Source organism: Patella vulgata, chromosome 5 (assembly GCF_932274485.2).
Source record: "Patella vulgata chromosome 5, xgPatVulg1.2, whole genome shotgun sequence".
NCBI classification, from domain to species: domain Eukaryota; kingdom Metazoa; phylum Mollusca; class Gastropoda; family Patellidae; genus Patella; species Patella vulgata.
In genome coordinates this window covers 34702636-34774724 of record NC_065883.2, presented here as the reverse complement: position 1 = coordinate 34774724, position 72089 = coordinate 34702636, and the positions used below count along the sequence as shown (strand labels likewise).

The 72089-nt window shown below is 36.1% G+C and overlaps 3 protein-coding genes and 1 long non-coding RNA gene across 7 annotated transcripts in view; all 4 read right to left on the bottom strand.

Moving 5' to 3' along the window:
• Nucleotides 1-32693: 32693 nt before the first annotated feature.
• Nucleotides 32694-39096, bottom strand: LOC126822290 (uncharacterized). The gene is made up of 9 exons (XM_050551085.2): nt 37113-39096; nt 36629-36870; nt 36219-36337; nt 35586-35793; nt 34865-35008; nt 34456-34509; nt 33843-33902; nt 33464-33520; nt 32694-32950 (listed from the first exon to the last, which is right to left on the bottom strand). The coding sequence occupies exons 1-9, from the start codon at nt 38762-38764 to the stop codon at nt 32748-32750; spliced, it is 2739 nt and encodes a 912-aa protein (XP_050407042.2). The 5' UTR covers nt 38765-39096; the 3' UTR covers nt 32694-32747.
• A 302-nt stretch (nt 39097-39398) lies between these two features.
• LOC130012885 (uncharacterized) lies at nt 39399-50642 on the bottom strand. Its single transcript, XM_056100972.1, has 4 exons — nt 50233-50642; nt 49615-49820; nt 40619-42366; nt 39399-39407 (listed from the first exon to the last, which is right to left on the bottom strand). The coding sequence occupies exons 3-4, from the start codon at nt 42128-42130 to the stop codon at nt 39399-39401; spliced, it is 1521 nt and encodes a 506-aa protein (XP_055956947.1). The 5' UTR covers nt 42131-42366; nt 49615-49820; nt 50233-50642.
• A 13244-nt stretch (nt 50643-63886) lies between these two features.
• On the bottom strand, nt 63887-71363 carry LOC130012944 (uncharacterized). Its single transcript, XR_008788153.1, has 5 exons — nt 71190-71363; nt 69612-69811; nt 69067-69140; nt 67259-67312; nt 63887-66336 (listed from the first exon to the last, which is right to left on the bottom strand). It is a non-coding gene; the product is annotated as an uncharacterized LOC130012944 (long non-coding RNA).
• Nucleotides 71364-72003: 640 nt separating this feature from the next.
• LOC130012943 (fibrillin-1-like) overlaps nt 72004-72089 on the bottom strand; it is an 85391-nt gene continuing 85305 nt past the window's right edge. For all 4 annotated transcript variants that reach the window (XM_056101148.1, XM_056101150.1, XM_056101149.1 and 1 more), the window contains one exon: nt 72004-72089. This exon is cut by the window's right edge and continues 70 nt beyond it. In XM_056101148.1, coding sequence (XP_055957123.1) covers nt 72056-72089 — 34 coding nt within the window. In that variant the 3' untranslated portion in view covers nt 72004-72055.

The window sequence follows — 72089 nt, the reverse complement described above, 5'->3', positions numbered from 1 at the left end:
CATACGTATTTTGCACCGTGAACATTGAAATAATATTGGCAACGTTATCCTTCCATAGCTAATAGCGCGTGTGTTTATTTCTTAAGTTCTACTTTTCGAGTTGCATTATGGCTTGGTATGCGCGTTGGCGCCTTCTTACTGACATCAATAAATACAAAAATATGACTAAGTCGAAAGTCGACAAGACGGTACACAAGCCAAAATGCAAGTCGAAAATAAGAAGTTAGGAAAAAACGAGGGGCGCTATTATCGCAGTATATTATTTCTTAATATCCTATTTTCGAGTCGATTTTGCCTTGTATAGCGTGCTGTCGCCTCACATTTTGTCGTATGGAAGGCCATTATTTGAGGGTAGCCATTTTGCGAAAATATTCCAACTTATTTTTTTTTATTTTTACCTTATTTATAATGTTATCGACATATCAACTGTGATTTGGCAAGGTATTAATATTGGCAGGGGTCGTGACAATATTTCAGATTTTTTTCGATCACTTCATAAAGATATTTTCAAGATGGCGGCCATTTTTGGCAGGAAAATCGGACGATGTGCTTATTTCGATTAAGTAGTAGTGTTTGGTGTCCATAAATATTTTTTCATAGGCACAGATTCTATTTCTGCCAGTTACAACTGTGTAAAATGATCACATGTAGACCTATTTTGCATATTTCCAAGATGGCAGTCATTTTTTGGCGTGAAAATGGGACAATGTGCTGATATTGATTAAGTGGTCGTCTTTCGTGTCAATATATATCTTTTCAAGAGCACAGATTCCATTTCTCCCAGTTACAACTGTGTAAAATGATCACATGTACATCTATTTTGCATATTTCCAAGATGGTGGCCATTATTAGCAGGAAAATGGGACGGTGTTCTGATATTGATTAAATAGTCGTCTTTGGTGTAAATATATCTGTTTTCGGGTCGCAGATTCCATTTCTGCCGTTTACAACTGAGTAATATGATAACATGTTCACATGTTTATAACACATTTCTAATATGTGGCGGGAAAATGGGACGATGTGCTGATTTTGAAATGGTTTCTGAATCCAATTCTTCTATGTATAAGGTTGTAGCATGTTCCTGGAAGCCATTGCAGTGTGTTACCTATTAGGTATATTATATAACGATAACAATTTCTCATCCGAGTTGACCACTGAGCTAATATCGATTTTCCAAGAAAAAAGTGCATTTACTTGGTCGATTAGTCTGATTTTAAGACTTGGTGGCGCCATCGAGACTTTCAGTTTATGTTGTCTGTCAGTTATAGATACAAAATTAACGATGGTTAAAAATGTGAGACTTACAACTAATTAATTAATATATTAAAAATAGAACAGAAATGTATGATATTAAATATAAAGCGGTATACAAAGAAATAAAAACAAGGACTGCGAATGAAATAGTAACACTTTCTATAAAAAAAACTTCGTGGCATAGATTATATTATCAACTGACATAAAGCTGCATATGGAAGGAGTCGTCCAAAGGAATGCTATTGTTAACAAACTATATCACCTACATGACCCGTCATCTATGACATCACTGCCATCACCGTTGAAAGAACTGGTGGTAGTGATGTAAAAGTAGCCAGCCACGTCGTTGTGAAAGAGATGACATACTTTATGTTTCCAACGCAACACATTCACATTCAGCTTGGAAGTCAGTTGATAACATAATCTATGTCACGAGGGCTTCCTAGCAAGTATAACGAAGCTCCTAGCCACATGCTTGCTACGCTGTTACGACATTTTTGTTTATATAGGAAAGGTACTGAGCCTCGTCCATCAGTCCCAGTCTGGCATCCTAAGTGGAAACATCAAGAAACTAAAAAATGTTCTTGATTGCTTGACGTTTGGTTGTTCTCTTCTTTGAAAGTGCATGAAGACGGTGTGAGCATGGCGCAGTCACTATATGCGCGGCAAAAAGGCGACTTACGCCTGGTAGGCACGTCACGGAAGTGTGGTGAGAACGTATCCCAGTCTGACTGCTAACCGCGAGGGCGCGTAGCCAGAGCTTGACCATGAGCGTATTAAGATCTTAGAGCGCGCCGAGCGTAGAAAGCGCTCAGTGTGGTTGTGGCAGGAGTATGATGGGCGCGTGTGAATAGCCTTTTCTTTTCCGGGAAAATCAATATAAGCTCAGTGGTCATCTCGGATCAGTAATTTTCATCGTTGGATAATATACCAAATGGGTCCGACACGGTACCGGCTTTCAATATGTGCTACAAGCTAATAGTCTAGGTAATAGGGAGAGGGAGAGAGAAATGGGGTTTAACGTCCACTCGACACAAACTAGGTCATTTTGGGACTAACATATGGTTTGTTTTTATTTCAATAATTGGCTTGCGCGTAGGGGTCTTTAGCAGTGTGAGGAAACCGGAGGACCCGCAGAAAACCCAAGAGGTTGGACAGGCGACCCTACTCCTTGTCACGTACAACCGGGGATTCGATACCACGCCAGCTGACTCAGTGACAGGTCTTACAATACAGCGTGCACGTGCTAACCATTCGGCCATCCAACCCTCTGAATTGGACGCAGATACGTGTAAATAACATCGACAAGTAAAAATATGATAATAATAGAAAACGTTCTACCGACTTGAAAATATGCTAAATTGATCATTGATCATTTTATGCAGTTGTATGTGGCAGAAATCAAATCTGTGCCACAGAAAACATATATATTGACACCAAATACAACTTCTTAAACAAAATCAGCAAATCGTCTGATTTTTCCGCCACAAGTGGCAGCAATATTAGCAATATGCTAAATACGTGAACATGTGATCATTTTAGAAAGTTATAAATGTGAGAAATGAATTCGGCGCGCCCGTAAACATATATATTGACACCAAACACTGCTCCTTTCCCAATTCCCGCCAAAAATGGCTATCATCTTGGAAATATGCTCAGTATGTGACCATATGATCAATTTACAAGGTTGTAAATGTCAGAAATGGAATCTACGACCCCGAAAACATATATATTGACACCAAAAATGGCAGCCATCTTTGAAATATACTTATTAAGTGAACATGTGATCATTTTACAAGTTTGTAAATGTCAGAAATGGAATCTGGGACCCAGAAAACATATATATTGACACCAAACACTATTCTTAAACAAAATCTTCGCATCGTCCCATTGTCTCACTAAAAATGGCCGCCATCTTGGAAATATCTTCAGGAAGTGATGGGAAAAAATCTGAAATATAGTCATGACCCCTGTGAATACTAATACAGTGCTAAATCACAGTTGATATGTCGATAACATTATAAATATGGTAAAACTGAAAAAAATAAGTTGGAATATTATCGAAAATGGCTACCCTCAGATAATGACCTCCCAAAGTTAAGTGTTAAGTGTTAAGTGTTAAATGACAAATGTTTTGTGGGAAAATGCTTTTTTTGACGTGTCTACATTTTACATTTCTCTCATTACATTTTACATTTGCTCTCTGCCACATCCCATTTGTCCTTCACTCATTCTACATAGCATGTTTCGCACAGCATCAACTTGCATATGCAAATGTAGGATATCACGTGACTTATTAACATATACGGAAACCTGGCACACTATAAGCCAGAACAAGGATATTCACGACACTATAACAGGAAATCAGCCTAGCACACAATAAAAATTTACTCACCTTGACACTTTGCTGGCGCGGATCCAGGATTTTTTGCAGGGGGGGGGTCTAGGTTAGATAATTGCCTAACTAATTGCGGTGGGCGTAGCCCATCACCGCGAGCGCCAAAGGCGCTAAACATTGTAACGGGGGTCGGGGGCCCTCCCCCAGAAAAATTTGATAAATAAGATTCAATTTGGTGCATTCCGACGTATTTCCGGAAGGTAAATTCCAAAATTACGGGTCTAAAAATCGCGAATAAAATTTGGTGCATTCCGACGTATTTCCCGAAGGTAAATTCCAAAATTACAGTTCTAAAAATCGCCAATAAAATCGCATAAAATGTCCTTAAAATGTGGATGGGGAATGCTCCCTTCACAGGTGAGGAACAAAATATCTTTAGATACCATATTATGGTTGTTCTTAACAAGCTTTATTAGCATTATCAATTTACTATTAGAGTAACCAGTCCATTTAAGTATAGGAAAGTTGGTCGGGGTTTTCCAGAGCACAAACTTTTACAGACGAAAAGTCTATAGACTTGGTTTACTGTTTTTACTTTCAGCGCATAAAAATAAATAATATAGCTTGCAATTATAGTTGCTTGGTGTATGAGAAAAAGGAGAAACGAAAGGAAGGGAATTCGACGGTTAGGATCCTTGACAATTAGGCTAATTAAATAAATCGATTGATGATGAATTTAGTTTATTGTTAATCTCTAATTACCCGATTTTAAACACACGTGGGGTTACATCTCACGCAATAATTGTTTTAAATGCGCGTATAAAAAAGTCTTACGAATGACGACCTGTCGGAAGTATTTTACCTGCACTCTCGATCGCTGTAGTAGGCCTACCTTCCACTGTTTCACGGTAAGGGCATGTTCCAAGTTCACCTAATAAGACATTCTCTTCAGGTATAATAATAATAATATTAATAATAATAATAATAATTAAATAATAATAATAATAATAATAATTAAATAATAATAATAATAAAACATAAGCAGTGAATATGTTATGTATCAAATTTTTAAAAAATCTTATAAATTCCGCTAGCATATTTTTTTGTAAATTTGATAAAATAAATGACCAGTTTTTTTTATACGCCCACATTGAAATGTGGCCGTATATTGTCGTCACCCCCGTCCGTCCGTCCGTCCGTCCGTCCGGCGGTCCGGCGTCCACAAGCAATAATAATAATAATAAAACATAAGCAGTGAATATGTTATGTATCAAATTTTTAAAAAATCTTATAAATTCCGCTAGCATATTTTTTTGTAAATTTGATAAAATTGCTTGTGGACGCTCTAGAGGCTAAAGTTAATATCCGATTGACTTTAAATTTATACACAGTGTTTAAGGTCATGAGATGAAGAAGCCTATTGATTTTCAGCGATTTCCGATAATTACTGCCAGAGTTATGGCCCTTGATCACTTCAAAAAATCTTGTGGACGCTCTAGAGGCTAAAGTTAATATCCGATTTACTTTAAATTTATACACAGTGTTTAAGGTCATGAGACGAAAAAGCCTATTGATTTTCAGCGATTTCCAATAATTACTGTCAGAGTTATGGCCCTTGATCACTTCAAAAAATCTTGTGGATGCTCTAGAGGCTAAAGTTAATATCCGATTGACTTTAAATTATGGCCCTTGATCACTTCAAAAAATCTTGTGGACGCTCTAGAGGCTAAAGTTAATATCCGATTTACTTTAAATTTATACACAGTGTTTAAGGTCATGAGACGAAAAAGCCTATTGATTTTCAGCGATTTCTGATAATTACTGCCAGAGTTATGGCCCTTGGTCACTTCAAAAAATCTTGTGGACGCTCTAGAGGCTACAGTTAATATCCGATTTACTTTAAATTTATACACAGTGTTTAAGGTCATGAGACGAAGAAGCCTATTGATTTTCGGCGATTTCTGATAAGTTCTGCCAGAGTTATGGCCCTTGATCACTTTGAAAAATCTTGTGGACGCTCTAGAGGCTAAAGTTAATATCCGATTGACTTTAAATTTATACACAGTGTTTAATGTCATGAGACGAAGAAGCCTATTGATTTTCGGCAATTTCTGATAAGTACTGCCAGAGTTATGGCCCTTGATCACTTTGAAAAATCTTCTGACGCTCTAGAGGCTAAAGTTATCATCCGATTGACTTCAGATTGATACACGATCCCCCTCTGGATCCGCGCCTGCTTTGGATGGCACTTTATGATGATTACCGGGGGGGGGGGGCTGTGCAATGTCCAAATACAAAATTTCAGGTATCATGTTACATATTAGTGAAAAACACATTTATTTCTGTTTGTAAATATGTAAATAGTTTTCGTTTTCTGGTACAATCGTATTTTCATAATTTAAATCCAATAAATATCACACTATTAAAGGGGTATTCAAGTAAAAATTTGTTGGGCACAATGCTTATATATTGTTGTTTTTTTAATGGATCAAAGTAGGCTACTCAACTCTGTTTATAGAGAGACCGGAAAGAGTGGGGGTGTTTAAAATATAAAAATACGGGTATTAATACGAAATTCCAGTTATCGTGTTATAAATTACTGGAAAGTATGTTTCTTTGGCTGCTTGAATCTATCAATTATTTCTTGGCCCATTCAAAATTACGCACGGTCGTCTAGATGGTTTCTTATGGTGTGCCGGCTTGATTTCTTTTGTCGTGCGTTGAATATCCTTATAGTGTGCTTGTACCGGGTTTCCATATATGTTAATAAGTCACGTGGTATCCTACATTTGCATAATATGCAAGTTGATGCTGTGCGAAAGTTGCTATGTAGAAAGTGTGAAGGACAAATGGGATGTGGCAGAGCACAAATGTAAAATGTAATGAGAGAAATGTAAAATGCAGACACGTCCCAAAAAATTTTTCCAACAAAACATTTGTCATTTAACACTTAACATTTGACGTTTTACATTTAACTCTTACCTTAGAGGTATTTTGACTTTATCAATATTGGTATTAGGACTTTGTACATTGTACTTTTTACATAAATATAATCAATGGAAATGACATTGTCGCAGAGCATTTAATATTGGCAGCGATACCCTTCCATAGACCCTCGGTGGGGTCAAGTTAGATGAACACCCGAGCTCATCGCAATTGAACACTCCGAACGCTGACTCATTCTCAGTGTACAACCTTGCACGAGCTCGGGTGTTCATCTAACTTGAACCCCCTTTGTCTCAGTCGATAACCCTTACTTATCTCCTAAAGAGATATCGCTTTACATGAATTTGATTGGTCAGTTAAAAAGAAACTACTTTTATTTTATTTTAAAAGTAACTTCTTTTTTTTATTAAAAAATGAACTATTTTTATTTCATTGACCTTGATGGAACACTGGGTCAATATAAAGGACTTTGCAATGGTTGAGTTGCTATCAAAAAAATGATGTATCACTTTGTAATCAAGTTCAGTAAAAGTGAAATCTATAGCAAAGAATAATATTTATTTATTTGTGCATGTAAAAAAGGATTGGGTGATAAATAAAATCTCCCACTCTTTTTTTTACTTTATCGACTTGCGTTGATATTTTTTGATATCAAAAAAGACTCGTAGGAGATTCGCTATATGTAACTAACATAGAGACATATTTATTACGAGTAATATACATTGCACGCCACTTATGTAAAAGAGATCAATTGCGCAAGAGGGTATGTCAGTTCGGGGACAAAAGTTCAGTCTCTTAATAGTGAATATCGATAGGGCTCGTCCTGTCATGAACGTGATGCTTTACACCAAATTTGAAAAACTAGTGCGTATTTCAGATTTTCCGTGAACGGCATGTGCCAGAACCCAACTTAAGTCCAGGACCGATGCCCACCAAGATCGAACTTTTCAAGATCCTTTGATCTGTAGGCTAATCGTTTAGTTTTTGACAAAAATCGAAGAAAACTTTGTACATATTTCACATCTGATTTTTGAACTCTTCCAAGATGTTTTGATCCTCAGCAATGTGTATAGGTTCAACCAAATTGGACAAAAAATGGGGCCTCTGGGATTATAATTACTCAAAACCGCCCCAGGCTGACAGTAATCCTGTAGCGAAAAATAGATTCAATCGGTCTGATTCCATACAAACCACAGAGAAAATGATTTATCTCGAAAATTTTGGGTCCACTTCCCCCCTGTAATTTCGTAAACTGTCGCCGGACTAGATTTTGAAATTCACATAAGGTAACAAACTTTATATCCGATCAACTTAATGACGTGACTTCTGTCTCAGAGGTTCGGCTGGAAATCTTTGAAATAAAAGTCCTTAAAAGCTCTTCCTCTCTTGCCACACTCTGAAATAGACATTTTCGTAAAACTATTGGAAATATCTATATAGAAACCGAAATCCTATTCTTAATTTAACTGTGTGAAATTATATATTTATGTATTAAATTTAACAGGTTTAAGTTTGTCCGTAATGGTTGGAATAAAGCAGCTTCAAATTTCAATTACTGTACCTGACGAATATAAGACAAAAACAGTTGGTTTAATGGGTAACTTTAATGGGGATGTCAGTGATGACTTTGCTTTGCCAAATGGCACTGTCTTGTCATCAAATTTAACAGAACGCGAAGTTTATGAAGACTTCGGACAAAAATGTAAGTTTAGTAATATATATATTCTTCAAAAAAAGTAGTGGATATTCAGAAACAATACAAAACTGCGGAAATGCACTGCTGTTTTTATTAGAGGTAACCAGTGTATGTTAATAACAGGTCAATTGCCTACAAATGAACATAAACAGTTCATATGGCTGGCTTATCTGACGGCCCCATTTCACTCGCATAGAGATACACTGTGAAAATGGACGTTTTTGATTTTTGTCTTAATAATGAGTAATTGCTCCACCAATCCTCAGACATTCAGCAATTCGCCGTGGCATGCTCCTAATCAACCGTCCAATCACAACTTGGGGCAATCTGACCCACTCCTCTTGCAGTGCTACGACCAATTCTTGCAGTGTTGTCGGTCGACGTCGATGAACCCATCTCCCGATCAAATTAAACGTAACACACTAAAGCAAAGATACGCTAAACAGTAACTCTTATGCAAGAACCGATAGGATAAACCAGCGTGTCACATGTGCAGCTCTGTGGTTCTGTTGGGGCGATAAGTTCTCCATCTGTGAACATTATACTCTCAAAGCATGTCAAGTGTCCATGACTATTTATCATATCACAACCTGCATAGGTATTTGCATTTCAATATCCCAACTTTTTTTTGAAGAGTATATATATATATATATACATGTATATATATATATTATATATATAGAAACTAAAGTATTATGTATTTGGGATTAAACATACATTATGCATGAGCTAAATCTGCCGATTGCAGGTCTTTCCCTAGGCCTGAAATGTTATCTAAACTATTAACATTTATTAACATGAAAAGATCATAATCAACTCTCGGTGCCATCTTGCCAGTCCGATTTTCATTGGATTTGAATCCGAACTGCTGTTCAACGTCTGTGGATGATTAATCGCAAAAATGGATAATTATCGTGACAACGTTAACAATGAAAAGCGGGGCTACAGGGATTTTAAAATAAGGTTTTCTCGGCTTAGACTGAAATTTTCAGCATAATTCATTTAAATCATTTTTTTTAAAACTATTATAGTAAAAACTGCAAGCTGTTTATCTAATCTTCCATAATGTATCTTTAAGTTAAATATATTTACAGATAATATGGCAAAATGAGTCTTTGCAAACAGGAAATAGTAGCTATGTAGTTCCAGGTCCCATTTTACAAAGATAATCATCAATTTGATATTTATCGTACTATTTCGCAATTTTTGTGATCCTTCTTCGTAGAAATATAAACTTTGAGTTTTTATTTTGAGGTTGTCAATGAGTTCCACAGGCTAATCACAAGTGCCTAGACACTTTCCTATGTCATCGTGATCGTCACAATTATCATGACACGTACACTACTGAAGAAGGCCTGGTATGTTGAGCTAATAATTTAAGACCTTAAGATCACTCACTTTTGTAAAATTTGGGACTAGTCCTTAAAGTGTCAGTACCTATAATACTTTTATTTTAATATTTTGTTTTATATTTTTCTCAAAGGGATCATTAACCCTGCAGAATCAATACTTCGGTATGATAACAGGATGGGACCAACTGATTTTTCTTTCCCAGACTTTGCCCCCATCTTTTTGGATGACCAACCAGAGGCAGTCAGGAACGAGTCCAATGTTGTTTGCGGTGGGTCGATGAATTTGGCATGTATTTATGATTTTGTTGCTACCGGGAACCGAGCTCTCGGTTTAGAATCAATGGATGTCAGCGTTGAGGCCGGCATAATAAATGATGAAATAGGTAAGTATCTGGAATATCTTTCACATATTCTTTGGATATAAAGCCATCTGTAGACAGATTTTCTAACTCACATATGCCGCGAATCAGTCGTCATTAAGACAATATTTTTGGAGTCTTTTTAAAAATCGGAAAAGAATTATGACCTCTAAGGGACCAAAAGCTAAATTATTATTATGCTAAAATGTACAGAAAAGAAAGGCGCTATTGTAATGCCAATCTAATACTCTAGATCTTAAAGAAAATGGAATGTTTTTTGTTTATCTATGCCTATATATGCAATATATAGGATTTTTGATTTGACATTATCACATCTTGTACGTGGAGATTGTTTATGCGTAGAACAAATAACTGCTCCACTTTATGCAAATAGTGTAAAAGGACCTAATACCAAAGATGTCGACCCCCTAGAGGTCACAAGTTTTATCCGAATTTGGTGAAACTTAAAATATATGTTTATATACTCAAGAACTCGTACCCTTTCGATATTGATGCATGTCAGACCGTAACTCATTTGTTTTGGCTAGTTCTCTGTCGATCTCTTGCAAAATGTGGGAGTATCTTACATGGCAAACTCTTGCTCATTTTGTGCTTACCCGTACATTAACTTGATAACCCACATGAAGTCCCAACAAAAGTTATAAGTATAATGACAGCCCATGTTCTATCATTAATAAAATATTCAAACGTTTCGTAATCCATTTTGATATTATTTTTAAAAAGTGTAAGATACATGTATATGTAATGACTATAGATATTGAAGTGTTGAAACTATGGAGGTCGTTTTCTCAGCTTTAAGTTTATATTAGTCATCAGGTTTATGTACGAATCTACTGAACTCCTGATGTTACTGGGTGATTGTTAACTATACTAATGATACAACCTCCTTCGGTTAATTTTGCTTTCAATTAAGTTCCTTCTAAGAAAAACAAATCAAAACAATATTTCAGCCAACACATCTCCACAGCTTAATGGCACATCTGTACTAAATGCTACTGTTGGTGTGGAGGCTGTTATAACTGTCGAAGGTACGGATGCAGAAGATGGCGATGGTGTAACATATATTGTAGTTGATCAACCTGATTCAAATTTCTCATTTAACAATCAAACCAAACGAGCAACATGGACCCCAAGTAATGCTAATGTCGTCAACATCTCGTGAGTATTTATTGTATATATCGCTTCAATGATTATTTATTTCCAATGGGCTATTTTATAAATTCACAGTTGTGAATCCATTCGTATGCCGAATGTAAAAGTAAATGTAACACTTCACTTGTCTGTAGACTATAAAATCTTTATTTTCGTTTATTGTTGTATGTGTAATTTTAAATCTGATAATAGTTCGAATAACCGGTCTCTGTAGATTGATACTTTATAAACCAACGCTACATTCAGCCGGAATAGATCAGCGTAAATACAACAAAATCACTTATTTTTAAACATGGAATAAATGAAATTAAGAAGACCAGACCAATCATTTCTAACGTAGATGATAATTATACATTCTTTTACATATTGAAACTATTCCTTAGGTTAATAATGTTTGATAGATATTAATATTTTACAGCATTGTAATTTATGATGAAAGTCCAACAACCTATGATCTTGTAAAATGCATGTTTTAGATTTGTTGTAAAAGATTTCAAGAGTGCCGAGTCTGAACCGTTAGAAGTTCAAGTACGCCTATGTGATAATTGCAGTAGTAACGGTGTTTGTGATCACTCGCGAACCAGACAAGCCCCGGATGAAGCTGATAATCCGTTATTTCAACTGGTTGCTTGTAATTGTAATACTGGATATACAGGTAAGTACAGTGGGCTATTGGTGCCATTCGTTCATTTATACCTGCAATACTATGAACGAGTGTTTCGCAATGAAAACTATGGTGAATCCAAAAACCACGAAAACTTTTTCTCTGCGCTGGAAACCTTTCCTCGACGGTAGAAATCTCCGCAATGGAAACCTTTTCTCTACCGTAAGCCTTATTTCTACTGGTAAATAAACTTACGCCTACTCTTCGTACTCTGTGGAGTCCGGGTGGTTGAATGGTCTAAGGCGTTCACTTTTGATCATAAGGTCTGTCAATTAGAGCAAGTGTCTCCGTTTTGATCGCAGGCTTTAAATTTGAATACCGTCACCTGCCTAACGTCTTGGATTTTGACAACTGGAGGAGAAACTATTCGGATTGTACATGTGATATGTATTTTATATGCTATACCTCTATTTTATTATAGGACCCGACTGCAGTTTAGACATCAACGCTTGTATAAATGCTCCGTGTCTTCCCGGTCAAACCTGTACCGACAGACCAGCAGCTAACCATACTGTCACTAACATTGGTTATGATTGTTCACCATGTCCAAATGGTTATACAGAACAGGGCGAACCACCGAAATGTGCAGGTAAATAATTATTGTTTCTTTGTATATTTTTTTTGCAATAATCAACTGGATAAGAATCACCCTATGATGTATCGTAAAGGGACATTATTCCCTTTGGATAGCAAATAGATGTTAATACATTGACCTTTATGAATTTAAATTTTGCTGTCTCTCCTTTGAAATTATCATCGCTCCAAGTATCTGTCATATCTTATACAATAATACACATTTCCAAATCTTGGACAGAAACAGATATAAAGAATCTTGGTTCCTTTCTTGGAAATGAGAAAATATTGTCTGCATAAAACAAATCGAGACAAGACATTAGATTAATGTAAGGAAAACATTCTATGTATAATATATAAAGACTCAAATTACAGATGTTAATGAATGTAACTCAACCAATAATTGTGATCAAGGTTGTAAAAACACAGATGGAAGTTATACATGTAGCTGTAATTCTGGATACAGAAAACAAAGTTTCGGTACATGTACTGGTGAGTGTATGGTCATCTAAAAAAAACCGATGGATCCCATTATATATATATAATATATAATGCAACCTGGCAGTAGATATTAATGTGATCGTTATCTTTTTAAAAAAAAATAGAAATATACTTTTCTGGAGATATTTTCAATGCATATGCATGATTATTTTCTTGATACTGATTTTGACCCCTTTCCTATACAAAAAGATACAAAAAACTTATTATTTGCTAGAAATCAAAATAAAAGATAAAAAACGTATTATATAGAGAATCTCCTACCAGTTTTTTTTTATATCAAAAAATATCAACACAAGTTAAATGATAAAGTAACAAAAAACGAGGCTCTGTCAAGTTTTTTTTTACTTTATCAACGAGTGTTGATATTTTTTGATATCAAAAAAGACGAGTAGGAGATTTTATTTATCACCCAATCCCTTCTTACATGCACAAATAGATAAATATAATTCTTTACTGTAGATTTCACTTTTAATGAACATTACGGCGTAGTGATACATCATTTTTTGACAGCAATTCAACCATTGCAAAGTCCTTTATATTGACCCAGTGTTTCCGTCAAGGTCAATCGAATAACATTAGTTCATTTTTAATAAGAAATGAACTGTTCTTTGAAAATAAAAAAAAGTAGTTCCTTTTCAACTGACCAATCAAATTCATGTAAAGCGATATCTCCTAAGGAGATATCGCAGTAGATTATGAAATATATCACACAAGCGATATCTACTGTAGAATGTATTATTGGGTGATAAAAACGTATTACTTTCCAGATATCAACGAATGTGGTGAAAGGACTAATGGATGTGATCAACTTTGTACAAATACAGATGGTAGTTTTAATTGTTCATGCAGATCAGGTTATGAATTAGACGCAGATTCTAAATCCTGTAACCAAGGTATTTCAAATTGTATATATTGTCGATGTTTTACAACTATTAATTGCCGAGTTTTCTAACTGAACGTCCACTCAACACCAAATTTCATTTCTAGAGTAAAGCGCAGGCCTGGAGTTCAGGTTTTATTTTTAGAATATGGAAGAAACCGGAGTATCTGGAGAATAACCACCGTGCTAGGTAGGCGACTCTATTCTTTCCAACGTACAAGCCGATGTTTAGATTGCCGAGAAACGATATCTTTAACCTAAACCAATAAGAGAGCATTATATAATTATGACAATAGTTAAGCAATAGATATTTATATTTTGTTTCAGTCAACGGTAGTAGTACTTGTTCTGATAGTCTTAACTGTACCCATGGTTGTGCTGATAATAAATGTTTCTGTAGAAATGGTTATATTCTGAACTCTGATAATTCAACTTGCGATGGTAAGAAGTCATGTTTATATACTGTTGTTTAATTATACTCAATGATAAACAGTGAAAGAGCCAGTCAATATTGTGATTATAAAGAATGAAATCACGAGACACTGTGTTATTTATCTAATGCATGTAATGATGTCTTCCACACAAATATCTCTTGTCCATCAAGCCATTAAGCCATAGATATTCAGCCAATGTTTTGAAATTTATATTTAGATGAAGATGAGTGTGCTAGAAGTCCTAATCCTTGTACACAGACATGTACTAATAATGAGGGCAATTATACATGCTCATGTGTTAGCGGTTTTATGTTAGCTTCAGATGGAATACTTTGTGAAGGTAATAATAGTTTGAAAATCTCACATTATATTTACATTAACATGTAATTAGAATGATGTAAGTTTATACTTTGAACATAAATAAAAAAACTCATATTCATGACCTGGCCTAATACACTTCTATGCTCCGATTGATTATAAATGTAGAATACGGTCTTGGCTTTTGAATGCGAGTCGTTTTGTTTTTGTATGTCTAATTGAAATTCATTTTAAAAAAAAAAAAACCTAAAAAACTAAAGAAAATAAATGTTATGAATTTTCAGCACAGGTGCGAAATAGTTGATAGTATTATGATGAACAGTATTTGACAGAAGCAATCCCTACCGTCTGTTAATTTTATTTTTGGTCGATTTTAAAATGGATTCTCGACTCGTTGCCTTATGATTATAATTCCCAAGATGATTAATACCAACACTCTACGCACAGACTTTTATATTTTTCTCACATCACAGTCTTATCTAACAACATTTCGTTTTCACAGGAATTATCACTTAGCGGAAAAGTCTGTCGTTTATTTGCGCTACTTCATGAATACAAATCGCTGTTTAGATTATATTCTGGAATAGGTTTAACCGGCTCTACCACATATTATGTAATATTGTACAATGCCATCATCCTTTGAATGTGGAGATTGATGCAAAAACATGTGACGAAGACATTTCTCTTTTTTAACAGAATGTCCTTTATTCAAATATGGAGTCGGTTGCAGTAAAACATGTGAATGTGGTACAAATGGCATTGAATGTGATAAGGTTAGAGGATGTATTTGTAAAAATGGTTGGAGAGGAGAAAATTGTACAACAGATATTGATGAATGTACAGAGGGTACATTTAATTGTACAGCTGATACAATCTGTGATAATACTGACGGTTCTTACCAATGTTTATGTCAATCGGGTTATCAAAAACTAAACGGCATATGTCAAGGTAAATCTATTATTATTATTATTATCATCATAATCATCATCATCATCATCATCATCATCAATTATTAATATTACAAATGTATATAGTGCATAGCACTGGTGTTAGGTACCCATCTGTTCTGTACAAAATTAAAACATACATAAAGAAAGGGACATAAAGAAAAACAAGTAACATTAAATGTAAAATAAAGACAATGACCAAATATAGTATACAGTTTAACAATAATCATTTCATTTCAGATATCAATGAATGTCTTGATGATTCATTCAGTTTGTGTCCACAACTATGTAATAACAATCTTGGTTCCTACACTTGTGTGTGTGAAGCTGGATATAAACCAGATCCTGCGAATACACAACAGTGTATAGGTTAGTCCTTTTGTCATCAACTATCAATTGATGTGAAGTATCGCTGGGGGACTATTTGAAATTTTGACCACAGATCTAGACACTGTGATTGTGTTATGCATAGCTTTGTGTTAATTTCTAGAATTTAAGTACTGTAACAACTGTAATTCTTCATATTAATTTTATTGTCTCTCCCATTATTTGGTACTTGAAGGGAGTTGTGTTGATGTTTTGGAAATATATACCATGTCTAGTGAGATTCTAATATAGTGGAAGGTCAGCAAAGCTCTCTTTAAGTCTGTATCTCGTTTCGAAACACGTGATATACTACTTTTCCAGGGTAATGTCAGTTACTACGGTACGTTCGCTTATCGACATCTACTTTTTTTTTGTCCGTTTTGTATTTACGGACTATAAACAATACACAAACTCTCTTCTTTCAATTAAAAATATTATCAGGGAGCGAAGACCAATTACTTACAACTACATTCTACCTTTTAATGTAGCGACGGTTGTCGTACACAAGGCAAAATATTGACTTTGAAAATTCATATTTCTCAGTCAATTACAAACAAAATTGAAATAATTAATGTACATTAGTATGTTGTTTTGTACCACAAAATGCGTCTCTTTTAACAAATATTACTTGGCTTTTTAGTCCAAAGTTTGTAACCGTTTGATAAAATGAATAGACCTGTGAGCACCCCCCCCCCACACACACACACACACACACGCGCCATTCTAGGGGGTGGGAAGGGGGTCTGAAACACTGACTGTAAAGGCTGTATTTTGGAGTATATTCTGGTATTTCTAGCTTTAGCGTATTAAATCCTGCCAATTCATAAAAAATGACGATGTTAATTTAAGACAAAAAAGGCCCCCCAAACTACGTAAAAGTATATTAACTTGTTATGCGATCCCTCTACCTCACAAGCTCCTTCTCACTCCATTCATGTGAATAGTATGTCATTCACATTATCATTTTCTCCTTAAATCCAGATATTGACGAATGTTCCATTGGTTCAAGTGGCTGCAACCAGTTTTGTGACAACTTGGTGGGGAGTTTTAATTGTAGGTGCGAATTTGGATACGCATTGGCTGCAGACCGAAGGACGTGTGAACAAGGTGACGTATTATATTTTTTGTCAGTGTATAAATCTATTCCCAGAATTCTGTTTTATTTTTGTTTTGTTTTTGTTTGTGTTTTTATTATAAAGTCACAATTTAAAGCAAAACTGTTTTTATATACGCATGTAGACATGGGCATAGGGGGCCAATCTCATTCTCTGATGTTTGTGTCCGAAAAACGGAAATACATTGCCCGATAAATGGACGGTTCACCCTGCTTCTACGCCTATATATGTAGAGATTGATATCGTATTAAAAATGGATTTGCCAAATTTTGAACTTTTAGAACCCGTTCAGTAAAACTAATTGATCGTGATTAATAGATCTATATAACATCGAAAGGGTCTGTTTACCGAGACTATTTTTTCGTAGCACCCCAAATAAATAGCATCATTATCAAATAAAATGTTTTTCTGTTTCTTTTCAAATTTCCAGTGGAGGATGTCTGTGCTACATTTATAAATCTCAACTGTAGCTATGCCTGTAATGTGAGTTTATCTGGAAAAACAGCAAATTGTTATTGTCAAAGTGGTTACAGATTAGCTAATGACCAGCAAACTTGTGTCGGTAAATGCAGAAATGTTATATTTTACAGTATTTCTCTTCCTTTATTTTTTGAATTTTGACTGATTGTCAGTAAATTAAAATAAGCTCCATTTGTGTTCAAGTGGCGAACAAACTTTCATTTTTTACTTATTTTATATTAAAGCATGTGAAATTAAAGGCTTAAATGATTTTTAAAATGGTAATGTGTGTGATACCATGGACCGTCTGTCATACGTGGAAAGCGGGCCTCCGACAAACCGGTCGACACATCCGGCGTATAACCCATGCACTCTTTTCTTACTACATACCTTAGTAGCCTTGTGTTCTTATAGTATTTTCACTTGTCTTCCCTGGCCTCCTTTTCACGTTGTGTATTTTCTTCTTACTATCTCAGTAGTTAAGGCATGTATTTTCTTAGTAAAAACAATGCATCAGTTCGTTTTACATTTTATATATCAAGCTGGATACATCGTACAATGCATAATAGATTACAATAAAAATTATTTTATATGATAATTACTTATGTCAACTATTTTATTCTTTAATTTCCATATGTAGTTAATTCAAATTTAGACAATTATCATAATTTGTTTATTGTAGTAGATTATATTGTAATACAGTATATTTGTTATTACAGATATCGATGAATGTGCCAGTACTACTACCAATCTTTGCCCTGACACATGTACTAATCAACTTGGTTCTTATTCATGTTCTTGTCCTACTGGTAAAAAACTAGAAAATGATCAGAGAACATGTTCAGGTATGTAATTTTCAGCAAACTAGATTTTTTTATGAACTAAGTATGCACTTTAATAGATAAATATTAGTTGGCTGTGTACTGATATAATGAGGGGTAATATTTGTCTACTTTGCAGAGTGTTCTTTATAGACATTTCAAAATATTCGATTATATATGACAATATATGAATAACCATCTCCAAAGTGTTACAAAGTATATGTGACATACACAATCAAATACATGTGATGACAGATTTGATATACATGTAGTCCCGTAACATTAGATTCATTGATCCGTAATTATAATGGGCTGTCATATGTGTGCAACCATCTGATGTGAATTAAACAGGGTTCCTGAAACTTTTGGCCAATCAATGCCACCTTATAAATATGATATCTAACCACCTTTTGTTTGAGTGCACATGTAATTACAACAACTCGATGTATATAAAAACCCACAATGGAGATGTCTGCTTAGGGGGTGGTCGTCCTGGTGTAGCCTGGTAGTTACACAAATGTATGATGGTGTATATTATTTTGTATATATATGTTTCTGAAAATATACATATTCTACCCAAAGTGTATTCCATTTCCTGTGAATCCATGTTCACATGTAACACTTTTATTTACTGTTTTGCTCTAGATTGTGACAATTCTCATTGGGGTGAAAACTGTGTTAATGAATGTGGGTGTGGTATAGGAGCATCCGGATGTGATAAAATAACAGGATGTGTTTGTAAAAATGGTTGGCAGGGTGACAAATGTCAACAAGATGTAGACGAATGTAGCACTGTTGGAATTTGTCCACAATTTTCTACATGCCAAAATACACCTGGAAATTATTCTTGTGATTGTAGAGAAGGTTATGATTTAATATCCAATACATGTCAAGGTGAGATTTCGATCTGTATGTATTATGATATAGCGTGTTTTGTGATTATCATATAGCTAAATATTTTTGAAAATATATGCTTAAAAAATGTCATTCATAAGGATGAATGATAAATACTAAGAATACTAGTTATTTATAGCCTTTTAGCCTGATTTGGGCGATACAAGAATCCCTTGCAAACTATAGTAAAGGTTGAATTTCTAATAAGAAAATCGCCTCCAACTTGGTTCAGTTCCGTTCAGTGTTTAAAAAGATATGTTGAACTGAAATTATGCTGCTCCCGATCTAAACCGTACACTCTGCTTCACGCTTTTTTTTTTTGACACAATCGCTCATCGAACGCCGGTCTACATTACTTCTGGGTTAATTGTTCGGCCATTTTGAAATCTACATAGGCTAGTCGCAAGTTTCAAGTCTTTTTTTAAACTGTCGAATGGCGTCATTATACAAGACAACCACCATTGTTTCGAAAAATCTAATTGGTGGGTCTGTTTTAATCCGATTTATTTCAATCCAGATTATCTAGCGTTAATGTGTTGATATTAGCGTGGATTAAGCCGTGAGAAATTTGATATTTCCCAAAAAACACAAATCACACACAGTTAATGTAATAACAATTTAAAGGGCACTTAACGATAACTTACTATTATTATAGTTGTGGACTATGATATCGAACACAGTATTTCTGTCATAGTGGTGGACTAGCATACGGAAGAAAGTATTTCGATTGTAGTTGAGGACTGTGATACCGAACATGGTATAGTATTTCTACCGAATATATTACTAATATTATACAGATTGACAATGATATTGAACATTTTTTTCTGTTATAGATATAGATGAATGCAGCAGTAGTGTATTAAATGTTTGTGATACTTTCTGCAACAACACCATTGGTAGTTTTATATGTTCGTGTCACCCAGGATTTTTTTTTCGCAGAGGATCTTGCCAAGGTAGTGCATAAAAATTTGTAATTTTCAACTTAAATTTGTTGAAAGGGCTATGTATTTGTGGCAAAGATGTCTTGTTTTAATTGTTGACATGTTGCGAGCATGTCCTTTTTGTAAATGGTTTCTTCTGTGCATGTCTAAATTCGAAAATTAGCTTTTACATCAGTGGTAAAAATGCAGATTGGGATATTAAAAATATTTACTGACATAGAAGTTAAATATAGAGTTTAAAACTATACACAATACCATACTTTACCCCTTATTCTTTGTAGATATCGATGAATGTACAAAGGGTACACATAACTGTGAACATCTATGTCGTAATGTGGCAGGAAGTTTTGCATGTGACTGCAGAACTGGTTATACCATTAATGCTGATATGGCAAATAAATGTACTCGTAAGTGTTAATATAAATCTTGTAGTAATTATGGCCTCCAAAATGGCATTTTGGGATTTGCTGGTGTGCTAGTGTTTTCAAAGTATATAACGTGTAATTATTTCAATATGTTTCTTAATCTGTGTTAGAATGCTATATAGTCCGGTTGCCAAACACAATATTTTAGTATCCGTCACCCATCAATACAGTCCCGGATCGAATTCTGGCGGATTACCATCTTCCAGTGAACGCCACACAATATCTTGGAGATGAACTCTTTTTACGTTCCCTGCAAATGCACCATTCGTTGAGTAAGACTACATGGTTTAGGTTGGGATGATGACAATACATTTCCAGTTTTGGATGTCCTCACCCTCCAGCGTGTTTCAGACATCGATTTGCTAGAACACTGTGCATAACAAGCTGACATAAATACAGTGGCCTGTGTAAGCACTGATTCTATTGGAGCTTCTACTACTCCGACAAGTGAGAGAGAATGCAATTAAGCTCTCACCACTTCCAAAGCTGTTCCTTTCCCCACAACGTAGCAGCATGTAACCGTGTCATATCGAGTGAGAGCATGAATTGGCAGGATTTCAATGATAATTGACATGTGTTTCTCCGTATGTCAACGGTTGTTCTTTGATTGGTGATTCCATTGTAACGCGATTAATCTTGTTATGGGCAGAGCTCTTGCAAATTGATGTCTGAAACACGCTGGAGAGGGTATAGATAGGCATCCAAATCGTGAAATGTATCATCATCATCCCCGCCTTAACCATGAAATCTTGCTGCACCGAATGATGCATTTGCAGGGAACGTAAAAGGATGTCATCACCAAACTACTGTGTGGCGTTCACTGGAAGATCGTAATCCGTCGGAACTTGATCCGGATCTGTATTGCTTGGTGAAGGATACTAAAGTGAGAACATTACAACTGGCCAACTTGCTCCAGAGTCTGTCATGTGGTTCATTAGATGCGGATCCAAGTCTTAGAGTGACACCCCATATAGTACGCTTGCTTGTAGCTGCACTAATATTCTAAGCCATCCCTAGTGCAGCTACAAGCAAGTGTACTACATGGTATACTAAATTTGGGCTTGTGCTGTCACATGTTGCAGCTAGAAACACGACTGAAGGATTAAACTTAATATTTCCTAGTTTTATGGGGATTATTTTCGTGTTTTGCGGGTTGAATTTTTTTTTTTTATATGTTTAAAAACAGCTTGTGCCCCCATTTTAAGGGCTGTCCCATGTGGCCCTGGGGCCCCTGATAGCCATGTATGTTGTGTTATCGTATCACCCATATGCTCCTATGTCACAGATAGTATTGTATTCTGTAATCCTTTTTAAGTCTTCGACCAAACCTTTCTTCGCTCTCTAACTTCATCAACGTTCATCGGGTTTTTTGATGCGTGGTCTTGTCAGTGCTGTAGAACGGAGAGCCCGAGAAGGGACAACGTATAGTCATTCGAATAGGATTTAAAAAAAGGATGTCTCGTGTCCGGAATCGAAATGAAGTTGGATCTACGGTCGCTCAGTGAGTAGGACGTTTGCTCCCTAACTTCATCAAAGTTCATCGTGATATTTCTGGCGATGTCCATCCTTGTCAGTGGTGTAGGACGAAGGGCCTGACAAGGGACAATGTATAGTCGTTCAGATGGAATAGAAGTAACCGAGATCCCGTGTTTGCTCTCTAGCTTCATCAAAGTGCATCGGGATTTTTCTAAAGATGTCAACCCTTGTCAGTTGTGTAGGGCGGAGGGCCTGGCAACTGATAACGTGTAGTCGTCCGGATGGGACAAAAAAATGGTGTCCCGTGTACACATTGGCGTGTGGGAAGGGGTGGGGTCTGTCATTGATTCACGTGGCTCGGTTTCAATTCGTCACTTGAACGTGACAATGATTAGGGTGGTCTGTCCAACCGTGTGTGTTTTCTCCGGGTTTCCGCCACTGCTAAAGATCCCAAATGCAAGCAAATCATTGAAATAAAATTGTTAGTCCCGGAATGACCTGGTTTGTGTCGAGTCTATCTCTCTCTCTCTCTCTCTCTCTCTCTCTTTCTCACACATTGGCGTCCACGTACAAGAACCCTTTACCGTGGGAATTCGAAATAAGAGTAGGCCCTCGTAGCACACTGCATGGCGTATATCCGCTTTCATTAGCTCAGTTTGAGAAGAACAGTATGGGTTTTGGTAGCCGAATGGTTAACGCGTTCGAATTTGATCATAAGGACTGTCATTGAATCAACTGGCGCGGTATCGATCTTCCGCTTGTACGTGACAAGGGGTTTGATGGCCTGTCCAACCCGGGCGAACTTGGGCCCGTGCAAAGCTGGGTATCCTACGGGTAATTTGATAATGCATCATAGAAATTCATGAACACTGGACAGACGACCGGGGGATCGAAACAGAGACCCCCCCCCCCCTTCTTTCCACACACATACACACACTGACAAGGGGGTATCTCGCCAGAAATGTCCCGACTACGCACTGAGCCACCGTAGCTCTCACTTCATTTCAAATCCGGACACAGGACCTCTGTCTTTTTTATCCCATCCTTCCTTCACCACTGACAAGGGTAAACCCCGCCAGAAAAATTCCGATGAACTTTGATGAAATGAAATAGGGTTTAACGTCCTACTGTTCTGCTCCGACTGGGATAATGAAGACGGGCATACGCCATACAGCGTGCTATAAGGGAAATTGTGCCCGGGCAGCAGCACCAAGGCCTCCTCTTAAATCAAATTCCAACTGCCAAGAGGTCGTTTACGTGGACGCCAATTTATCACCACTGTTTTTCGTCCCATCCGAACAACTAGACAGCTGCCCTTGCCAAGCCCTCCGTCCAGCACCACTGACAAGGGAAACCACGTCGGAAAACCCCGATGAACTTTCTCGGCCAATGCAGGGATCTAACACGTGACCTCCAGTTTACTGAACCAGCGTCTTACCCACTTAGCCACCGTGGCTCCGAACTTTAATGATGTTAGAGAGCAAACGTCCCACTCACTGAGCCATCCTAGCGCCCACTTCATTTCGATTCCGGATACGGGGCCTCGGTTTTTTTTAAAATCCTATTCGAACGACTATACGATGTCCTTTGTCCGGCTCTTCGTCCTACAGCACTGACAAGACCACGCATCAAAAAACCTGATGAACGTTGATGAAGTTAGAGAGCAAAGAACGATTCGACTGAAGACTTAAAATCGATTACAGAATACAATACTATCTGTGCAAGAAGAGGTTAAATTTTCTAGAACTTCAACATGTTCGTCTATTTAAATCCATGTCCAAATATAAATTGCACTTCCGAGGCGAGAAGACAGGAAGTCGAGATTGTGACGTAGCAAGGGAGCGGGAAAACGAGAGGACGAGATTAACTCAAAGGCGAGGGAACGAGTAATCGAGGATATTCAAAGGCGAGAACACGAGGGAGCAAGTAGTCGAGGGCAAGTCGTGTTCTCGCCCTCGACTTCTCGCTCCCTTGTGTTCTTGCCCTCAACTTCTAGATTCTGAAATGGCCGCAATAGGCTTCCATACAAGACCTTACTGTGAATGGGGTTCAAACACTTCTCAATCGACATTCCTCGGTATAGTCTGGATATGTTCGGCGTATTCAATATTGGGTAGCCGACTAAATAATGTACAGGGGTATATGTTAACCACCCCGGTAAAGACCAGAATTAATAGCAATAAGATTGACCTACGAGAAAAAAAAAGGTTCTTGTGTATTGTGTATTGCTCCGAAAGACTTAGGCTCACTCAAAATAATCAGATTTAAAAACAAAATATAATATTGGTAATCTTGTCTGTTGTTAGTCTAGTTGCATTGTGCAAGTTCTTCCATAACTTAGATTAAAGGGAGAAAATCTGGCAATAGTTAACAGGATAATCCGACAAGAAGGAATTACCCCACAGCCACAGCTAGATTGTGTAATTTTCAAAATGACCACATGTCGGCAGAAATCATAAGTGATATAGATGTTTATGGCGAGGTGAAAGAAATGGCTCTATCATAATTATTTTTTAGTGTTAGGACCTTACCCCACTCTACACCCTCCCACCCAAATTAGAAAACAAAATAAATCGACCCCGGAGAGCAATGGAGAGGACGTGTCCTCCCCCTACTACCTGTGGTGAAGTGGTTGTATAATAATATTATAAATGGGCATTATGTAAGATTTAGATAAAGGGCTGGAAATGAAATGAAATGGGGTTTAACGTCGTACTGTTCTGCTCCTAACCTGGGCTAATGAAGACGGGCATACGCCATACAGTGTGCTATGGAGAAATTTTGCCCGGGCAGCGGCACTATCGCCTACTCTTATATCGAATTCCAACAGCCAAGGGATCTTTTACGTGCACGGCAATGTGTACACAGGACCTCGGTATTTCGTCCCATCCGAACGACTAGACGGCTGGCCGTTCTCCGCTAAAAAATTTCAATTAGATAGTGCAAAATGAATATTTTGAAAATTCCATTCAAATTGCTTTATGTTGAGCGGAGTAGCATTGACAAGATGTGTGCATTGATCGTAACTACCGTACTGGTCATTCGAGTCTTAGCCCCGCTTCCCCATTATTAAATTAAATCATTAAATAACCGAACCAGTCTAATTTATTTTAAATCAGAGCCATCCGAGGGCACCAAGGGCACCGAGGGTTGATTATGGTCTTGTCATGTTAATAAATGTCTAATTAATAACTTAAATAACATTTAAGGCCAAAAGAAAGGCCTGCAATAGACATATTTAGCTCTTACATAATGCCTGTTTATGTGTTAATAGTAGAAGTAATACTAAGCTGTACATTCCAGCATGTCGAGTTAAAATGAGTACATTCAGTGAATTCAATCAGAAATGCGCTGTTTATGTGGAAGTTGCTTCTGTCGTGGGACTATCTCTTACCTTCCACAGATTAAGATATTTTTTTTTTTTATTTAAGCACCTACCATCGTTTCGTGTACATTGGCATGTGATAATTGTGAACAGCTGGCCAACGGAACTGAACAGTGTTTTTGCACAAACGGTTTTCAACTTAACGCTAATATGTCGACCTGTGACGGTGGGTTACATTTTAAAATATCTTGCACGATCCACGCATTTAACTGTATTAAATATTACTTTATCAAATGATAGATGCATGTAATATGTATATTTATTGTAAGTTTTTATAAAAACCAATGCAAAGACAACTTTATAATTAGTCAACACGGGGGGATGCTGCAACACCACAAATACTCAATGTTTATGGTGAGTCTATGACATTTCAATGAAATTTCGTTGATAAACACAGTATGAAAAAAGGTTTGAAAAGTTAAATAATTTTGAAGTATTTTAGTAATAAACTTCTCCTCATTTTGTAGTAATACAACTTATGCCTTACTGGGTACTGGTATAACCTAGTCCTAACATAGTTGTAATATAGAAAAGAACAGAATAATCGATATTTAGAATATTACCCATCAAATAATCTAAAGTAATAATTGTAACGAACACAGCATGAAAACACGTTTTTATATAACAAAGAAATTTCATTACTCACTCGAACCTTCATCCAGATTGAAGTAAAATTTGGTAAAAGAAAGAAAAGTAATTAGTCAAACAACTATTCCATTCAGGTTAAATAATACTTAAAGTCAGTCCTTTTAAATGGAATAGTAAATTGTACAAAAACACACATTTAATAACAACTATTCCCCTAACCTTAGTCAGTACTTTTAAATGGAATAGTAAATTGTACAAAAACGTACAGTTCCGTTTAATAACGTTTTCTTTAATGAAATACAAAACATAACACAACACACTCCTCGTTTTGTACTTATATAACACACTCCTTATTTCTAGTAATTCAACCCATTTTCCACATTGTACTGATATAACCCAGTCCACATTTTAAACTGATAAACCCAGTTCTCCTTTTGTAATAATATAACCAACTCCCCATTATGTATTGTTTAATGGTCGAGAGCGAGACATTAAGTAATATATTGTAACAACATGAGGGCCGTAGGCCCGAATGTTTTTACAATATATTACGCAATGTCGTAAGCTCGAGACCATTAAACATCTTAAAATACTGACACTCCGCACGAGCTTTTACGTCACACTATAGTCCAATATCTCACTGGTATGAATAAAGTACTATTGGCAAGTTGCCCGTGCGATTATTTGAAATAATGGTACGCCAACATCAAAGGGTGACGTCACATCTGTATTTTAAGTAGTTTTAAAATACAGATGTGACGTCATCCTTTGGTGTTGGCATACCATTATTTCAAATAATCGTACGGGCAATGAGCCAAGTGTATCTAGTTAAAATATTGAACCCAAGTGACGTATTTCATTGCAAAGTTGTTTAATGGTCTCGAGCTTAAGACATTGCATAATATATTGTAAAAACACTCGGGCCACACGGCCCTCTTACAATATATTACTTAATGTCTCGCTCTCGATCATTAAACAATACATATACAACTGACGGTAGTTTTTTTCTTTGATGTCCATAGCAGTTATATCTCATAACAACCTGTCATGACGTCATCATAGGCTGATATATTCGGTTCATATCAACCGCTAATGACGTCATCTCAGGTCGAAGTATTCGGCTCATATCAACCGCTGATGACGTAGATGATCGAAATAACACAAAGAACACAGAAATAAATTTTTGGTATAAATTTTCTTCAGGCCTTGGATAGATCCTCGTCGATATTTGCATTCACATCTATTCCATCGTCAATATGTTGGCTAAAAAGGATTGATTATTCGTCTGACTTCGTATTACTATCCATTTTGTTTTTGCTTTTAATTCAATTACTCCAAAATGGCGACGTATAAACAAAAACATGCACGTACATTCACGTGATTACTTCGATAATTTTCGCTATTTGGCGGAAACTATCGAGCAATTATCCAATCATTGTTGCCTTTTAATAGAAGAGCCCATTAAATTTAAGGTTGAAATGGCGTTGTATATGTCGGATATAAACCTACTCTCCCTCGGATTGATATGATAGAGAACACTTGGGTAGGTTAATATCCTATACATACATACAGCCCACTCCTCGCTTTGTACTGATATAACACAATCCTCATTTTGTACTGTATACTAATATATATAACCCACTCCTTATTGTGTAGTTTTAACGTCCACTTTCATTTTTAAAATTATATTTCTTTGTTTATACAGATATAGATGAGTGTGCAGTTAATCCATGTACAGGCGGCAATTGTACAGAGGGTGGTCCTGGGGAATTTAACTGTACATGCCCTGCTGGTTTTCAGTTAGATGCAGATCAAGTTAATTGTAAAGGTTTGTCAAGTTAAATAATTTAGTAACTGTTGTTTCATGAATAATAGTTAAACCTGTCTTAGAGGGTTGTATTTTATTGTATGTTTATGTACACCAAAACAAGAAAATACTTTTTTATTTTATATAATATGTGTCATATTCAATATAATATTGCTAAATGGTGTTACTTCTCTTGAAATACAATGTATGTGCCTGTGTTACTTTTGTATGTCATTTATTACTAGAATGTCCACAAGGAACATATGGTACTGATTGTTCATCCACATGCGACTGCTATGATGCTACTACAGCATCTTGTTCTAACGTTAATGGTACATGTAGCTGTGTTGATGGTTGGCAAGGAACTCAATGTGAAGAAGATAAAGACGAATGTGCCGATACACCAGTCCCTGATTGTGGTTCACAGTCATCGTGTCTTAATACAAATGGATCCTACATCTGTAAATGTAATGTTGGTTATTTTAAATCAAATGGTGATTGTGTTGGTAAGTCATGTAGTATTATCTATGTTATTCTATAATCTTATTATCCCAGTATATACACTATATACTTAGACGCAATCTAAATGCACCCCAGATTTGACAGGAAGTGTTATCAAGCCATAATGCAGCTGAAATAAGATTTTTAGCATAATTGTAGTCTGGACATTTATCGACACAAGAAATCAACAACAGCCCACAAATGCAAATGAAATGTTGGCCCAAAGGAAAAAGTCAGTAACGTGATTGGTACAACGTGAAGCTGTGTGACACCGCCCAGGGGGTCAACCTAGCTGAAAAGTGTACCAATTTTCACCTATATGGTATCAATGCATGTATATCATCAGAATGTAAGTCTGCCGGGTATCTGGTGGTGGGTGTGGTTAGCTCAAAAGTGTACCATGTGAAAATGTGGTACAGACTTTTACTAATCTAGATTAGTTGCGGGGCATGGTATGTCAAGGGTACCCTATCGCACAAACTGTCTGGCAGTGGTAATTCATGCATGCGTTGATACGATATAGGTGAGAATTGGTACCTGTTTCAGCTAGGCTTATCTCCCTGGGATCACTGCGTAGTTGGTGATGAACAATGACATTACTGGTGAACCAATGACCGGATTAAGATTTTTAGAGACCCTAATCACTTAAAAGGTTATGGTACCCCCATATATATGTAACTCAAAATAAAAACAATACCAAACCGTAATTTTTGTTTTGATCAATAATTATATTTTATTCATATTCCTATTTTTGTCATTTATTGTGGACCGTCTTTTAGTGGGATCTGTTTCAGCCGTAACATTTACACCGTGGTCAATTTTAAATCTAGCACTGGAAAAACAACACCTTGTTGCACTTTTCCCTTTAAGTTCTAATCAAGTACTTATTTTTATTAATGGTTAATCTAGCGCTGGGTGACCCCCCCCCACACACACACACACATACCCACGGGTGTACCTATCTGAGGAAGGGTCCTTGTTGGGAGACCCCCATATGAGGAATTTGACTAAGGAGGACAGCCTCATGTAGGCAAGCCTTTCAAATGGCCTTATGAGGTTTTTAAAAATTTCCAGTTTGCACACATTTTGTGCAGCTCATCTATCCATTAAGAGGAAAAAATGGGTTGTCTCCCCTTTGACCACAGTTGAAGAGCTGACTTTCAAAAGGCAAGCCTTTAAACAGCCTTATGAGGTTTTTATACGCCCACATTTTCATGTGGACGTATTATGCCGTCGCCCATGTCCGTCCGGACGTCCGCCCACAAATTGTTTGTGGACACTCTAGAGGTCACAATTCTTATCCGATTTTGACGAAACTTGAAATATACGTCACCATTAGGAGATATTGTCAGAAAATATGGTCTCAGCTTTCATTTGTATGCCGATGATACTCAATTATATATTTCATTTACACCTAATTGTCCATCTTCTTTCAATTTATCAAAATTGCAACTTGTGAACTGTATTAGTGAAATTAGAAAATAGATGTCAAAGAACTTTCTAAAATTGAATGATGATAAAACCGAATATTTGTTATTAGGCCATCAAGGCATCAATTAAGTAAATCTGCACAAGATAACCCCACTGTTGTAATTGGTAATTGTGATATATTTTCATCATATTCTGCTCGTAATATTGGCGCTATCTTTGATAGTTTTATGGTTATGGGAGCTCAAGTAAATAATATTTGTAAATTGTGCTATTTTAATATTAGAAATATAGGTAAAATACGTAAATGTGCAACTGTAGAGGCCACTAAGTCACTTGTTAATTCTCTGGTCACTTCTCGATTAGATAACTTTAATTCACTTTTAGTTGGTTTACCTTTAAAGCTTATAGATAAATTACAAAAAGTACAGAATACTGCGGCTAGACTTGTTACTTTAACTAAGAAATGTGACCACACAACTCCTGTTTTATATAATTTACACTGGTTACCTGTTAAATATCGAATTGATTTTAAGATTTTATTACTTACTTTTAAATGTTTAAATAATTTAGCTCCTGTTTACCTCTCAGATCTTTTAGAACTTTATACACCTGGCCGAACATTAGGTACATCAGAAAAACTACTTTTAAAGCCCAAAACTGTTCAACTAGTCTCTTATGGTCAGCGTTCTTTTAGTTATCAAGCACCTGTTTTATGGAATAATCTACCATTTAGTTTAAGATGTTTTACATCTCTATATTCTTTTAAAAAACAACTTAAAACACATTTATTTAATCAGGCTTTTAACTGACTCTGTATATAATTGTTAACATGCCCATAATCTTGTTGTTTATGTGTGATTTACATTGTCACTTTGTAAAGTGCCCTTGAACATGTTATATGAAAGGGTGCACTATAAATATGCTGTAATAATAATAATAATAATAATATAGGTTTATCTCCAAAAGATCTCGGCTGCTTTCGATATTGGCATGTTTGTACGAAAAATCACGGTTTTAGCATATGGACCCTATAGAGGTCACAATTTTTATCCGATTTTGTTGAAACTTGAAATGTAGGTTTATAACCTAAAGATCTCGGTTCCTTTCGATATTCGCGCATATCGTGAAAATCGGATCAAAATTGACGGACAAAATGGCCCCCGATCGTTCTCAAATAGCGTAAAAATATGGTATATCAAGGTTGTGGACACTATAGAGGTCACAATTTTTATCCGATTTTGTTGAAACTTGAAATGTAAGTTTATAACCCTCAGATCTTGGTTCCTGTCGATATTCGAGCATATCGGACCGTAACTTCCTGAATTATGGCCCCTGATTGTAAGAAAAATCTCGTTTTTAGCTTGTGGAACCTATAGAGGTCATAATTTTGATCCGATTTAAAAAAAACGTATTATTATATCACTGTTACACCCTAATGACGACTGAGTTCGAATTTCGTGAAAATCGGATCAAAATTGACAGACAAAATGGCCGCCGTTCGATCTCAAATGGCGTAACAATATGGTATATCAAGGTTGTGGACCCTATAGAGGTCACAATTTTTATCCGATTTTGTTGAAACTTGAAATGTAGGTTTATAACCTAAAGATCTCGGTTCCTTTCGATATTCGCGCATATCGTGAAAATCGGATCAAAATTGACGGACAAAATGGCCCCGATCGTTCTCAAATAGCGTAAAAATATGGTATATCAAGGTTGTGGACCCTATAGAGGTCACAATTTTTATCCGATTTTGTTGAAACTTGAAATGTAAGTTTATAACCCAAAGATCTCGGTTCATTTCGATATTCGAATTTCGTCAAAATGGCCGCCCCTCATTTTCAAATAGCGAAAAAATATGTTATATCAAGGTTGTGGACCCTATAGAGGTCACAATTTTTATCCGATTTTGTTGAAACTTGAAATGTAAGTTTATAACCCAAAGATCTTGGTTCCTATCGATATTTGCGCATATTGAATTGTAATTTCCTCAATTATGGCCCTTGATTGTAGGAAGAATCACTTTCTTTTTAGCTTGTTCTCTATCCATCTCTCGAAAATGTGGGCGTATCCTGCCTGGCAGCCGCTGGTTGAAAATGTTGCACATATTTTGTGCAGCTCATCTAGGTTGTCACTCCTGTGACCTCAATTGAAGAGCTGACTTTCAAAATGGGTCTAAGTGCAAAACTGGAAGTTATAAGGATAATCCCCCAAAACACCATTCGGCTCACATCCATGTGCTTTGCCTTTCAGACTGCCATTCGGTCAATGGCTGCATTTCATACCCAATTATTCCATCTTTTACCAGATCCATATTTTAATGAACAACCCGCCGCCCCCGCCCCCCACAATATCCACTTAATACAGATCATTCCTTTATACCAGCTTCTCTAGATATCTTGCTGGTAATCATTTGTGTCCATTCAAAGAATCTTGCCTGGGCCTGGGAAATGATATATCTACATGTAATTATCAGAATTAAATTCTTCATGGACGGACAGGGGCGACGACAATATACGTCCACATGAAAATGTGGGCGTATAAAAATGGGTAGTGATAAACCTGGGGGAAAAAAAGTATGTAGAAAACAGTAAATTTTGATGGAATAAGCGTCCAAACTTACGGGAAATCGAGACTATTTTCAGCAAGTTTATACTTGACTTGTCATGAATCACTGCCATGCATTAGTTAAAGTGTGTTCTTAACCATTTCAATGCTTGCCAGTGATGTACAGACATGAAAACCTATCTTTTAACATTATGTAATTACAATAAATATTTTACCAAATAAAGCGACATCTTTCCCTGGCCCGGTTTAGAATGGAGACATATAAGGTAATAGAGCATAAGATAGGAGAATTTGGTCTAGATATGATTTTGATATTTTAGCATAGGAAATTTACAAAAGGTTTTTCTCTCTTATTTTAAGACATCAAGAAAAATATTTTGCATATTAGTTTTAAAAGCCTAATCTCTTTAATGAGCCAAATTCGTTTTTTGATATGATCTATTACCTTTGGGAATAAGAGCAAAAGAATTAAAAAAAAATATTTTTAGTTTTTGTCTTTATTTGGTCTTATTTTCTGTACATCTGCAAATTATTTTTAGTTTTTGTCTTTATTTCGTCTTATTTTCTGTACATCTGCATTTATTTTATTTTTAATTTTGTCATAGGTCATTTTCTTTAAAATTGGGTTCTTGTTTTTGAGGGATACTATTTCTTCTTTTTTCAGCATTTTTCCTCGTAATTGGACAAGTTTAAAAAACACTTCATTATAGGCCCCTCTCTTTTCTTTGTTCCAAACATCTGAAATCAAAAAAATGAACAAATACTGACACAACAGTTCCTTATCAAGTATTATCAAAAGGAAATATCCATATTTCTTCAAATTTCTCCATAGGAAAACATGGGGATAAAAAAAGTATATATATTGTAGACTTTTAAGTTTGAGTGTTGTTCAGCCAAACTAGAAATTGGTCGTGTGGTTGCAAACAAAATATTAAAAGAAAAAAAATGATGTTTTGAATCATATCTAGAAAGCCCTGAACCAACAATGTAAAAATAATCCTCACAAATTCATAAGAAGACGGGGTAATCTGTGATTTTTTGTTACATTACATTGATTTAAAGGCAAATTCTCTAAAGTAAATAGTGCATAGTCATCTCCAAATCCATAGTCCAGAACCCTAAAGAGGATATCTTCGTTAATGATTGCACACAGTATCACCAGACGAGTAACCATTGTTTTTAGTTATGATGAAGGAATGGAATGATTTTACAATATAGAGGAAATCATCCTAAGAGAATAAGACTACTTACTACTATCTGTAGTCTCCAACCTATTTGTCTGTTTATCGTTACTGCATGTAGGTCCTCCTGGAATGAACAGGCAATAAGCATTCAATTCAACTTGTTTAAAGATGGGGGATCCCTTTAATACTCTCTGAATCAATATTCTAAATGTCTTAAGATGATCTTTGACCTTTAATTTTCCTGCAGTTTATTATTTGAACTTAACCAATCATATTTAATCACTTACATAACAACCAATTGATATAATGCTAAGAGAAAGTCTACTGTTTGACCCAATTTGACATTTTCTCTCATTTAAAGCTCAAAATTAGGATTTTCAAAATATACTTTGATTTAAAGACACAAAATAAAACACAGTATTATTTTAATTCTGTTATGTTCTCACCTACTTCTGGACTACTACTACTCTTTCTTTTCTCAAGTGGCTGTGATCCAATCTCATCATCTACAATAAATTTGGTACCATAAATTGAATTAAAGTCCCTGTCCAGTCATTACTGATGTTGTGCTGACATTGTGTAAAATTAATATCTTCTACATATGAGAACTTCATGGGATTCTAACTAAAGCAGATATTCTCACAAACCAGCAGTCTTGCAGAAGGACAACTGATGAAATACGTCTATTTTGGGGAATTATTTTAAGTTCAAGATCAACTTCCTGTGAAGTCAAAGATATGTCTGTAGGTAGGACTGTATGCACTTTACACAATAAAGAGCTTTCTTCTGGTTTTAAGGGATAAGGGTTTAGCATAGGCAGCTTGCTTGTTCCCCAATTCCCTTATCAATTTGTTGATAAGATAATAAAAAAGTGTTGAGGAGGGGGGGGGGGGGAGAGAGAGAGCCCTTATAGAAAGAAGTGAACCCTAAAGAGGATATCCTCGTTAATGAATGCACACAGTATCACCAGACGAGTAACCATTGTTTTTAGTTATGGTGAAGGAATGGAATGATTTTACCATAAAGAGGAAATCATCGTAAGAGAATAAAACTACTTACTATTATCTGAAATCTGCAACATATTTCTCTGTGTATCGTTACTACATGTGGGTCCTGGAATGAAAAGACAATAAACATTTCATACTGTAAGTTCTAAGGCAAAATAACAACAGTCAAACATAAACATTATGATTTATATGACAAATTTGTGGACCATGTCAAATGGTCTCAGGATTTTAGACAAACTGGACAATGCTTACATGAGAATATCCAACAAGGGGTCCGTAGCAGATTCAATTGACCCACGTCAACTCCAATCGACAAAATGTTAAAGACCCATGCTGTCATTGTTATGACATGGGTGTTTGGATGTCAAACTGTCTGGGTCAGTCAAGAGATAAAATCTTTTAAAATTTCATTTGAATCAAAGTTCGCGACACAGATATTAATATCTAAATTCTGTTCTCACCTTCAATAATTTCATTCTTTTGTTTCTTTCTCTTAACTACTTCTAGACTACTACTCTTTCTTTTCTCAAGTGGCTGTAATCTATCATTAATATTAATCTCATCATCAACAATATCTTGTTCTTCATCATCTTTCACAAGAAAGTCTGAAAAAGAATAGAAATATTAAATCATAATTTCAAGATGTAATCCACCATTTATACAACAAAATCTATACAAACATTACACCATGGACTTGGTTTAATTGTCAAACAGGAGCTGGGTTACATGGCTCGACCCAGTAATTATCAGTGAAATGAAATGGGGTTTAACGTCCTACTTTTCTGCACCGACTGGGCTAATGAAGATGGGCATATGTCATGCTATGAGTGAAATTTTGCCAGGACAGCAGCGCTACGGCCTACTTTTATATCGAATTCCAACTGTCAGGGGTTCTTTTACGTGCACAGCATGGGTCTTTAACATTTTGTTAATTGGAGTTAACGTCGGTCAATTGAATCTGCTTGGACCCCTTGTTGCCAGGCCCTCCCTCCTGAACCACTGACAAGGGGAAACCATGCCGGAAAATCCCAAGGAACTTTCTCGGCCAACACCAGGAGTGAACCTGAGAACTCCTGGTTAGTGAACCAGGGTCTTACTCACTGAGCCACCTCGGCTCATGTAATTATCAGTATTAAGGGTTGTTTGATCTAGATTAACAAGGTACTACAGACTAAAACTCACCACCAGCAGAGCTTTCAAAATCTATTTCGTCAATCGTCTTCCCATAATAATTGGTTATTGAACCACTATCTGCCAGCAATAATAATTTTGCTACTTTCGTTTTTTCAATAGTGGAAGACATAACTCGGTAAAAATCTTTATGTACGTTGATGTTGTGTCCTAAATGATTAGTAATCCATCCAAGTTGATTCTCAGAAATATTAAGCACCTGCAAATATTCAATAAAAATAAAAACTTCTTAAGTGTTATCATTATGACATTTTATCAAACTGGATCAAAGGCTATAAGGGGAATTTTACCGAAATAGAAATATTCTGTATTTGAATGGAAGGAGCTCACTTTTAAGTCCAAACCATGTGCCCAAGAACACCGGAGATCAGCCCCTTCTATTAAATGTCATATGATACACAAAAAATCTCAGTTACTTAGTGACACCCTCTTATTTTTGTCCTGTGCGCGCTCCATTTGTGTATTTCAGGGAATCCAGTATTTTTCTTGTAAAATTGGGTGTCTCTACTTTCGATATACCAAAATTGCCATACTTTTATTGGAAATAACCACCCGATAAATGCTTTTGTGGGAATGCATCTTTAAATTTCATATGATACACATATGATTCCAGGTCTGACTTACCTGTGTTGTTGTAGCAATGTATTTCCTTAGTAGTGTTGATTTGATAAAACTAGCATTTTCTAGCTTTAATTCACTCAAGACATTCTCTAACGCATCATAAGCACGTACAGCTCCTTTACCTAGAAGTAGTTAAAGAGGAGATCACAATGTTCATACATTTACCAGCAGTCAAACTGTTTGATCTGGAACTGTATTGAAATGCTTTCATATTATAGGGATAGTGAGTATGTATTATCAAAGATTTATCTAACTGGAAACACTAGCACTTGGAAAATAACAGATGAACCATTTTAATATGCAAATTAGCCTCTCATAAGGAATGGTTGACACAAGAAGGAAAAATATTAATTGACAGAAAGGAACCCAATGTACCAAGACATGTATAAATCAAGATATTCAGAAGTACTAACCAAAATTAGCAAACAGAAATGAACTGTTGGCAACATCTGCTAGCTCTCTAACATCTTCATTGGCAATCATATCCATAACATTGCGACATTCTGGTGGTACTAGTACAGGTACCTTTCGCCCTCTCTTTCCCCTAATATTAACGACTTCATACGTCTTGCAAAGTTCTAGCTCAAAAGAAGTCAGATCTTTTTTAAAATCATCCAGGGCAGCATCTACTCTTCTTCCAGTATATGACTCCACACTAGAAAGACAAAACAATCATTTGATTCTCAATTAGTAAATAATTTCTGATAATTTTGTTAATCAAAATATCAAAATGTAAGTACACATTACAAAATACAGATGGTACATTCATAAGACATCAGAATATCTAAAATAATCATCCCAGATTAATCAAGATGAAATTGTGCCCACCAAGCTGCTTTTCCACAACATAGTGCATTTGGAAGTTACTAGAAGGATGATTGCAAAACCTACACATACCTCATAGCTTCCAACTCCCCTGGACGTCTCTTGTTAAACGTCAGTAACCGTGCTTCAACCAACTCAACTGCACGTCGAAAAGTTGTTTTATCACCAATTTCTTCTATCGTAGACAACTCCTTTTTTAGATGGTCTGACAATAAATTTAAATCATGTCCTGAAGGTAATTCAATTATTTTATTGAACCTGCGTTCATTCAGTGTTGAGGATGCCATTGAACTTATTCGTTGATTCCAGTTTTTCTTAAGTAATTTATTAAAATTCTTGGCGTCTAGGACATGCTCTTCATGTTTAGAAATAATTCCTTTTGTTTCTTTTATATTGGCCATTCTTTGGAGGTCATGCCCAATCTTTAAAGCTGTGGAGGGTTTATTTAAATTGTATTCTTCACCCCCTGCAACATTAATAGTGGCCTTGATGACAGTTTCAAATGAAGATGGAGATATAAAGTCAATCATTGTCTTCTTATTTTCATCCAGTTTTCTACACTCCATTAAAAGACGAGCTGCAGCTCTCATTCTTGTGCTGGTGTAATTTGCCCGCCTCAGTTTGTTTTTGCAAGATTTTCGCAACCACACATCACCCAATTCCATAATTAGAGGATCACTTGTAGCAACTTTGGAGCAATCATCAACTACCATAGTTTGTAATACTTCTTTTGTCAGGGTGGTGGATGCTCTTTCATACAGTCCCATAAGTAGATTACTTTTTACAGTCAAGCTACTCTTACTTTCGATATCTTTACCCTTAGCTACACAGCGATATCGATGCTTCGACTGGTCACTTATCCATCCATAACAATTTGGACAAGGCCCAAATCTAGACAAATAAAATACTCCTTTTCCTGGTGGTCTTCTTAAAGGTATGATCTCACCCTCACCTGAATGCTTGACTTCCATGTTATGTCTATGATTGCCACGATTACGTAAAGTTTCCAGCTGTTTTTGGCGAACAGAATTTTTTTTCTTACGCACTTGAGAACTGTCAGTTTTCTTTGGCTTTAACTCAAGAAGATCGGCTATCTCTTTTTCATCACCATGTTTTCTCTCCATATGATCGACTGGTTTACAAACAAGAATTCCACAATATAAACAGCTATGCTTGTTACTAAAAACGCGGTCACTTTTTTTAATTTGTCCATTTTTACCCACTTTTGTTCTTTGGATCCCTCTGAAGTAAACCAAGGGCATATCTTTAAAGAATATCTTGTCATTTTGATCATTTTTTACAGTTTTAAAAGCACCTATGTCAATTATTGGGACAACATCACTAGAATCAGACTCTGAATTGGAATTCAAAACAAAATCACTGTCCCGTGAATCATCAAACATTTCGTCCGATATAAAAGAGTCCTTATCATCATCTAGGATTTCAGATTGCAGTGAAGAGGACTGCCTGTTTTGTGAAGATGGAGAAATTGGTTTGATCTCTCTCTGTTTAGCTTGTGATGGTGGTAGTGGATCATCATCAATCATCCAGGTATGTGAAGTTGGAGGAATGGGCTTGATCGCTCTCCGTTTAGCTTGTGAGTGTGGTAGTGGATCATCCTCTTGATCATCATCAATCATCCAGGTTTGTGAAGATGAGGGAATTGCCTTGATCTCTCTCCGTTTAGCTTGTGTGGGTGGTAGTGGATCATAATCATCAATCATCCAGGTTTGTGAAGATGGAGGAATGACCTTGATCCCTCTCCGTTTAGCTGGTGTGGGTGGTAGTGGATCATCTTTTTCATCATGATCAATCACACTAGTTTGTGAAGATGGAGGAATGGGCTTGATCGCTCTCCGTTTAGCTTGTGTGGGTGGTAGTGGATCATCTTTTTCATCATGATCAATCACACTAGTTTGTGAAGATGGAGGAATGGGCTTGATCGCTCTCCGTTTAGCTTGTGTGGGTGGTAGTGGATCATCTTCTTCATCATGATCAATCACACTAGTTTGTGAAGATGAGGGAATTGCCTTGATCTCTCTCCGTTTAGCTGGTGTGGGTGGTAGTGGATCATCTTTTTCATCATGATCAATCACACTAGTTTGCGAAGATGGAGGAATGGGCTTGATCGCTCTCCGTTTAGCTTGTGAGGGTGGTAGTGGATCATCCTCTTGATCATCATCAATCATCCAGGTTTGTGAAGATGAGGGAATTGCCTTGATCTCTCTCCGTTTAGCTTGTGTGGGTGGTAGTGGATCATAATCATCAATCATCCAGGTTTGTGAAGATGGAGGAATGGCCTTGATCCCTCTCCGTTTAGCTGGTGTGGGTGGTAGTGGATCATCTTTTTCATCATGATCAATCACACTAGTTTGCGAAGATGGAGGAATGGGCTTGATTGCTCTCCGTTTAGCTTGTGAGGGTGGTAGTGGATCATCCTCTTCATCATCATCAATCATCCAGGTTTGTGAAGATGAGGGAATTGCCTTGATCTCTCTCCGTTTAGCTTGTGTGGGTGGTAGTGGATCATAATCATCAATCATCCAGGTTTGTGAAGATGGAGGAATGGCCTTAATCCCTCTCCGTTTAGCTGGTGTGGGTGGTAGTGGATCATCTTTTTCATCATGATCAATCACACTAGTTTGTGAAGATGGAGGAATGGGCTTGATCGCTCTCCGTTTAGCTTGTGTGGGTGGTAGTGGATCATCTTCTTCATCATGATCAATCACACTAGTTTGTGAAGATGAGGGAATTGCCTTGATCTCTCTCCGCTTAGCTGGTGTGGGTGGTAGTGGATCATCTTTTTCATCATGATCAATCACACTAGTTTGTGAAGATGGAGGAATGGGCTTGATCGCTCTCCGTTTAGCTTGTGTGGGTGGTAGTGGATCATCTTCTTCATCATGATCAATCACACTAGTTTGTGAAGATGAGGGAATTGCCTTGATCTCTCTCCGTTTAGCTGGTGTGGGTGGTAGTGGATCATCTTTTTCATCATGATCAATCACACTAGTTTGTGAAGATGGAGGAATGGGCTTGATCGCTCTCCGTTTAGCTTGTGTGGGTGGTAGTGGATCATCTTCTTCATCATGATCAATCACACTAGTTTGTGAAGATGAGGGAATTGCCTTGATCTCTCTCCGTTTAGCTTGTGTGGGTGGTAATGGATCATAATCATCAATCATCCAGGTTTGTGAAGATGGAGAAATTGGTTTGACCTCTGTCGGTTTAGCTTGTGATGGTGGTAGTGGATCATCATCATCAATCATCCAGGTTTGTGAAGATGGCGGAATGGGCTTGATTGCTCTCTGTTTAGCTTGTGAGGGTGGTAGTGGATCATCCTCTTCATCATCATCATCAATCATCCAGGTTTGTGAAGATGAGGGAATGGCCTTGATCCCTCTCCGTTTAGCTTGTGTGGGTGGTAGTGGATCATCTTCTTCATCATGATCAATCACACTAGTTTGTGAAGATGGAGGAATGGGCTTGATCGCTCTCCGTTTAGCTTGTGTGGGTGGTAGTGGATCATCTTCTTCATCATGATTAATCACACTAGTTTGTAAAGATGAGGGAATTGCATTGATCTCTCTCCGTTTAGCTTGTGTGGGTGGTAGTGGATCATAATCATCAATCATCCAGGTTTGTGAAGATGGAGGAATGGCCTTGATCCCTCTCCGTTTAGCTTGTGAGGGTGATTCCTCATCATCAATCAACCTGGTTTGTGAAGATGAGGAAATGGCCTTGATCGCTCTCGGTTTAGCTTGTGTGGGTGGAAGTGGATCATCCTCTTCACCATGATCAATCATCCAGGTTTGTGAAGATGAGGGAATGGCCTTGATCCCTCTCCGTTTAGCTTGTGTGGGTTGTAGTGGATTATCTTCTTCATCATGATCAATCATGCTAGTTTGTGAAGATGGAGGAATTGGTTTGACCTCTGTCGGTTTAGCTTGTGATGGTGGTAGTGGATCATCATCATCAATCATCCAGGTATGTGAAGATGGAGGAATGCGCTTGATCACTCTCCGTTTAGCTTGTGATGGTGGTAGTGGATCATCATCAATCATCCAGGTTTGTGAAGATGAGGGAATGGCCTTGATCTCTCTTCGTTTAGCTTGTGTGGGTGGTAGTGGATCATCTTCTTCATCATGATCAATCACACTAGTTTGTGAAGATGGAGGAATTGGTTTGACCTCTCTCCCTCTAGCTTGTGTGAGTGGTAGTGGATCATCTTCTTCATCATTATCAATCCACCAGGTTTGTGAAGATGAGGGAATGGCCTTGACCTCTCTCCGTTTAGCTTGTGTGGGTGGTGGTGGATCATCTTCTTCATCATGATCAACCACACTAGTTTGTGAAGATGGAGGAATTGGTTTGACCTCTGTCGGTTTAGCTTGTGATGGTGGTAGTGGATCATCATCATCAATCATCCAGGTTTGTGAAGATGGAGGAATGGGTTTGACCTCTGTCGGTTTAGCTTGTGAAGGTGGTAGTGGATCATTATCATCAATCATCCAGGTTTGTGAAGATGGAGGAATGGGTTTAACCTCTGTCGGTTTAGCTTGTGAAGGTGGTAGTGGATCATCATCATCAATCATCCAGGTTTGTGAAGATGGAGGAATGGGTTTGACCTCTGTCGGTTTAGCTTGTGAAGGTGGTATTGGATCATCATCATCAATCATCCAGGTTTTTGAAGATGGAGGAATGGGTTTGACCTCTGTCGGTTTAGCTTGTGAAGGTGGTAGTGATTCCTCATCATCCATCAACCTGGTTTGTGAAGATGGACGAATGGTCTTTATCTCTCTCCGATTAGATTGAGAGGGTGGTAGTAGATCATCCTCTTCATCATCATCAGCAATCATTCTGGTTTGGGAAGATGGAGGAATTGGTTTGACCTCTGTCGGTTTAACTTGTGAGGATGGTAGTGGATCATCATCATAAGTCATCCTGGTTTGTGACGATGGAGGAATGGGCTCTTGTGAGGGTGGTAGTGGATCATCATCAATCACACTAGTTTGTGATGATGGGGAAATGGGCTTGATCTCTGTCACTTTAGTTTGTGATGATGGTAGTGGATCATCATCATCAATCATCCTGGTTTGTGAAGATGGAGGAATGGGCTTGATCTCTCTCTCTTCAGCTTGTGGGGGTGGTAGTGAATCATCATCATCATCTGTTGCAAATAATTTATTGTAAGGCTTGCATTCAATTTTCTGAACCAATTCATCTAGATAGTCTTGGCTGTTGAAATCCTTTATTTCGATTAAACTAACATCACTGGTGAATTTTACTAACAGATGTCTTAGTCTGTTAGTTTTCTTCAGTTTTTCTGAAAATAAACAGAATTTACCACTAAGTAAGTGGAGAGGTAGAAACTCCAGCTCTACTTTGTATCACTAAAATGCTGCTATTTCCTATGAAATTTTGACTTGTAATATACATGTCATGTCAATTTTGAAATACCTTTGCAAATTTGAACTCCCTATAGGCTACCGTTACTGTGACATAGTGACTATCAACTACCGGTAATTTATTTGTATGTCCCATCCCAGATAATTATCTTTCATCCAAATGAAATATGGTAACACTAACAAGAGGAACAAGACAGATCATCCGTAAAAAAATTTTTTTTTTTTTTTTTTAAATTTGAGACCAGGATTATCATTAAAAAATCTCACATGATTATACATGTACAAGAAGTCAAGAAATTGATCAAGAATATTTTTCTAAATTAACTATTGTGTCTCATTTAAAGAGAAAAACGCCTCAATTAGTTTATTGCAACTGATTTGTCTGTCTTGTTCCTTTTTAAATATTGAAAGACATGCCAAATACTTTTTGGCATATTGAAAAGGTAAACAGAACAAACCAAAACAAATATAAAATAAAGAAAACAAGCCAACAGTGAGGCAGATGTCCCCCGCCGAAATCCCAAAATAAATAGATGACACATTAATTAATTGCACATTGATCTTTTTATAAAGCATCGAGTAACCAAACTGCTTATCTATACTTTGTCTAAGCATAAAATGCTCATGATTGAACTTATTCAAGGTTTTGATGTAGTGAAACTATACACCAAGTTTCATCACTCTCCCTCAATTAGAATCAAAGTTATCGTGTCCCAAAGCATCGACCAATAATATTGCTTAGCTCTGTTTAGTGGAAAATGTTAATCAGTGAACTCATTCAAGACATTCACTAAATAAACATCTACACAAAATTTGAACATTCTACCTCAATTAAAAGCAGAGTTGTTATGTTCCAAAGTCTTGAACCAGTCAAATTGCTTATCATTACTTAGCCTCAGCAGAAAATTTGCATCGAACATAGTCAAGGTATTGATGTAATGAAACTATACACAAAGTTTCACCTCTCTCACTCAATTAGAATCAAAGTTATCGAGCTTCAAAGTCTTGAAAAATCAAATTGCTTATCTTTGCTTACCCTTAGTGGAAAATGCTCTTCACTGAACTCTGTCAAGGCATTCACCTAATAAACACCTACACGAAGTTTCAACATTCTACCACAATTAGAAGTGGAGTTATTGTGTTCCAAAGTCTCGACCACGCAGATTGAAGTCTCTACTGAGCCTAAGCAGAAACTGCTCACCATCGAACTTAGTCAAGGTATTGATGTTATGAATCTACATGTATATACCAAGTTTCACCTCTCTCTATCAATTAGGATGAAAGTTATCGAGCTCCAAAGTCTGGATCAAATTGCTTATCACTCTGCTTACCCCAAGCAGAAAATGCTCATTATCGAACTTAGTAAAGGTATTGATCTTATGAAACTATACACCAAGTTTCATTACTCTCACTTAATTGGAATCAAAGTTATCGTGTCCCAAAGCCTCAACCAATCAAATTGCTTATCTCTGCTTACCCTAAGCAGAAAATGCTCATCACCGAATTTTGTCAAGGCATGCACCTAATAAACACCTACACGAAGTTTGAACATTCTACCACAATTAGAAGGGGAGTTATTGTGTTCCAAAGTCTCAACCAATCAGATTGAAGTCTCTACTTACCCAAGCAGAAAATGCTCATCACCAAACTCAGTCAAGGCATGCACCTAATGAACACCTACACTCAATTAGTTATTGTGTCCCAAAAAGTGTGACGGACAGACAGACTGACGGACAGACCCATTTCTTCAAAAGGTGGGGGACAATTAAATCAAATTGGGGGATTCAATTATAATTTGAAATTAAAACGCAGGTTCTCAACATCAAACAGGCAAAAGATTCGGTGAATGCAAATGCATTCAGAACAGACGTTTTTTTTTAATTAATAATACCTTCACCCTTTCTGATATATTCTGAAAATTCTCTCTCAGAAAGATCATTAATTCTTTTTATCTTCGAGGCACTTGTAACATGAATACTGTGAAAAATTATATGTGATATATATGTAGAGCAGAATGAAACCAGCGGCTGCCAGGCAGGATACGCCCACATTTTCGAGAGATGGATAGAGAACAAGCTAACAAGAAAGTGATTTTTCCTACTATCAAGGGCCATAATTCAGGAAATTACAATTCAATATGCGCGAATATCGAAAGGAAATGAGATCTTTGTGTTATAAACTTACATTTCAAGTTTCAACAAAATCAGATAAAAATTGCGACCTCTATAGGGTCCACAACCTTGATATACCATATTTTTACGCTATTTGAGAACGAACGGTGGCCATTTTGTCTGTCAATTTTGGGTTGATTTTCACGAAATTCGAATTCAGTCGTCCTTAGGGTGCAACAGTGATATAATAGTACAGTTTTTTAAATTGGATACAAATTATGACCTCTATAGGGTCCACAAGCTAAAAACGCGATTTTTCGTACAATCAGGGGCTATAATTCAGGAAGTTACGGTCCGATATGCGCGAATATCAATAGGAAATGAGATCTTTGGGTCATAAACTTACATTTCAAGTTTCAACAAAATCGGATAAAAAATTGTGACGTCTATAGGGTCCACGACCTTGATATACCATATTTTTACGCTATTTGAGAAAGAACGGCGGCCATTTTGTCCGACAAAATTGGGCCAATTTTCACAAAATCCGAACTCCGCCATCCTTAGGGGGTAACGGTGATATAATAATACGATTTTTTAAATCAGATAAAAATTATGACCTCTCTATAGGGTCCACAAGCTAAAAACGCGATTTTTCGTACAATCAGGGCCATATTTCAGGAAGTTACGGTCTGATATGTGGAATATTGAAAGGAACCGAGATCTTTGGGTTGTAAACTTACATTTCAAGTTTCAACAAAATCGGATAAAAATTGTGACCTCTATAGGATCCACAACCTTGATATACCATATTTTTACGCTATTTGGGAACGAACGGCGGCCATTTTGTCTGTCAATTTTGGGCTGATTTTCACAGAATTCAAATTCAGCCGTCTTTAGGGTGTAACAGTGATATAATAATATTTTTTTTAAATCGGATAAAAATTATGACCTCTAGAGGGTTCACAAGCTAAAAACGCGATTTTTCGTAAAATCAGGGGCCATAATTCGGGAAGTTACGGTCCGATATATGGGAATATCGAAAGGAACCAAGATCTTTGGGTATAAACTTACATTTCGAGTTTCAACAAAACCGGATAAAAATTGTGACCTCTATGGGGTCCACAACCTTGATATACCATATTTTTACGCTATTTGAGTACGGACGGCGGCCATTTTGTCTGTCAATTTTGAGCCGATTGTCACGAAATTCGACCTCATCTGTCCTTAGGATGTAACGGTGATATAATAATATTTTATTTAAATCGGATAAAAATTATGACCTCTATAGGGTCCACAACCTAAAAAGCGATTTTTCGTACAATCAGGGGCCATTATTCAGGAAGTTATGCGCGAATATCGAAAGGAACCGAAATCTTTGGGTTATAAACTTACATTTCAAGTTTCAACAAAATCAGATAAATATTGTGACCTATAGGGTCCACAACCTTGATATACCATATTTTTACGCTATTTGGGAACGAGCGGCGGCCATTTTGTCTGTCAATTTTGGGCCGATTTTCACGAAATTTGAACTCAGTCGTCCTTAGGGTGTAACGGTGATATAATAATACGTTTTTTTAAATCAGATAAAAATTATGACTTCTATAGGGTCCACAAGCTAAAAACGCGATTTTTCGTACAATCAGGGGCCATTATTCAGGAAGTTATGGTCCGATATGCGCGAATATTGAAAGGAACCAAAATCTTTGGGTTATAAACTTACATTTTAAGTTTCAACAAAATCGGATAAATATTGTGACCTATAGGGTCCACAACCTTGATATACCATATTTTTACGCTATTTGGGAACGAGCGGCGGCCATTTTGTCTGTCAATTTTGGGCCGATTTTCACGAAATTTGAACTCAGTCGTCCTTAGGGTGTAACGGTGATATAATAATACGTTTTTTTAAATCAGATAAAAATTATGACTTCTATAGGGTCCACAAGCTAAAAACGCGATTTTTCGTACAATCAGGGGCCATTATTCAGGAAGTTATGGTCCGATATGCGCGAATATTGAAAGGAACCAAAATCTTTGGGTTATAAACTTACATTTTAAGTTTCAACAAAATCGGATAAAAATTGTGACCTCTATAGGGTCCACAACCTTGATATACCATATTCTTACGCTATTTGAGAACGAACGGCGGCCATTCTGTCTGCCAATTTTGAGTCGATTTTCACGAAATTCGAACTCAGTCATCCTTAGGGTGTAACGGTGATATAATAATGTGGGTTTTTAAATCGGATAAAAATTATGACTTCTATAGGGTCAACAAGCTAAAAACGTGATTTTTCGTACAATCAGGAGCCATTATTCAGGAAGTTATGGTACGCTATGCGCGAATATCGACAGGAACCGAAATCTTTGGGTTATAAACTTACATTTCAAGTTTCAACAAAATCGGATAAAAATTGTGACCTCTATAGGGTCCACAACCTTGATATACCATATTTTTACGCTTTTTGGGAACAAACGGCGGCCATTTTGTCAGTCAATTTTGGGTCGATTTTCCCGAAATTCGAACTCAGTCGTCCTTAGGGTGTAATGGTGATATAATAATACAGGTTTTTAAATCGGATAAAAATTATGACTTCTATAGGGTCCACAAGCTAAAAACGTGATTTTTCGTCCATTCAGGGGCCATAATTCAGGAAGTTATGGTCCGATATGTGCGAATATCAAAAGGAACCAAGATCTTTGGGTTATAAACTTACATTTCAAGTTTCAACAAAATCGGATAAAAATTGTGACCTCTATAGGGTCCACAAGCTAAAAACGTGATTCTTCGTACAAACAGGGGCCATAATCCATGAAGTATCGAACAGATACATGGCAATATCGAAAGCAGCTGAGATCTTTTGGAGATAAACCTATATTTCAAGTTTAGTCAAAATCGGATAAGAATTATGAGCTCAAGAGTGTCCTTAAACAAATTGTGAACGGACGTCCAGACGTCCGGACGGACAGGGGCGACGGCATAATACGTCCGCATGAAAATGTGGGCGTATAAAAAGCAAAATTTAAACAGGCCTAACATAAGTCAGAGTCAGAACCATTACTTATTATTATGATTCACAGTGGCTTCATTTTCCTGGGGGATCGTGGTGGCTAAGTGGGTGAGGTGCTGGCTCGCTAGCCTGGAGGTCGAGTGTTCGATCCCTGCATTGGCCGAGAAAGGTCATTCAGATTTTCCGACATGGTTTCCCCTTGTCAGTGATGCAGGACGGAGGGCCTGACAAGGACAGCTGTCTAGTCATTCGGATGAGACGGAAAACCGAGGTCCCGTGTACACATTGGCGTGCACGTAAAAGATCCCTTGACAGTTGGAATTCAATATAAGAGTAGGCCGTAGTGCTGCTGTCCGGGCAAAATTTCCCTCATAGCACACTGTATGGTGTATGCCCGTCTTCATTAGCCCAGTTCGGAGCAAAACAGTAGGACGTTAAACCCCATTTCATTTCATTTTTCCTGATTTTCTAACTCAAAAATGGGCTGACCAAAATAAGCATTTACTGTGCACAATCTTGAAGTATTGTACGACGTCCTTAGATAATATCTACTTAAAAATCAAAAAATGCTAATGACCGCAGATAATATATGGTAGACACACGTTATAGCTATAACTTGTACAAAAATCGCAACATTTGGAATAATGCTCATATCTTTCTCAATTTTATTCCAAATGTCACGATTTTTGTACATGTTATAGCTATTACGTGTGTCTACCATATATTATTTGCAGTCAGTAACATTTTTTGCTTTTTTAAAGATGCATTATGTAAGATTTAGATAAAGAGTTGGTCGTTCTCGCTATAATAGTTTAAAAATAGATACATGTAATACAAAATGAATATATTTCAGTCAAATTACTTTATTCTGAGCGAAGATATGAATGTTTGAAGTTTTGACAAGACCGATTCCTATGTCATTAGCCTTGTTTCAGTCCAACAATCAATAGGACCGCAGGGCAAAAGAAGCCACTAATCCCACATATCTAAGGGTTTGCCTGTGCCATCATACAATGGAAAGGTGACAGGTGTGCCTGCAAAGTGATGACAGACATACATGAGTGACGGGTTCACAGCAATTTTAAGGCTCAGGCAAAATTCACCAGTGAATTAATAGACCTACTCCAGAATGACGTCACAATGGGTTTTTCCAAATGGAAATTCATGTGACGGGGTACAATCAGTAACGTTCACCAATGTTATTAAACATGTACTACGGCCACTTTCAAGTTTAGACTAACGTAAATTAATAACTATGCCGACGATGTAGGCTAGACACTGGGTAAAACAATGCGGGTGTCACCATAATGACCTTTCTGTAATTTCGATAAAACGGCACCATTATGTTTGTTCAGATGTAAATAGACTATTTTTAAAGCATCAGCACTTTTGTTATTAAATCGCAAAAATTTAGTAAAATTCACAGGTCCAATTTTTTGCCTACAATAAACATAACTGAAGCAGGATCATTATTTGCACCTTTTATTTTTTTAGGGTGGTGTATGATTTTCTGGATGCTGCACATAACTGTTGTGTTTTATGTTTATTGTGTAATTCCTATTGGAATAAGTTGGCTATGCCCCCGTGGGATCAGATACTATATTTATTTCTGTTTTTTAATCGTTTTTCAATTACGACTAATTCTGGATATTTTTATTTGTTTAAATGTGCGAGACAAAAATGCTGATGCTTTAAAAATAGTCTAACTTTGAACAAACAGAATGGTGTCGTTGTATCAAAATTACAGAAAGGTCATTATGAGGACGCCCGCGTTGTGTTAACCGGTGTCTACATCGTTCAATGTTAATTGACGACTTCAGAAACGGAAGGAAAGTAACACCGATCTCACATAATCTTTACGTTTATATCTGCTATCACTGTTGCAAGTTTCGCAAGAATATCGTTTAGTCAGCTTAGTTACTAATTTACGTTAGGCTAAACTTGAAAGTGGCCGTATTATAATAACAACCCATTTGACGTCATTCCGGATTACGTCTATTGCAATATATCTAGGCCTAGCATCAAACTTTTTCATACTTACATTTCTTCCTCATCAAAAAATGACACAGTATGAGTAATAGATTTCTCTTTCTCTGATTCAGATACCCAGCCAGGCCACCATATCCCATCACAATTTACTAATACTTTATCATTCACATGAAACTTATCCATCACTAGTCTGGTTAGTTGCCTTGGCTTCAAATGGTTCAGTTTTCTGGTTGATCTGAGCTGATCTGCATAAAAACTCTGAGCAAAATAATCATAAGGTACACACAGTGAATATATGTTGAGACATAAGCAAAAAGATTCGCATAATCATCATCCAACAATAGAATGCACAAGTCACAAATGACGGAAATGACACTTTGTAAAGAAAACAAAATTAACATGTAAGGTTTCATTGTACTGATCATCCAAATATAGGCTCTAAATTAGCCTAGACAAAATGCTAATGACTGACTAGATTGACACGCGAGATGGAGGAATGGCAAACTGTTCTATCCACGGAACCATCATGACCATGACACAAAGTCCAATGTGGAAAAATCGGACTCAAGAGGACTTCAATGCTCATAAGCTGAATCGGAAATGACTATATCAATAGCTAAAATATGATAAAAGACATCTTGTAGGAATAAAACAGTAATAATTTTCTTACATGTACTCAGAAAAATGTCTGTGTGAGTTCTTCTCAAATGACAGTGAGAAATTCAGGTGAGGATATGAACGTAAATGAAAACCGGGTGTGTGAGCAATTCGGGTAGTCCTGCACATCCAGATATATATTTCCCTTACAGGGCCAATGTACAGAATGTCTTGATATTCTAGACAAAATGATTGGATAAGGGAAGTTACTCCAAATAAAACTTGGCTAGCATGGGAATGTGTGTAAAATGTTAAGTGCATGTGCACATATATATGTTATGAGTGCAGCCTCGTGAGGATAAATCTATGACCACCAAAAACATTCTCCTAAGGGGTTGTTAGGCATTATGATCAGGTCTTCACTATGAGGAAATCCTCTCTCAGAATTTTTTACTCTTAGGGGTCTGTTCAGCACACACTTTTTCTCACATGGGATGGCTCGTCAGCCCACACCCACACGCACACCCACACCCACACACACACACTGGACCATGTATGCTGGAATTGAGCAGCCAGTCTCGGGATAGCAGTGGCGACTCCCAAACCTTTGAGAGACTGCCCTGGTACTAATGTTCTCTCGAATTAACACAATGGTCCAACTAAATAAAATTATTTATTAGAACATTATCGTTGCAAAATTTTTAAGATACATGGTGGATAATGTATTTATTGTATGGAATTGTGTGCTATTTATTATATTTTATTGTGTGGTATTTATTGCATTTAATTGTGTGCTATTTATTGTATTTAATTGTGTTCTATTAGTTGTATTTACTCATTTTGTAGAGTGTGATGGTACACACTGGGGAGTTAACTGTCAAGAAACATGTCAATGTGTAGCTGGTCATGTATTATCATGTAATAAGACTGACGGTACCTGTAACTGTAATAATCAATGGACTGGTAGTACGTGTCAAACTGATGTTAATGAATGTAACAACCAAACTATCTGTGGTTCACAAAATTTCAAATGTGTTAACTTTGATGGCGGATATAGGTGTGATTGTCAAGATGGCTATACAAAGGACGCCGCTGGTATTTGTCAAGGTAATTAAGATGGAATAATTTAAGAAAAGAGATATTAATGATTAAATCAGTTTTAAACATAAATCATTTTTCTCAATAATTCACACACTTAATGACTGTATGCAGTATAACGTATATTGTTTGATTTTATGTTAAAAATATACATGTATCCTTATTTCCAAGGAAGTGTGGAGGGGGCGGTGCTACCCAAGTCTTAGAATAATAAGATTTCCAATCCGCACCTGATTTGCCTGTGCTTCTATTTCGACTGGCTCGCTTGCCCAATAGGAAGTCCCTTTTCCCGCCCCACTCCCCAACGCCCCCACCCCCACCTTCCCGGCGCCTTCGATTTCACGGACCGCCAAAATAGTTTCAAGGACTCCATCCAAAATATGTTTTAAAACTATTTACAGATAAAAACGAGTGTGTAGATATACCATGTCCATTACATGAAGTATGTACGAACACCATTGGTAACTATACATGTGCCTGTCCACAAGGATTTTCAGACGTATCCGGAGTTTGTACTGGTAAATTAAGTTTTCAACAATATTTGTTTTTTTATATTGACATAGCACTAAAGAATTTTAAAATATGCCATCTGTGTTTATTCCTTGTCCATATTCTTTATTAGATGGTTGTTGTTTTTGTATTTAAACAACTAGGTTGTTGAAAATATTGTACCGAGATTACCGTCGGTCCAGTAGCTTCGACTTCTGAAATCAAAGTAGCAACAGGTATCGTGCCCGGTATAGTTTGTTACTGTCTACATATCCCACTACTTATTTATTTGGGAAAAAATTAATTTCACAACATATTTGTGATACCATACCTTTGTGGTGATCGAAGATGGCATTTGAGTGGATATGTACATCTAACAAGACGTGTGTATTATTATATAAACAACAAATCAAAAACTGTTAAAATTGATGAACAACATATATATATATATATATATATATATATATATATATATATATATATATATATATTGTTCATCAATATATACATGAAAGGATGATGAAATTACACCGTGGTTTTAAACAAAGTTGTAATGGCGTAATTTTACATTTAAATTATATTGTAGATATCAATGAGTGTAAAACAGATAATGGAGGATGTCAGCAGAATTGTGTCAATAAGAATGGGACATTTATATGTGAATGTAGAAGTGGTTACACTTTAAACAACAATTCAATTACTTGTACCGGTAAGTTATACACCAGTCACTTGTACAGGTAAGTTTTGCATAGGTCACTTGTACTGGCAGGCTTTACACCAGTCACTTGTATCGGTCATTTTGTCATCGCTCACTTGTACCGGTAGATTTTACATTAGTCACTTTTTGGTCATTTTTACATGAGTCATACGGAAGATAAAACATATATTATTTTAACGTCTGCTGAGATTGGAGTTTGAAGAAAAGAAGGGTTGAACCCCCTATGTATATTAGCGAGGTATTAATCTCGATTCCACTCCAAATCTGCCAACGAAACCCAACCAAAATGTTCAGTAAGAGTATGTCGATCAGTCAGCCAACTGGACCGTCGCTACCTCTGGCAAGTAAAAGCCGGCTCAAATTCCGAGCTAGACCGGGAGTAATTGAGGGAATTGTCAAGACCAGTTTTCACATGTCAGTGGTGGTACCTGCTAGAAAGAAAGTGTGTCTAGTCTTTCGGGTGGGACGAAAAATTGAGCTCGAGAAGAATAGAGGGAATCGCAGCTGTCCAAGCAACATTCTCCGAGACGACCTTGTGCCTGGTACGTTCGGGCATTTTTATGCGCGAACTCTTAGGTTTTTTTTACTGGCATGCGCACAGGTACTATTTCTTTTTCTTTTAACAAGTACCCAAATCGGGGATTTCGTGCGGAGGTAGTTCGGAGGTAAACAGTCTGTGAAGTACAACACTTGCCACTGTACCTGTGTATCGCTAATTATAAACCGAATGTGTGAAGACAGTTCATACATATCACTCAAAAATTTTTCAGTACAAACTCAGTTGATTCACGCTCGATTTGCTACTAAACAAACCCATCGGTTTATTTTCTCAACAGTGTGACCCGAAGTGACCGCGGATTTATTGACCTTGTATGAACTTATCCATAGCTATATCCTTACACCGAGAGAAATTATCTAGTCTCGGTGAAAAGAACCATGGTCATCTGGTAGGAAATTACTTTTGTATTTTTTGGAACGGAAAACAGTGTTTTTAGAAGCAAACTAACCTGCCGCACATGAGGGAGTCATTATACTAATAATAAAAGGCGAGACCTCTTTTTGCGGCGCAGGCTTATCACTGAGTAGTAAACCGTCCACAAACAATAATATAGGAAGCCTAGTGACGAGTGTAGTAAGTAGGCTATAGACTATAGGTTTGAGTCGAGATTACTCGCTTTCAGTTTACTCTGTTTTTGCGATAACCAATTATGTTTGAAATACCATACTGACATTCGGTTTTTAAAAGTTGTACGCGAACTAAATGCGTTTGTTAGATACTGACAGAGCAGCCCCGAGTCGAACAATCGCTGCCCGAGCTGTCTTCGTCAGCTAGTTTCACAATATCGTGCAATAGGTGTATTAATGTGATTTTTAGGTTTAACCCCGCAAACAATGCCAAAATAGTGTTTTCACTGCTTACAGAAAACTGAAATTTAAAAAAAAAAAATTTTATGAGGGTGACCCTCCCACACATTCCCTATCGAGCTGCCGCTCGGTCTGCGCAGCCTCATGCCTGGCACATACTGTCAACATTGTATATTTTTCCGTTTCCGCCCTTCCCCCCACAATATATATTTCACGGCTACGTTGCGACGGTACCAGCATACCCAGTTGTTGACACCCATTACATCACTCCTGTCTAACAAATCATAAAGCTGTGGTGTTACGGTGGCGGCATAGTATTTCACCGTAACACCACAGCCACTCTAACCATTCATTATACATCTAACTATCCCTTTACAGCACTTCACTCCCTACACATTTCCCCTCGTCCTACTTTCCCAAACGTCAACAACACATCTCATACATCCAGTTCGCTGATTAACCCTAGTTTGTACCACGTCTACTGGATTGTACACTTAACTATAGTAATAAATATTACAATATATCTATCTCAAAATAACAGACTTTGTCAGTGCAAGTTGACTGTGAATTTCAAATATGACGGCGTAAGTATTAATATTGAAACAATCTGATCTTCTTATAGATATTGATGAATGCACAAATGCAGATACTATTTGCCCCAAAACTCTAGAAGTGTGTCGTAACATACCTGGTTCATATACTTGTGTATGTCAAGACGGTTACTCGCTTGTGAGCGCATTCTGTGTTGGTAAGTAAATTACAGATCACAGTAATAAATACTTATATATTAACATTGTATAACTGAAACACCAATGGTCACTTATAAATATATTTTATAGTTTAAAGATACCTCCCCACGTACAAACTGTGTGAGTTGATATATATTTGGACTAAAAACATATTCAAACTAATTGATCTATCAAATATTTGCTTCAAATTTCTCTCAAAATTTTGTATTCACAAGGAGATACCCAAGCTACAAAAAATCCATGTTTAGAAGCCATGTTTGTCACAGAAGTTGATTGAGCCAGGGCCCAATTTTCAGAACGATTTGTCATTACATACCGTCCATTTACAATGCTTACTGAGAGGCAAAGTAAATTCTTAAATTATTTTCTGCCAACTTCATTTTCTCCGTTTAATTGAGTAGTCTGTTTTACTTTTACACCCCTCAATGTTCCCCAAACCGCCTACCATTCCATCAAAACCGCTCCCAATACCAACCGCTGCTAGCCTTGTTCACTTAATGCACTTGTGAGTAATAGTTACCCAATACCAACCGCTGCTAGCCTTGTTCGTTATTTGCGGTATTTGGGGTGGGGGGTTAGGGTCACTTGGGTACTTGGGTGCGCGTTGTATCGTAAGTTGTCATTGACTCAAATGACAAGGGTTAGGGTTGCCTCTCCAACTTTGTGGGTTTTCAACAGATCCCTCGGTTTCCTCCCATTGCTAAAGACCCCTACGCGCAAGCAAATTATTGAAATAAAATTGATTGGACCATATGTTAGTCTCTCTCTCTCTCTCTCTCTCTCTCTCTCTCTATTGGAGGTATTTATTGATTAATGTAATAACACTAATTAAATTATGTTTTAAGATACTAATGAATGTAATACAAATAATGGAGGATGTAATCAAGTATGTAATAATACAGAAGGATCTTACAGTTGTTCATGTAATACTGGTTTTACACTCAACAATGACAATAAAACATGTTCTGGTAAGATTCAGTTTTATTTTTCATTTCTTAATCTATTTTGTTTTGAAAACCTAAATATTTTCTCCGCTTCTTGGTTTAAACTGCTGAATATGGAAATTAGGATATCTAGATTTCTGAGATAATTCTTTGGGATGTAGTAAGGTGAAGTGTGTATTCTTGCTTTAAGAGAACTGAGAAATTGATGTAAATTCCACATGTGAATAATGATGAATACTTTAAATTTGTTGGTGATAATAATGGATGCTGTTTAAATATAAAGTATATAGTTTCTATAATCAATATGCTAGTTAATTTGCATCAAATTCCCTGCTAAAGGAAAAAACCTACGTGAGCAAGCGTTTATACTAGCTTACAATTATTACTGGTATTTAAAGGAGGTAGTCCATCCTGTTTATAAATTCACCCGATCCAATATTATTACCGCCTAGAAGGGGGATAATAATAACGAAATGAATCGGCCTATAAGTAGGTAAATGGCAACCCGTTTTTACCGTTCGGTAAATTTATTACCTCCGTCATTGCCATTGGGTCAATGGCGATGTTTTAGTAAATCAGTCAAATTTGTTTATTTTGTATGTCAATATTCACTGTTTATGTGTTTCTACTGTCATTAAGCAAATTCAGTGAAATGTTTGAACGGAGCGTTAAAAGTTTCTAAAAGTTCATTCTAGTTATCATCGTTATCTATATAGATATAGGATGACCATCTCTATTAATATTCAGATTTGTATCACAATTGCATATAAAAATAATTATAATTTCTCTTTATTTTATAGATAATTATAGAGTTAATGTGACTTTGACGGTCCAAGATGTTGCTGACGAAGAACGGTTCCTCAATGTTAATACTTCGGCTGAGTATGCACAAGTGTTAGACAAATTAGAAAAATCGGTAATTGGAGTTTTATTACTAAGAACATTTGCGACTGAAAATTTAGTAAAATTTGATTTAAACAAAAAAAAAACCACTGTTTTATGTAAATATTTTACATATTAATTGTATATAAAATAAAATGTATGGTGTTCAGGTCCAAACCTTTGCTTCAGTTAGTCAAAAGTTGTGATGGCTAGGTCGAGCACGAGACAGTATATGCGTATACTTTTTAGAACACCGGATACCACTTCTCATTTATGGAGTTGATATTAAATGTATTAATATTTATAAATTAGATAAACTGCCAAACAGTCCCCTTATAATATATTTCATATAATATAGATTATAATGGTTTAAACCGGTTTTCATTTTAGCTTACAGACTATTTTAGGCCAAGGGTGCCAGATTTTCTTCTTATTAGTATATTCAGTTTGAGGTAAAGTATATTTTAAGGATATGTTAAGTATATTATATTTCTTGAACAGACTACATCTGGAAAATATATTCACAACCAGGAAAACGTATTCGTTTCTAATGCATTATATTTTACAATGCCCAGTGCTGGACTAAATTTAGAAAGACTTGGGTCGGGGTAGGCTACAACCACGAAACAATTATTCTGAACCGGCACATCTTAAGATTATAATTATGTCAGTTGTGCCGACATAAAGTTCGTTCTGACAAATATCACATAATCGTAATTATTTTATGCTACTGTGAATTACTGTATTCTATTTATAGACCTGGGAGTATTGAAATTGACTATCAACTTGTAGTAAGATCTTTGAATGGCAATACCCCGAATTCGACAACAGATATCTCAACTGCTATCAAAGCTTTGTACGACACTGGACATTTGAATGTCAACGGAATGAACTATCCTATAAAAGCATTGACTGTGAACGGAGTCCCAGGTAATACATTCAAGTATTATACCGTTATACCTTTAGGATAGAGTCAAGCATTCAAAACTATTTCTTTCACTTAATATGAAAGTGGAAGAACTAATGTTTTAGTATATTAATTCCAGTTTTATGGTCGATTAATTCGTCCGTTACCTGTATATGTATAAAGCCCGTGAACGTAATTTTTTGTTGAAAATTGGTTGGATTGTATTGTATATTGATTAATTACGTAAGAGCAATTCGTAGCGTTGTCTGGGACGCCATGGTAGGAGGTCATGACATTCATATAATATTTTAAAAGTTTTACTGATGGAGAGTAATGAAAATTACCCACATTTATTTACATTTTGAGGTTTAAAGCTTTCGATTTTTCTGTATCATTTGAATTTTTTTACTTATTTGTTCATTATACCCAGCTAGAGAACTACATATATTTAAATTCGGCGACTACTTGCACCGCGTTAGCATCAGAAACTACTCTCTAAATTATGTTTTCATAATATATTAGAGGATTTAGTAAATATTAATATGTATCCGATCCCATGTTAAAAAAAGTATTGAATTGTAAGTGATTGTGGTTTACAGTGGCTGGTTTATCAGTATGTCAAGTATATGGAGCAGTTCAAGGCGCGTGTAGTGGAGAACAAGTTTGCGACACGGATACTAATGGCAAACCATACTGCAGGTGTGTAATACAAACCCAATTATCGTCATTTAAAGATTATCACGTACGAGTTATTGTTTGTGGCCAACTAGTATATGGGCTTTGTTCCACACAAAACTGTTGAATCGTATATATCTGTAGAATATTCCGTTTTCATTAGCCCAGTTCGGAGCACAACAGTAGGATGTTAAACCCCATTTCATTTCTATATAATATTCGAATAACAATAACACTATTGCCCATTCAGTGGCAAGTTCAACTGTAGGGAGCATTTGTTGCTAAAAAAAATGTTGCACCCGCAATTGTTGATTTTGATGTAAAGGCCTTATATGAATCATAACCATGTGTCTATAAATTGTTCTTTTCCGTCAACTGAATCAACCAACTCTCCGTTTTTCATGCGTTTAGTAACATACACGCAAGTTTAGGAGAGTATGGACCTTCAAGCACGCAAATAAAACCTCTTTCAGTTAATTAGTTTACTATTTCCAGCTGTTTTTTAAAGTTTAAAGCAAGAATTACATTAAAAAAGTGTCTAGTGGTCTCATACCAACAACCCCAGTCTCACTCACTTAAAATACGTAGAAGAAGCCGCTAGTCTTAATGATTTACTATTTATACCCAAACTGCTTTAATCATATTCTTTTCTTGTTTCTCTTGTAGGACACCAAAAGAAGGTAAGCACGTTAAAGTTTTTTGTAATATACAATATTTGACTACATGTATCTGAAATTTTATAAACAACGCTGCAAAAATGTCCTATGTTGAACACCAAAGATAATATATTGTACCTAGCGTTTTAAATGTGGACCCATATCCACAACGCAAAAAATGGTTTGATTAAATACAATGTCAAGAAAATTTGTTTTTACAGATACTAGTAATGATTTGATTATTGGACTGGGTGTTGGCCTGCCACTCTTCTTTTTATTATTCGCTATCATCTGTGTCTTGGTTTATCTCAAGATCCGATCAAAAAATAAACATACAAGACAGAATCTTATTAATGAAAGGTAATAATTTTCAATTTTGAATTATTATTTGTTCATGTTGTGCAACGTTAATCGAAGCAAATGTTTAAATGTATTGCCGAATGTGTAATGTGATATGTTTGATGTTATTACTAATATTGCTAGTATAGTTATTGTCTGACTTCTCTAAGGGTTTCATATTTTGACATTTCTAAACTGTAATAGTGCTTTATATTCATGCATTTATAGAGCACTTGGAGTTTGCCATGTTGTTTGAGATATAGGTACATTTTGTATTTATTTTACAATATTTTAGTCAACCAAGTTACTTGTTCGCTGGATCACTGCCAAAGAGAAGTTCCCATTCTGCTGCCAACTACATGCCCTATATACCTGATGGCTACTCTGTCGCTTCCTCCAGTTCAGAATCGGGAAGTAAGCGTAAACCAAAGAAAACTAAGGGCAGAGATGATTTCCTTGACTCGGCCTGGTATGAAAATGGAAATTTTGTTTCGAATGGTAAGCAATTGCTTTGATTTAATGATTATTACAAGAAATCTCTTTATAAGATTGTAGAAATCACTGTGTTAACTATTTGGGTCCTTTACATCTAGTAACAATATGAACAGACGTACACATAACAAATTGCTTCAGAAAGTCATTACCGGTAGATTATATTTGCTCATGGTCAGTATAGGTGGTATATTTCAATAAAAAAGCTTTTTATATTCTAGGAAATGGTGCTGCGGAATCTAACTTCTCTTGGGACTATCTGCACCGTATGTTAAATCCAGACTCGAGGGTATGTAATATATTATAATATGTCTTTATCCCCTGCATGAAAGCCTTTAATGTACCATAGATAAACGAGATAGGCCTTTATTATATTTTCTTTTTTACAAAACAACTATGGATTTAGACTAAACTTGGCAATGCATGATGCCTCCATCTCGTGTACACAGCATAATCACAAAAGCACGAACTGTATAATCAAAACCTCTCCCAACAAAACCTCGTCAAGTTTGAATACCATCAAATTCTAGCCTTATATTTTATGCCACAATGTGACCCCAGGAGTAAAATAGGAAACATTTAGTGTAGTTGTCAACTTTTTATTTTAATTCTTTACAATTTAAAAAGTAGAAAAAAACCTCAAACTCTTGTACCATATGGATTAATGAGATATAGGTCGAAGTTGCACCCTTATTATTTTATATTTTACAGTTTGAAATTCAGAGACCTGTGATTAATGGAACTCCTAATCCTGCTTTCAATTCCGTAAGTTACCATTAGCACAAATAGTCTTTTATGTGGATATTGAATGAAACAATTATTTATTTATCAGCTGCTGTGCAGCATTCATTCTATTTTTTTATTCTTGACATTCCTTTGCTTAACAATGTTTCTGATAGATGACGGCCACAGTACTCCGGACTAGAATGTCTCTGATTTCAGTCCAGTCGTGGGTCAAGAAGAACCTCGAGGTTTTTCAGACTGATTAAAGCTAACACATTGGCAGTTTGAGTTCGGTGAAGATTAGGCGGGATCACCGCTGTCCTGCCAAACAATATGATATCAGTAGCATTGTAATCCGAATGACTAAACAACACTTTATGTGTTGAAAAATCTTGACATTCTTCTTCGTGGACACTGCTCATATTAATACTTTCACCCAGTAATAGTATTCCGTGAAATTGTTGCGTTTTATATTATATACTTATTACAAAATGTCACTAAAACAGTTATATTTTAACAGAACACAGTTTTTATGGGAAACAATCATTGGTTTATTCTAAAAGCACGATAAGAGGATACTTGTCGAAACGTCGTGCTTTTAGAATAAACCAGTGATTGTTTCCCATAAAAACTGTGTTCTGTTAATGTGTTTTCCAGTCGCTAAATGCCACTTAAAGATTAAGTTTATATTTTGCTTACATTTTCAGAATAACAGAAACTCTAGAGCATAGAAACTGGTTATTTTTTAATAATGACACATACTACATGCCAGACATTCGAACAAACATGAGAAAAGTTTATTATATAAAACATATTAACAAGAGGGCTTTTTCTTTATATATAAATTTCTGCAATATTTTGTATTTGTAAATATAATAAACAGGATATAATGTATAACTGAGGGAAATGGTATATTTGTTTTTATATATCTTTATATTTTGTGTATTTTCGCATTATTGTTTTATCAATTGAGTTGGCTGGTCCAACGGTATGGTATATCATGACGTAGAATTGTGTAATCATGTTTATCAGCTTTGTTTAAAATCGAACGCTTTTATTGCTATTCCATTCCACATCAACTACGGTATTTTAAATTAACTGATATATAGAGAATCTCCTACCAGTCTTTTTTGATATCAAAAAATATCAACACAAGTTGATATTTTTTGATATCAAAAAAGACGAGTAGGAGATTTTATTTATCACCCAATCCCTTCTTACATGCACAAATAGATAAATATAATTCTTTGCTGTAGATTTCACTTTTACTGAACATTATGGCGTAGTGATACATCATTTTTTGACAGCAAAGTCCTTTATATTGGCCCAGTGTTTCCATCAAGGTCAATTGAATAACAATAGTTCATTTTTTTTAAAAAAAGTTACTTTTAATGAGAAATGAACTGTTCTTTGAAAATAAAAAAAAATAGTTCCTTTTCAACTGACCAATCAAATTCATGTAAAGCGATATCTCATTAGGAGATATCGCAGTAGATTATGAAATATATCACACAAGCGATATCTACTGTAGAATGTATTATTGGGTGATAAAGTTAAATACGCACTAGATGCTTGTCTACGATATCATACTAGAAGAAGAGGGGAAGAAGAGCCCAGGTGGGTCTTGACATTTGCCCATAATCAAGTCCGACGCATGAGTTAAGAAGTATTGGCACATCTTCAGTTTGAATTTATTTATTATAGGTTTTAATTGTAAATCTGTAATTGTTCATTTATTTTGTGATCCCCTGAAAGCTTTATGTTTGTCATTAGACCAAAACAAACATTTATAACGTAAATTGGATCTTTACAGACAGTACCAAACAAAGACAAGTTATTTTTTTTTATAAATGTCACGCCACTATTTGCTATCATGCTTGCCCATCGTGTTATATTTGCACTCTATTAACTTCCGTCAATTATGTATAGTTATAATGTGACCTGTCATGTGATTTACATGTTTCAATTATTATTATTTTGTTTAAATAAAAAGAACATATTTGTTACCTTTTAGGAGGTTTATTAAATACATGTACTTGATATTAATATTCGTTAATAAATTCATCTAACCACAACTCAAGTGATTTAAGCAATACATCGCAAGCTTGCAATTCTGCGTTCTGTATTCTGCTCGTCATTAACATAACAAAAAACATCAAGTATAACGTTCGAAATTAGGTGCGGTTCCAGGGTTACTATAATGCATCCATGTTAAACCCACATACGTTCATAGTACATCTCCCTTTTACAATTTATTGTCCCATTTCAGGAATTCTATTGCATGTGCTACATTTGGTTTGTGTCTTCCATTGTTGGGCCTTCAAGCTCATTTTTGAGATTTCGTTTCATAAAAACTCTCTCAGGGTTTACGCTTCAATTTTTTATACAATAAATTCCCTTCTTCGGTTAAAATCCCCCAAAAGCTTTGTTGTCGGTTTTTAGCATGGCGTTTATATTAAACAATTAATAAACTCAACCCGGTCTGTCATTTATTTGTAATATGCATTATTTAAAGGTAACTTGATTACTTCATAAACTAATCTATTTACGATAAAGGGTGTTTGTGAAACTTGTTGGGGGAGGGGGGGGGCATATTTTATGAGGATGGTTGTTTTTTTAAAAAAAAAAAAAAATAGGGGTCTGCGTCCAACTATTCTGCATAAAATCGGCCAATGAAGACGGACAGTGAGACGTGCAAGGTATGTATGTTCTCTTTTCTACACAGCATATACAGTTTGTTTTGTTTTGTTTTTTTTTGGGGGGGGGGGGGTACAGTTTTTCTACACTGTATATACAGTTGTTTTTTTTTTACAGTGTACAGTTTTTATTTGTAGTTTATAAGTAAGTAGTCATCCCCTGTCCGTCGGTTAGCTCGACCGTCCTTCATAAATTGGATTGTGAACGCGATAAAGGCAATAGTATTTCGTGGATCTTTTTCTAATTTCGTTTGAAGCAATATATGTGGTCACGCGGGAACGAACCGTCTCGCGAATTTCCCTTCTGGTTCTGTGAAAGCGCGTTGAACGGAGTTATAATTTAACCCATCTTTTTCAAATGTGGAGGGAAGAATTTGGGTAATAAGAAGACGAACTATCGATAATCAGCGTTCCGCGACGTGTCTTTTGTAGATGCTCCCTTTTCCGCAAACCTTGTGAACGATATAGAGACTACGGTTTTCACAGATAGTTTTCGAATTTGATGTAAAGCATATATTGAAGTCATAAGAGGACAAAACATATGGTGTTAAACATTGGGGTAATGGCCGGACGAATCCTTTAAATATTCATCGTTTCATGACCTACAGTTCTGGTGTTACCTCCTTTTCCAAAAACCTTGTGAACACGATAGAATGATAGAATGCTTGAAGGCATTTTGTCAACGTCCAAGATTCCTTTCGGGTAAGCTGTTGTGTGTGCGTACAGTTTATAAAATATAAGGGTTTTTGTTATCGATTTTGGTTTCGTGTAAACTGCACCCATTTGTATAGTGAGTATTATTCAAACCTTTTATTTAAATAGTATATATCCCCCTTTTAACGCGATCATGTTTCTGTATCGGGGTAAATATATCTATTATCCCCATAATATAATTTAGGAATTTTAGTCTTCTGATAAGCATATCTAGAACCTAACTATGTCTTCTGACTATATATCTACTAACATGGGACTTTGAAAATAAAACACAGACAAGTTTTGGACGGTTATATTTTATTAAATGAGGTTATAAAATATGATACCTGGTTTATACTGTAAATATACAATCAGTTGGACTGTAGACTATAGATAAAGAATGGCGTAATCGTTATAGACAGAGAGTGCCAGTAGAAAATATCCAAAACATTTTCTTCACTAATAAAAAATAATTGCAGCTCCCTAATGATTGAATGGCTGGCCCATACTCATTGTTTTGACTTTTCAAATCAAGCTCACAAGATATGGCATTCTTGTCTTAGATAGTACACTGATCTTCTGTGTACTTTATTCAAGCTGAAATTTGATTTGAAATTGGGTGCTGGACAATATGAATACACTATGTAAATAATGCTATCACATTGACATGGTAAATCTAATTTAAAAAATCTAGATTGGGAACCAGCGCCATCAAAATATGTTCTAAAGTCACATGCATATGCAGGTGGGTTTGCAGCCACTAGATAGAAAAGAAAAATGAATATTTCTACCAAACCCCTTATCAGAAATTGGTAATGTGATTTTCTTAGTAATGTGAAGTGAGATGTCTAGAATATAACCAAAGTTCAATTTTTGTTTGTATTTTTCTTTTAGAGCTCAGACTTTCCCTTTAGTGTCTGAGATAACGGTTTTCACAAGATAAAATGTTGGGCGTTCAGTGATGAATCAGGTAGGGTAGATACAATTCACTTGTGTTCCATAATCCTAATCTTGTGCTTCAATAATAAAAACAATACCAACTGTATGTACAGTCCAACAACAAGTGTCAGGAACAAGTGTACATAACATTACATGTAATTACAAAAAAAAAGAATGAATTACTTTTGTATTTGTTACAAAAAATTAAGTATATTATTATATTTGACCCTCATGGAAATATATCGTAAATACCCAGTTAGTGTAATGGTTACATCAAATAACAAACATAAAAACATTTGAACATAGCCAGCATTATTTGGTATCAGTGAGATGAAAAGGAACAGTGTTTAACACCTCGGCAACCATCTTTTAAGACACACAATAAACTGACTTTGTAATAAACAACAAAGAAGTATCAAATCAAGTGGATAATATGATGTTAAAGTTGATATGTTCAGAAAATCATTGCATTTATATCCACCATGTTTTAATAAGGTCAAAGTTCAATTTTGGAGATTACCGTCCATTTTTATAGATATCAGTTAGTGCACCTCTGTACCAAACATGGCAGTTTTAAGTGGAAAACATAATGGTGACGACTTTCTTTTACTCTAATCTTAAACTAAACCTGGATGATACAACAACCTAACTATGGAAGACCAAACAGATCTTTATTCAGTTTTCTTAATTATTTGTTCTTCATTCTTATTTCTTTATTTGTTGTCTTATTTCGACATGTATATACTAATATTAACAATTGTTTCTTAAAATAATTATCATTGTCTGGTATTAGCCAACTTATTGCATGGTTATTTATTGTATGCCTGGCATCTGACAGTCCATAACTTCATAATATTCAGGTTATATGAATTTGGAGAAATGTTTTTTAACAAAGGTTTTGTAAGATTGGTATTTTGATTTTATATTTCCAAAACGGAACTGTTGAGGATATCATCAGCTATTAAACAATATATTGAGAAAATTTTACATTTCTAACACTGATATCATCTATTAAAACATATATTTCACTTTATATTTCAAACTCTGATCTATTCAACTATACAGGGTGGACCACAAACTGTTACTTATTCTTATTGTACACTACTTTTTTAAATGTACATACTTTAATAAAAAAAATTTCAGACAAATGTCACAGAAGCATGAAGTTTTTATTCGATACTAACAGTCTACTATTTTGTCACTACATGTATTTCTGAACACGGTTCAATAATTAATGACATGGTTAATCCATGCACCCCTTCTCAGAATGGGTAACATTTTGTTTTTGGCCAACTCTATAAATTTCACTTTATATTTCAAACTCTGAATTGTTGAGGATGAGGATATCATCTATTACAAAATATATTACATTTTATGTTTAAATCACTAAAATGTAACAAAAGACAACAACTAATCAATAAAGTTATTAAGGATGAATAACAAAATGGAATAACAAATAATAGTTGATGTATGAATATATATTTATATGAGTATATCAAAACCTATATTGAATTTTTATGTAATAAAATAATGTTGGTCCTGCCAACGTAAGCTGAATTCTTTCATCATAGTTCACCTAAACCAATATACTATTACCACAATCCATAAAAGCAATCTCTCAACAAATAATATCATAATTTGTATGAGCTTTCAAATATAAAATATAAAAATAACATAGACCTATTGTATAATATGATTGAAAACCCTCTTGTTAATTTATATAATATCTTGTTAATCTTGTTTTTTTTGGCCATCTCTTTAATCTTGGAATTATCACATCATATTCATTTAGGCAGCCGATTGTCGCTTACTCTAAAAATAGAATAAGAATAGTATTTAACCAAAACGGTAACATATATATATAGAACAATTGTCATGAAATGGTCACCCAGTATTTGTAGATGAATGAGAGAGAGAGAAATGGGGTTTTACGTCCACTCGACACAAACTAGATCATTTTCGGAATAACATATGGTTTTTAATTTTATTTCAATAATTCCCTTGCGCGTAGGGGTCTTTAGCAGTGGGAGCTGGGAGGACTTGGAGAAAACCCACGAGGTTGGACAGGCTACCCTACTCCTTGTCACGTACAACCGAGGATTCAAAACCACGCCAGTTGACTCAATGACAGGCCTTATGATACTGCGCACACATGCTAACCATTCGGCCATCTACCCCCCCTGTAGATGAATGAAAACCTGATCATAATATATAAGATAAGCATAGTAAACTTCGAATACAAGAATGTGTGTGCCTACTAAAATAACAACTGTGTCATGAATTTAAATACAAAATAACAGATTCCATTGCAAAACACTGAATCGAATAGTGTAATAGCGCCAGTTGAGGACGTAGTAATAGTGTCTCGTAAGTAAACAAAGGCTAAGATAAACTATTAGTTTATATTATGAGAGAACATGTGTACATAAAATATGGCTGACCAACACGACGATTAAACAGAAAAAAAAGCCCTCGGAGAGAAGGGAAATAACTCGCAGAAAAGACAGTTCGATTACTCTAATTAATCTAAACTAAAACATATATTGGGGTAGGGCAAGGGTAATCTGATAATTGGTGATTTGTTTTTATTTATGGATGAGGTCGTAAAGAGAACAACTCTACAAAACATATAGATCAAATAAACACAGAAACATAGGGAATAATGTGTCCAAACTGTAAAGTGATAATATATGGTTTATTTTCTTTACGAAATCCTTCAAACTTCTACACTTACCTGTGTAAACGGAGGCTTTGGCGATTCAGCTACTTTTGGTCGTCGAATTTCAAACTATAAAGACACAGTACATGCAAATTGAATATGGTGGAGCTGGTAAAAATGATTAATTATGCTAGAGTAGCGTTTGATATGAGAAGCATCTGATATGAGAAGAGTGAAAAATAGTATTTAATTTATGCAACTATTCGAGAAATGCCTTTCTTGGAGTAAACAGACTGTTAAATAACTTCCATACTACTAGAGACAAGAATTGTGCGTTTCCGCCTACATATCTTTGAATGCTGTCACTGTCTAGGACATGTACAGCCTACGAAAGTACACATGAATTACCAATAGAGCAGGAGCCCAGGGGGTTAACCTAGCTGAAAAGTGTACCAATTTTCTCCTATATGGTATCAATGTATGTATATCTGGTATCATCAGAATGTAAGTCTGCCGGGTTTCTGGTGGTGGGTGTGGTATTCCACGCCCAAAATGCCATGCCCCCCAACTAGTCTAGATTAGCTCAAAAGTGTACCACATGAAAATCGCACAGCAATGTACCGTACATCTTCAGGTATTACAAAAACACTGGCAGACATTTCTAGTGGTGGGGTCCCCCTGACAGAGCTATGTAATTGCCAGACATTTGTAGTGATGAAGTATCCCTGACAAGAGTTATATAATTTCCAGACCAAAGCTAGGCTAGATTAGCTGAAATCTGTACCACCTAAAACAGCTTTGGAGTTGTTCAGTACCACCACAGGAATTATGAATGACCACTGCCAGACAGTTTGTGCGGTGGGTTGCCCCTAACAGACACACCCAAAATAACACGACCCCCAACTAGGATAGATTAGTCGGCACTGTTCCTGTGGTCCAAAAAATTAAAAATTATGCCAGGATGCGTAGAATACTAATGCCTAGCGCATATGGAAGAGGCGATAAACTGCGGTTGTAGGAACAATTTTATTTTTCAAAAACGCATTTTTAGCCCCATAAAATGTTTTTTGCCCAAAAATCAATTTCTTGCAATCACAGTTTATCGACTCTTCCATACGTGCTTGGTATTAGTATCCTGCGCATCCTGGCTAAAAATCTAACTTTTTAGAACACGGGAACAGTGCCTGCGAAGCTAGCCTAGTTGGAGGCGTGGCATTTTACGGCGTGTCTGTTAGGGGTAACCCACCGCACAAACTGTTTTAGGTGGTACAGATTTCAGCTAATCTAGCCTAGCTTTGGTCTAAATATTAGATAACTCTTGTCAGCGATACTCCACCACTACAAATGTCTGGCAATTACATAGCTCTGTCAGGGGTACCCCAACACTAGAAATGTCTGTCAGAGTGTTTTTGTAATACCTGAAGATGTACGGTACACTGCAGTAAGATTTTCGTGTGGTACACTTTTGGGCTAATCTAGCCTAGTTGGGGATCATGGCATTTAGGGCGTGGAATACCACACCCACCACCAGAAACCCGGCAGACTTACATTCTGATGATACCAGATATACATACATTGATACCATATAGGAAAAAATTGGTACACTTTTCAGCTAGGTTGACCCCCTGGGCTCCCGGTCTACAATGGTAGTACGAACAAATGTTTTGGGGACAACAGAATTTTCTTTCAACATATATTTGATTCGTTAAACTGATTTTATTAACTAACTGGTCCTAAATACTTACCCACCCACCCAACATCACCCCTATTAAGTCAAGATATAAATTTTTGAAAATCATTCTTGTCCAAATTTCACAAATTTGTCCACGTGTGTACCAGATCGATTGGATGCAATGCTATTTATAGTAACCATGACTACTAACCTTGTTGTCAGGATGCAACATTCTATACAGGTAGTCCCATGAGAAATTGGAGCCTGGGTGTTCATTTCCAACACCTTTATTGTTACAAAAAAAGAAAAGAAATTGTGTTATCCTGTTTACAAGAAACACATCCTGGATTAGTAATTATTTAAATTTTAACTATGCTTTAGGATAAGCGATGTAGTTTGCTAATCGATTTCAGCCAATAATGGGGGCTTGTTCAACAAATTCAAGCTGAATGAAGCAAAGGTGCGTACTAATTTTATAGTCATTGGTTTGAGGATATCACCAAATAAGGAGGTCTGCAAACTAAATCTTTATCAGACACTTTCCTTTATAAAGATTGCGATTAATGAAGGGACCCGTAAATATATTCATCTGGATTTCCTCCATTTTGCATTTAAATGAAATTGTCCTGTGAATATATGGTTTAGTCCTATCGCAGACGGACTTGTGTTATGTTCTGATTAAACATTTAGGAAATATTCAACCTTTTACAGACAAATTATACAGTAACAGTTATGGTGATTGTTAAATTGATCTACCTCTATCCAGTCCGCCATTGTTATACCATGCTGAATCACGGAAATCATCTCTTTCTTCGCGTTTCTTGTTTACTGGTCGTGTTTCGCTTGAACTGGAAGAGCCTACTGATGAGAACCCATCAGGTACGTAATGCATGTAGTTGGCAGCTGAGTGGGAACTTCTCTTGGGCAATGAAGAAGCGAAAGGGTATCCATTTACACTAAATATAATATAAATAACATAGAACTAAATAAATGAACATATCTAGAGTGATCGATATGGTATATATATATATATATATATATAAAAGTAAAAATGGTTGAGGTGCCCAAGTTTAGATTTGTCGTTGATTCCATAAAGTAGTTAGATTTTAAAACGTTAAAAACATGGCCCCCTAGGGGTTTAGTATGATGTAGGTACAAATTAATACCAAGAGGTTTATTTATATGAGAGTCAAGGTTTGGACTATGCCTTGGAAATCAGAAGTGGGAGGCGACTAGTATATGTGTCTTTCTTTTGTGGACCGGGGTGAGATTGTCCGTTGCATTAACTGGACGGGTAGGACTGTTCACCTTCGGTTATGTATCAATGTTGAATGAGCGACTTCTTATCAACCTGATCGGCTCTGGACTGGTTTGATTCTATGTATCTCTCGTGTAGCTGAGAGAATAAAGATTTTGTAGCCGAGAGAATAAGGGGGAATCACAACCGACCGATTTGATCAACAAAATTAGCCATAACGAGATTGTAAGCAGAAAGTAAGATAATATAAGAGATAAGAGTGGCTATGAAGACCTAGTTAGCCCGAGTGTCGGTGACTCTTCAGACTGATTGGACTCACGTGACGGGCGTTTTTATTTATACTATTCCGAAACCCCGGTGGGGTTTCCATGGTTACTAATAGGTGGGGTCACCGGAGTTCAATACGAACGAAACTAGTCACTGTGACACTCGGGATAACTAGGTCTTCATAACCACTCTTATCTCGGAATCAACCACTATCTTGACGGAAGATATTCTATCAGCTATAATTTTGTTTTACAAAGCTCTACCCCTGAGTGTCCCAACTTTGCATTTATATTTAGCCTTTTAACCCTCTCACGGGTGTTACCTCAACACCCTTGTCTATATACTATCCCTTTATTGTTATGACAAGTAACAATGTTACAAACCAACCAAAGGCATCCTAGTTCGCATAACTATTGACACTAGCACTTCAACCTAAACGATCAGTTGTCAAAGCGAGCTACCGGTAACAAATTGGCAAATCCCGGCAAGAGACCAATCCCGGTAACCCTGGTAAGCGAGCTACCGACCCCGTTAACAAATACGCAAACCCCGCCAAGATGCCAACCCTGGTAATCCCGCCTATTAGTAACCATGGAAACCCCACCGGAGTTTTGGAATAGTATAAATAAAAACGCCTGCCACGTGAGTCCAATCAGTCTGAAGAGTTAATACGAACGAAACTAGTCACTGACACTCGGGATAACCAGGTCTTCATAGCCACTCTTATTTCTAATAAATCCACTATTGGAAAATAGGATTTAGGTGGTTAAATTATTTGTTTTTATTCCAAAAAGTTAAATATCAAATACCTTTCTCCGACCAGATTTTCAATTTCTTGCTTTTTCTTAGATTTTATTTTAATGTAAACCAAGACAAATACAACAGCCAACAGTAAAAAGAAGAGAGGTAATCCTATACCCAAACCAATGATCAGATCAGTACTAATTGAAGAGTCTGCAATAACAAAGGAAAAAAAACCATAAGAACAATTAGCAATTCTTGAATCTGTCGGCTTTTGTTTTCTTTTTTCTTAATACATTATATTAGTACCAAACCTTAAAAACCAATAATCAAGAATTCCAATCCATCCCAGAAAAGTGACAACACGTATCTGCTATATCGTATCTTTAGTTTGATCAAATAATATAAACACACCCTGACTCTTCTAATTAATATTTTAAAAATATGTCGAATAAAGAAAGTTACTCACCCACATGTCTGAAACGAAAAAAAAAAAATAATGGTTCAGAATTATAATGTTAATATTAATACATGTCTGAATTGTTTATGTAGAGTTAAGATGTACAATTAACCAAGATTCTCAATCAAGTATGATATTTTGGTTGGCGAACTTGTAGATACTTTATGTGGCAGATCAAAATACAAAATAATTTTTTATAAAATCTTTACAAACAATTTAGATATATATACACAGTATAGGACCATTAGGGGCAAAATATGTTTACAGTCTGTAATTATTTTCATTGCAGGATGGCAATATTATAATATAAAACAGGCACAAAAACATGCAAAGACCACATCATTTGACACTGTTTAATATCACATTATTGGAAACAATTTTGCAACAACAAGAACAATTGAACTTGGCTAAAACTAACCAACTAAACTTTGTGGAAAATGACTTGAATCAATGTGATGATAGTTTTTAATGTCATTACCTGCAATATGGTACTCCATCCTCATCAGTG

Coding starts and splice junctions, on each gene's coding strand:
- LOC126822290 (XM_050551085.2), bottom strand. CDS start 38,764: ATGATTGATGATTATGATCCACTACCACCCACACAAGCTAAACGGAGA. Junction 36,338..36,628: donor ATTTCTGTTTGCTAATTTTG/GTTAGTACTTCT, acceptor AACTACTTCTAG/GTAAAGGAGCTGTACGTGCT. Junction 35,009..35,585: donor TTTTGAAAGCTCTGCTGGTG/GTGAGTTTTAGT, acceptor ATTCTTTTTCAG/ACTTTCTTGTGAAAGATGAT.
- LOC130012885 (XM_056100972.1), bottom strand. CDS start 42,130: ATGATTGATGATGATGATCCACTACCATCATCACAAACTAAAGTGACA.